General features: G+C 32.9%; 1 protein-coding gene across 2 annotated transcripts; it reads right to left on the bottom strand.

Moving 5' to 3' along the window:
- Nucleotides 1-16757: 16757 nt before the first annotated feature.
- Nucleotides 16758-68024, bottom strand: Peritrophin-A (Peritrophin A). 2 transcript variants are annotated; one of them, XM_072536259.1, is made up of 4 exons: nt 67848-68024; nt 36167-36388; nt 35455-35649; nt 16758-30697 (listed from the first exon to the last, which is right to left on the bottom strand). In XM_072536259.1, the coding sequence occupies exons 1-4, from the start codon at nt 67888-67890 to the stop codon at nt 30459-30461; spliced, it is 699 nt and encodes a 232-aa protein (XP_072392360.1). In that variant the 5' UTR covers nt 67891-68024; the 3' UTR covers nt 16758-30458. The 2 variants fall into 2 exon arrangements, with proteins under 2 accessions (XP_072392360.1, XP_072392363.1); XM_072536262.1 differs by having other exon boundaries at nt 16758-30688; nt 67848-68021.
- Between the last annotated feature and the right edge of the window lie 4065 nt (nt 68025-72089).

The following is a 72089-nucleotide window of genomic DNA, read 5'->3' as shown; positions in this document are numbered from 1 at the left end:
ATAAATGACAACAACAACATCAGTCAAGAAATACAAGCATGGATTCTTAGCGGTAATAAGTGCTTTTATGCATAAAAAGACTTAATGAAAAGTAAGTTACTGAATCGTGAGTCTAAACTTAGAATCTACAAAACAGTAATTAGACCAGTGGTCACATATGGATGTGAAACGTGGACCCTCTCAACCACTGATGAAAATCAACTGAGAATATTTGAGCGCAAAAGACTAAGGAAGATATTTGGACCAACCCAATGCAGCGATGGTTCGTGGAGAATTAAAACGAACCACGAGCTGGATGAACTAATGCAGAGCACAGATATTGTCAGATTTGTAAAGTCACAAAGACTAAACTGGCTTGGTCACCTAGAAAGAATGCCAGATAATCGAGCTGTAAAAGTAGTCCAGAGATGGAAGCCCCAAGGAAACAGAACAAGAGAAAGGCCCCGTAAAAGATGGATAGACGACGTAGAGAGAGATCTTAAAACCATGAACATCAGGCAGTGGCGAAGGAAAGTATCCGACAGGGCAGAATGGAAGAACATTGTTAAGCAGGCCAAGACTCAAAGGGTTGTAGCGCCATTAGAAGAAGAAGTCAACTTGTAGATTGTAGAACTAAAAGTAGCCGTTAGGGCTCGTAAACTACATTCATAATTATTCCATCATATTAAGGTGAAAATTTTTAAAATGGCCTATCTTAGATATTTACTGCGTTGGCAAACAGTTACGTTGGCAGTCATAGGTAATTTGTTCGGACGTTTCCCACAAATTTTTCCCCAAAAGTCAATAGAATGTTATATAAATATCCACAACAACGCTTGCTTTGTTGACTACTGGAAGTTATTTGACAGTATAAGCACGAAAAATGATTCAAATCCTACAAGAGATCGGACTCAATGGACGTCATAAGTATAATTCGCAATATATACTGGAATTATAAGAGGTGTGTTCGTAGTGCAAATGACAACACCAAGTATGTTATTATAAAAAGTACGCTAGGGACGCCTTCGCCGATTCTCTTTAACGTCTTTGCGGAACATATTATTAAAGAATCTCTGGAGGAACGTCCAGAAGTTGCCAAAATTAACGAAACGTGATCAATAACCTAAGATACGCAGACTACACTGTGGTACTGGCTTACTTGGAAGAACATCTACCGATACTAATGAATGTTCTGTTCGAATTGAGTGCCCGAATAGGACTAGAGATAAACTCCTCACAATCTCACCAAGGAGGAGAAGTCCCAACAATCAACATGAATTTGGAAAAGGTTAGTTATATGAAATATTGAGCTCTGTCAACAAACTAAAGCCAGTAAATGAAAAAAATCTTTTTACATATGGTTTACAAGAAATCTGTGTAACATCTTGATGGTATCAGTTCATGCATCAACCGAAGAAAATGACGATTTAACTAAATATTTATTCTACGAGCAGTGTTTAATTTTTCACTTGCGAAAAACCATGTTATATTTTTCGCTGTATTAATTCCTATCATTCTCCACCTCAATTTTAAAATCATTAGCCTACTCCAACCCTTAGTAATAATTCCTACTCCCACTTCAACCCCACTTCTTTAGAAACACAGACAGTTTTAAAATAGCAAACGAAAAAGACTCTCTCTCAACTGTTGACTTCCGCTAGCAACAGACGTACTCTCTCTCTCGACTGTTGACTGCCGGTAGCAACAGACATACTCTCTTTTGACTATTGACTTTCGCCAGCAACAGACGCCCCCTCTCTAGACTGTTGACTGCCGTTAGTAACAGATATTCTCTCTCTCTTTGATAGTTATGCGAAAAATACCGCGAATCCTCTTTTGAATCGTATAGACAACAAATGCAAATGTGCTCTATCTCTTGATTTAGGTGTTATTACCGCTAGACACGTGTGTAGGATCTGGTAAAGATAGCTCTTCTCGTACGAGAAACAACAGCGAGTGAATATCTCGAATGAAAGCCTATACATACCGCGAGTGTGTGTAACAGCAATATTGGTAAGAGTTTTTATAAACTTGATTTGGTTATTACTCAGGTTATTGCTAAAAAAGACCCCGAAAGGAAAGCGGTTATTGAGAAGACTAAGGATGCGCTGGAGGGAAAACATTGTAGAATATTCACTCTAAATATCGAACGTACACAACAACTAAGAAAGGAGAAGAAAAAGAGTAAGAAGTGTCTAGTGAGAACACCTGTGGTTACTCTAAGTTTGTTCTTCTAAAACTTGTTTATATCTATGTTTTATATCTTTAATTTTCATCTGAATCCTTATTACGACTTTACTTTTATTACTGATAACCATGCTCTTTGTTTTCTGTATGTTTATTGTTAAACCAAACAGTGCCCCATTATCACACATTGTATTAAGTAGCGTCTGGCGTCTTTTTCTTGAAGTATGTTTGCAAGGCATAGTATGAAGTGTGTTTTCACTACGCACAAATTACTTTTCACATTTCGCGGACGTCCTCCTCAAAGCGGCTGCTGTTTGGTCTACCGCAGAATGCCTCTGGTCCGGAACAAAGTACTAGCTTGTATGTTTTCCAAAAAAGCCCTCATTATTTTGACTTAATCCCTTTATTAATGATGAGAGTGCGATCTAATTATTGTTTTTTATCCTATTGGTTAAATATTGACTTACGAACTAACGTTTGTTATAAAAATAGATCTCCACCAAACGAGCAACTTTAAACAAGATACCAGTACGCAATAAACTAAAATGCCAGGAAAAAGTCAAATTTTTCAAGACTCTGGCGGCACATAAATTAGACAAAATAGAATCTAACGTGGTATTGGTATCATTATTTCAGTTAAAAAAAAACTTATCTTTACTGGTTTGTGTGAGTACAAGGAACTTGTAATTAAATCTTTAAATAAACTTGAACATGTGTTTAAAATAAATCGTCAAATCCTTTCTATCATTACGTGACGCAAATCGTTGAAGATTTTTATCAGATTTTACTTTCTATAAAACATTTACAACTTTTTTGCATTAAATTTGAATAAACTGTCTTAAACCCATACGTACAATGCAGTTGAAGTCACATGGTAGATGGTTGGAATTTAAAATCCTAGTAGCAAAACAGATAAATTGTAAATGCCATCAAAATAAAAGAAAACTATAAATTTTATCTAGTTACTTACTTCTAAAACGTGATTGTCCTATGGTAATAAAACTTTAAAGAGAAAGAGTACGCTTAAATATTTATTTATGCGGCGTATGGTATTTGGAAACATTTAAAACTATAATTCCCAACCTGTTTGAGACTTCTACTATTTTTTAACGTCTGTAGTTACATGTAAGTAGTACTACTTATAGTCTAGGCGGGATCTGTTTTGGATTGGACATTTTCCATAGGAAGCTATTATTTTGCTGGAATCCCTTCAGGATGTGCCCAATATCGATAATCACGATATGCGCCAGTCGCAAACCCTGTGCTAAATTTTTTATTTAACAAAATCTGAAAACAATTAAAAATTTCTCATTTTTTTGCTCCTATTTTCGTTTATAATTCGGAAAATATTGATCCTAGAGAAAAAATTATAAGAAGTTAAAAGTTTGGTTATTCAATTTTACACAATATTTCGTTAGCTAGAAATTGAAAATTTAATGTTTATTGTTGAAAAAATAGCAATAATTGAAAAAAAAGTACAAAAAAATTAAGTTAATCCTTTAAATGTTTTCGACTTTCTAAACTTGACTTACAAGCTCCATATTCTGCCTAGAAAAACCTTTTATTATGTTTAAAACGTGTGCTAAATTTTGTTAAGATCGGTCGGATAGGTTTTGCATAATAATTTTGCAATCCAGCCTACTGGAAAAAAATCGCAAATTTTCAAATTTATAGTAGGCCCTAAATAAGGCCCTCAGATAGTTGCAAATTTTTTTACGCTTAAACGAAGGCTCAAACTTTCAAACGATTTTTGTAAAATTCAAATCGGTTCACTAAGAGAGCCTAGAAATTTTTTTAAAGTTTTAAACATTTTTTATATATATTAGGCTTATAAACAAATTGAATAACTTTACGAGCTTTAAACATTTCAATTTCAAAATTTATACACTTAAAGAACATTAAAAGACGCTTCTTAAAAAAAAAGATACATTCGGCTTACTGGTTGCCGAGATATTGAAGGTCAAAGTTGGCATACATTTGCCGTGTAACCATAAGTGATATAGGGCTTGTTTTTAAACAAATACCCTCGTCTTGTCAAGTACTTTTTATATCAAAAGTTTTACGTAATGCGCTTCATGGCAACATCCATAAAAATGACAAATAAAAAACCGTTTAAAATGTCGCTCGGAATGCATGAGAGGTGGTGGTGGTGGACATTCACTCGAAATGTGAATCGGCGAGTTCAAAATCATAGCGCGCGCTAAAAATTGCATTATCTCGGCTTCTTGTTAACCAATTTTGCTTTTTTTTTGAATCGCTGTCTCAGACGACAAGAATTTCAAATATCATATTTTCAAATACCATTTTTAATTGCAAATTGGGAAATTTGCAATAAACAATTGTATATTAAACAAGTAATTGCATTTTTTCTTCATGCATTTTTTTTGAGCTTGCAATTTATACATTGAAGTAAATTGTTACTTTTAGTAAACAAATATGTATTTATACATTGTTAATAAATAATTTAAATTGTTAAAACAAAGGCGAACGAAAAAAAAATTTTTTTTTCATAAATAAACTTTATTTTGACTCAATCTTCAATAATTTTTTTTAAAGTCTTTTTCTTTTTTTTGGAAGGATATGTTTAAAGCTCGTAAAGTTATTCAATTTGTTTATAAGCCTAAAAAATGTTTAAAACTTTAAAAAAATTTCTAGGCTCTCCTAGTGAACCGATTTGAATTTTACAAAAATCGTTTGAAAGTTTGAGCCTTCCTTTATGTGTAAAAAAATTTGCAACTATCTGAGAGCCTTATTTAGGGCCTACTATAAATTTGAAAATTTGCGATTTTTTTTTCAGTAGGCTGGATTGCAAAATTATTATGCAAAACCTATCCGACCGATCTTAACAAAATTTAGCACACGTTTTAAACATATTAAAAAGGCGGAATATGGAGCTTGTAAGTCAAGTTTAGAAAGTCGAAAACATTTAAAGGATTAACTTAATTTTTCTGTACTTTTTTTTCCAATTATTGCTATTTTTTCAACAATAAACATTAAATTTTCAATTTCTAGCTAACAAAATATTGTGTAAAATTGAATAACGAAACTTTTAACTTCTTATAATTTTTTCCCTAGGATCAATATTTTCCGAATTATAAACGAAAATAGGAGCAAAAAAATGAGAAATTTTCAATTGTTTTCAGATTTTGTTAAATAAAAAATTTAGCACAGGGCTTGCGACTGGCGCATATCGTGATTATCGATATTGGGCACATCCTGAAGGGATTCCAGCAAAAAAATAGCTTCCTATGGAAAATGTCCATTATGGTCTTAATTTCCACAAATCCCGCCTAGTCTATTAATGAATCAGGGCTCGGTGCTTAGTCCTTATTATTTATTCTCATTACTGTTGGATCAGATAATAGGGAAACTATAGGGTAACATTTCCAGTTACTTGATGTATGCTGATGTAGTGTTAGTAAGAAATATTGAGAGGGATTTACTAGAACAAAACCTGGAACAGTGGAAATAAAGGCTCTTGAGGCAAAAGGTTTAAAACTTAGTAGGACAAAAAAAGCGTATTTGGCATGTTCATTTAAAGATAAAGTTAATACAGATAAAATGATAACCTCAGACGGTGAAATGATTGTGAAAAGTAATAGTTATATGTACATAGAATTGGTATTATAGAGTAATGGGGAGATATATGGAGACGCATGGAGTAAATTGAGGGTTGGATGGATAAAATGGAGCGAATGTACGGAAATGAATGGTAGAAATTTAAAAAGAAAGAGGAACAACCATTATTTCAGACATCAAAAGTGCAACAAAAGTAATTGTGAAAATTACAGAAATATTTACTTACTGGATGTATGATATAAGATATTATCCCTACCTTGAATATACGATACGACAAAAATGCTTATGATAAAATAATTGGATATATGTATCAAAAGCAAGCGTGGATGAAAAATGAAATAATCGAGATGATGGACGAAAGAAGACAGCTTAAAAATAGAAATAACTCAGAGTATAAACGAAAGCATAATCTGATTCGAAGAAAAATCAGGGAAGCCAAAGAGTTATGGATGCGAGCAAAATGTGAGGAACTAGATGAATTGCAACGAAAACATGACGAATTTAACACATATAAGAAAATAAAAGAAGTTACAGTACACAAAAGAAATACGCCCATAATATTAACGAATAATGAAGGTCATGTCCCTAGAAGACGAAGTAATGGAGAAATGGGAAAACTACATTAAAGCATTATTTAAGGATGATCGAGGATCACTACCTAACTTAAGTGCAAATACAGGACCATCAATCTTAAAAGCTGAAGTGGAAAAAGCCATACACCAAGCCAAAAACAACAAAGCCAGTGGACCAGATCAAATATACAGCGAATGGCTAAAATTACTCTCAAATGACAATATAAAAGAACTCACTGTACTTTTCAATCAAATATATGATACCAGTGAAATTCCATCGGACTGGTTAAAATCGATCTTTATTCCTCTACCTAAGAAACCAAACGTTAAGAAATGTAGCGATTGTAGACTCATTAGTTTAATGAGCCATGCCGTTAAAATACTGTTGCATATAAGACATCAAACTTATTGCCAAACTTTACTGGAACCAAACAGCCATTATTAATACCAACAACAGAGAATCAAAGCCAATCAGTATTGAATGAGGCGTAAGACAGGGCTGTGTACTGTCTCCCACCCTCTTTAACGTGTATTCTGAGAATCTATTTAGGGAAGCTTTAAAAGATCAAAAAGGAATTATCATAGGAGGAGAAATAATTAACAATATACGGTACGCCGACGATACTGTGATTCTAGCTGAAAACATCGACGATCTGCAGGAGCTAATCAATAGAGTTGACATGGAATGCACAAATTGGGGACTGTCGATAAATATCGATAAAACTAAATACATGGTGACCAGTAAAGGGGATATCGGCGCAACCCAACTGATATTAAACCAACAACCGCTGCAGAGAGTTCAGAGATTCAAATACCTTGGATGTTGGATTACCCAAAATCTGGATCCATCCTTCGAAATTCGATGTAGAATTGAACAGGCAAGAAACTCATTTCAAAAATTCAAGCCTCTATTATCCAATAACTCATTAAATTTGGAAATCCGTGAAAAGTTTACAAGATGTTACGTGTGGTCTGTACTTTTGTATGGATGTGAAACTTGGACTTTAAACGCCGATATCATGAATAAAATCGAGGCGTTTGAGATGTGGTTGTATCGAAGGATACTAAAAATTCCATGGACTAGCAGAACCAGAAACGAAGAAGTTCTTCGAAGAATGGGACATCAACGAACTCTATTAAATATTATTAAGAGGCGTAAACTAGAATATCTTGGACATATAATGAGGACCAAGATATGAGTTCCTTCGGCTAATTCTCAACGGTAAAATCGAAAGAAAGAAATGGATAGGACGGAAGAAACTCTCTTGGTTGAGGAATTTGCGGCAGTGGACAGGTTTGACAGCGGACTAATTGCTACACGTAGCGCAAGACCGAGATCAGTATAACAATATTATAAGCATGGTAGTCGCCGACGTTCCGTAGGGATATGGCACTCTAAGAAGAAGAATCAAGCAAGGCTGCAATATTTTACCCATTCTGTTCAATTTATATGGAGAATGAATTGTTTACAGAGCCACGACTAATTGAAATGAAGGAATGTGTATTGGAAGGAGAAAAATATAGACAGTACGCTACGCAAATGTTGCCCAAAATCGGTCTTGGTCTTGTTCTTGTGTTTTCGCAAGACCAAGACCAAGACCAAGACTAAGGACCACCTAATTTTATTAAGACCAAGACCAAGATTAACCGTACCAGATTTGAGCAAGAACAAGAATAAGCGTGCGAAACTCTTGCGTCTTGCAGTTAGGACTGAGTGTAGTTCACAGTATAGTGTAATGTCGGTAAAATATAGTAGTTCCAGTATATGCTTAGAGACTAGATTTATTGTACCCCTTTAATTTTAGATCCTATGCATAAGGCTCAAACTTTTGACATGACACTATGAGGGAAGCAAATTAAAACAGAAAGCCTGCGCAAATTTAATGAGCTTTCTAAAGAATATAAAACTCTACAGTTAGTGACTAAATCTTTAGAATCATCAAGAAATGAAAAGAAATATGTGAATATGATGAAGATGAAGACGTAATAGACTTTGAGAAACTGTATGCATGTCCCTCGACTTCATCTGGATCTTGTCGTTAAGGCTTAGTTATTCCCGAGTTGGAGGAGTACCTATGTAAGCCCAGAGCCCCAGCTCGGAAGACATTTTAGAATGGTGGAGGACGCATGAGACAGAATATCCAACTTTATTGAAGAAGGCCCGTGATTTTCTTTCAATAACTGCAACATCAGTACCTGCTGGGAGATAATTTTTTAAAGCATGATTAATAATTAGAAAACATAGAAATAGGTTAAGTGATGAGTCAGCCAGATGGTTACTTTGTATTAATTCTTGGCCAAAGGAATTAATATGAAGTAACAGTAATGTCAAAGGCTATTTGTACTGTTCTGTAATTTAATTTGTATTGTATTTTATTTTTTATTTAAATAAATGGCAAATTGTATACCTCTTTTGTTCAGATAACGTTCTTTAAAATACAGTCAAGTTTATGTCATTAATTTGTTTTTTTTTTGTGTTTTAACCATGTTTTAGCACATATAAGCGTATTAAATGCAGACGTTTACTAAGAAACAGTCTGACTCCCTTGGGACATTGTAGATAACTCAATTAGTTAGAGAATAGACACGGATCGCTTAGATCATGGGTTCAAACCTCTTCCAGTGTCAGTTGTTTAAACATTTATTAATTTGGTTGATCTTTACTATGGCTGTGTTAATTCAAGCTTAAAATGTACCTACTCAGTTACGTTGTTCTAAGACCTAAAGTAATGTTTAATAAATAGCAATAGGCTAATGGGCAACTGCGAGACTTGTAATACTCTTGCTGTAAGACCAAGACTAAGATCAAGACCGGTGGTGTAATAGCGAGACCAAGACCAGGTGTATTGGCACAAGACCAAGACAAGACTGTCTAATTTTCGGCTTTTTCTTGCAAATGAAGTGGGTTTACACAGCAACAGATTAAAGAGTAAAATGAAACTAATTATTAGATCAAAAAAAAAAAAATGTTCTGCCCTGGTGAGTGTTGGTGGAATTGAGATCGTGAAGTTTCATATTCCTCGGTTTAAAAATCGCCAACAATAGAAATTGTGACAAAGAAAAAATTGTGAAAAAGAATGCCATATGAGGGTATGAAAAGAATACGAAATCTCCATAAATACAAAAATAATGCTTGTAAGAATACTCATATTTACTAATCATCCCTTAGCGCAAAGCTTATCCCCGGAAAAATCGAGATATCGGCCAAAACCAAAAAAGTGAATCACTAGGAATAATTTGCTAATTTATTGCTCGAGTTTTACACCTACAAAAGGCTACAGTGCCCATCTTGGCGGCATATTTTATTGTATTTTGCAAAGGAAATACTAAAGATTATCTAGGTGACGCGTAAATGAGCTGAGCGCTAGCATACCATCATACCATGGATAATATTTCAGTATGCTAGTGCGGGAGGGCGCTGAACTACACAAACAGCTGAATTTCGCGCTACTGTGACTGCAGTCTAACATATCATCCATCGAGTTAGAATCTATGGAGAAGCTATAAGCATATTAACGTGTGTATTAAAAAAAGTAGGCGTGGCTAACGATGATACCAATATGGCGGTGGGATCATGACCGGACTCAATAATATTAAAACTACTATAAAAATATGACTAGTTATTCAGAAGATTTAATCATAATCTAAAAAAGTGCAATACATTTTTAATAAACTATGATTTATTTATCCCACGGTAAACACTGAAAACACGATATATTATACATAAAGATAAATTAATACAGTCATTTCTGTCAAAAATACTATTAATTTATTCTCTGAAGTACGGGTCATTACTTTGTTTACATATTTGTATACTAACCTGTAAAACGTTATTCCTGAAGATTTTTTATTAACATTGCTTCTGCTACTACAACTACGTTGAGAACAAGAAACCATTAAGTATTATGCACTATCACAATATATTATTACAGTTTCTATAAAAGTATTATAAAACTAAGAATATTCGAAAAACAACAAACGTAAACAAACATATACGATCTGTCAAAAGTTTCAAAACAATCTTAACAATATGGCCGAAGTGAGGCCGTTTTTAGTCACGTGATGCCCTCTCCATAGATTATGGACAACTCGATGATATCATCCAAGTTTTGACAAGACGTAGATTAGTTGATTAACTCTTGTATTGCTAATAATTAGCTAATTTTAAAGTCTCGTTAAGAGATTTTGACCTATTTTTTAAAACTCTCCAAATATGCACTGCAGATTGGACTAACTTCATGATACGTTTGGTAAAGATAGCAGTTCAGACCAGATATGATATACACGAAATAAAAAGTTATCAGTTATCCATTAAAAAATGTGATAATTTATTAATGTAAAAACATGTATTTTAGTTATTTGCTTGAATTAAATTACTTCTTTGTCCGTCTCAAAAAGTAGTTCTTTTTTTAACATTTGCATTAAAGTTTACTAAGAAATGGTTTTTTACCCTTAATTTAGATTTAATTAATTTTTGATTATTCTGTATTTTGTATTTATATCCTTGCCTAAATTTTTTTTAGATACGTCACTGGAAATGCTTATATTTACGACATTATTTATTTCCAAAGTGAGATAAGAGGAGCCTCTCTTGATTTTTAATGATCATTCAATAAAAATTCTTTATAAAAGGCAATACCTATCAGATGGGTACTATCACCTGAACCAGAAACCTACATCTTCCGCATCTTTCTTTCTATCATATCGTGAATTTTCAAGGAGTCGAAGAAGAGAGATTTTCTATACATTTGCATACTTTTTCCTTTTTACATAGGCGTACAGAAAAGGGGGTGAGTCATATAAGCAAAGAGATTTAAAAGACCCAAGACACTTTATAGATAAACAATTTTTGCGGAAAATAAAACATAAGATCTTTTTCCTCTTTCCTTCTCTCTTTATTTATAATAGGCATTATTGACCATTTTTCTTCAATTCTTTGTTAGTTAATGGATGTTGTCACTTTACTTATGGCACGGCACTCACTTTCAATACTTATTCGGCTCACCTGAAATTTGTTTTATGCTACCTTGACAACTGTCGTGGCGCCCACTCTACTGATCTTCTTATGGTCATTCTGGCTATGAAGACTTTCTTAGTTGCTATATGGAATAGCTGTGCTGAGGTCTTTTTCTACCATGCTCTCAAGCTAGGATCTTCTTCTTCGTTCTGAGGCCATTTTCCTTCAATTTTACCTTGCAAAATGCTGTTCTGAAGATAAATGCATTGGAGTAGCTCATATCTGCCTTGATTTCTCATATGTCCCAAGTACTGCAGCTTACGGCCCTTCACGATATTGACCAAATTCACGCTTGTGTCCATCCTCCGCAGTACTTCTTCATTGGTGACTTTGTCTGTCCATGGTATATTCAGAATCCTTCTGTGTAACCATAGCTCAAAAGCCTGAAGTTCTGATAGTTTCTGCCTTCAATGTCCACGTTTCTACTCCGTACAGAAGCACTGAGTACAAGTAACATTTTAGGAGCCTTATTTGGGGTGAGGTCATGGAACTTGAACACAGAGCTCATAATCAAGAATGCACTTTTTGCCTTTAAAATGCGACATTTAATCTCTTGGGTATCGTCCCACGATTCACTGATTATAGTTCCCAAGTAGTCGTACTGTGAGACACGTTCAATTTTCATTTGGTTCCCATACTTGGTTTTGCTGGTATTTATATCCAGTCCATATGTTCTACTTGCTTCCGTTATTTTGTTCATTAAGTTTTGCAGTCCTTCTATGGTATTGAAAAATACTATTGTATCATCTGCATTCCGAAGGTTATTGAGCTTGACTCCATTTATTGAGATGCCTTCATTAATATCTTTTAGAGCCTCTTTAAAAATGTGCTCTGAGTACAGATTGAATATCAGTGGTGAAATTTTTCACCCCTGTTTCACCCCCCTTAAGATTTTGATCTGATCTGTATATTCCCCATATATTCTGAGCACCGCTGATTGATTCCAATACGGGTTAGCTATTATTTTTTAGGTCTCTTCCGTCAATCCCTGTCCTCTTCAGCACTTCCATCATTTTTTCATCCCTGACTCTATCGAAAGCCTTCTTGTGGTCAATCAGGCATGCAAAAACCTCACAGCTGAAATCTCTACATTTCTGAAACAATACCTGCACGCTAAATAAAGCTTCCCTCGTACCATCGGCGTTCACAAATTCAAACTGATTGTTTGGCCTAAATTCGTTTGTGGATGACTTTTAAAAACAGCTTCAGCAGATGGCTCATTGGGCTTATGGTCTTATAGTTTTCACAAACTTTTGCTGCTGGTTTTTTGGGCAATGGTACGAACTCCGTTTTAAGCCACTCTACTGGTATTTTTCCTGCCTTGTATATTTCATTAAATATTTCAGTTTTTATTTTTATGTGTTCTGCATCTAATAGCTTCAGCAGTTCCGCAGGAATTTCATTAAGTTCCGGTGCCTTTCCATCCTTCATTTGTCTGACGGCTGCCGTTATTTATTCTGGTAGGAATTCGGGACCAGAATTTTCTTCAATAGTGGCTTCTTGTATTGTTCTAAGGTCGTGGAATAATTTCTCCATTATTCTTTTCATACTTTCTTTGTATCTCCTTTAGTTATGGCAAGATTGCCTTCATCATCTGTTATTTTTCCGCTGTTGCATTTTCCTCCACCTTTCGATGGACATTTCGATGGAAGTTATCATATCGACTCTGATACTCCTCTATTTCTTGACATTGTTCTGTCTTTTGTTTTTCTCTTTGCCTTCTTTTATTTTTCTTGTGACGATGGTATGTATTATCCTATATTCTTGGAGATTTTATTTGTTTTTTTTTCTCTGATCCATAAGTTCAAGTATTTCATCGGTCATCCACGATTTCTGTTTCTCTGTATCTTTCTTCAGGTGTTATTCTTTTATTTCTCTCACTGTTTCTTGTATGATTGCTCTACTCATGACTCTATTGATATGCTTTTTCTATTGTTTCTATTCAATGTACATTGATTTATATTTTAGACCTTGCATGTTCTTTTAATGTCTTCACTTCTTTTTCTTCTTATCAGCGCGTTTTCAGTTGTTCTACAGAGTACTCTCATTTTTCTTGTGTCCAGTGTTTGTTCCGCTTTATATTTTATTCTTAGTTGAATTGATCTTTTATGAATAACTTTTGTTAACCTCTGTTTACTATGTATTTATTTAGCATTATTATATCTTTGGACCCGTTAAAACTTTTAGTCACAGCGTCCTCTTGCAAGGGCACAAACTTGTTAACCAACATGTTGCCGAATAGTGGCATTTAAACTTCCGACATAACATGTACCCTGTATAAAGGCAGTGCATTTGCCTATTTATGAATAAGTGAACTCAGTATCAATGATATAAAGCTAATTACGCGTCAACTGTCTAACCTTCAAACACGTGCAAATTGGTGATTGATTTATCCTTTAAATTTCAATTTGAAATATATAAGAAATTGGTGTGATTGTAACTAAAAGCTTAATAATTTATGCTTTACTTTTTTATTAAATACACACTTAGCCTTACTGTAAACTCTTTATATTTTTATAAACATCGACGTCCTTCAGGAAGGACAAACATACTTCATGACACACATTGTAAGAGTAACACTTTTCGAGTTGATGTTTATTTGTAATTTACTTTTTAAAGATTTAAAGAGCTAGATTTAATGACTATTTTTAAAAATTTAAGGAAATGTTAAAAATGTCAAAAAGTAAAAATGTGTGGACATTGTTATATCAATTACCTATTTTCGTTATGAAGTTACGGAAGTTGATTTGTTTCCTACATTTAATATGTCTAAATGATATTCCATAACAACCTTTAGTAATGATTCACTTTTGTCAATGTACTGGCTCAGGTCATATTTAGTCCATTTTTCCTGCAATCTGTCACTAGCTATTCCAACTCCCTTGGTGGTGGATTTTCGGGATCATTATATGGAACGCATGGTGATCCGAGAATAATCTTAGTAATATTTCTTACCTCTATGATTTTTGTCTTTTCCGTCGTTAAATGCCTGGATTAGAAATTATTCAACGCCAATGTTTTGATATGCCGTTGATTATTCTACCAGTATAGTTCCTCAGGACTTCGGCAGATCGGCTATATATAAATTCTCCACCAATGCCTGATAGACCTATTATTTGGTCCTTTTAAATCCAGCGCTCTTGTATCAAAGCTAGATCAAACGTTTGTAGGATACCTCGTCGATCGTGGTTCCTAGGATGTGTGCGTTTCCCTCGATCTTCTGATTTTTCAACAACCAGTCTTTCGTCTTAAGATCTTGATTTTGTTTCCTTAAACGGGTACTGATAATTGCTTCATAGGCCTCGTTTTCTAGTACTTGGGTGAGGACCATGGAACGCTTGGGCATAATATTGGGATCGACTACATTTAAGTTTGCCCCCCCCCCCAAGGCCCTCCATAATACTTCCCACAGCAAGAGTTCATTTTTTGTACACTCCTTAACACAGTTTACCCACCCCACACGGTCCTTGGCCTAAACATCACTTTATGGAACTGCAAAAGTTGATTCTGTCCTCCAATAGAAGCCAATATGCTAAATACTTTTGTGATATTTCTATATGACCTAGTGTTCTTGTTAGTGTCCCTTGGTTTTTAATTATGGAATTCATTCGAGGTCTTTTTTTATTCTCGAGTTTTACCGATACTTCTGCTATGGATTTGTTGTGGTCCACATTCCAGCATTAACTTTTACCTCTTATTCTTATTTTTCATATCTATTCTAATCTTATGTTAAGGTCGAGAGTTCCTTAAGTTTTTTGATCATTAGCTTAGAGTCTATTTCTCTCGGAGCACCATTTGGCTCAGTATTTAAGGCGGAGACAGAAACCGCGATCTGAGTCGCCTCTCTGCTTATTCCTTGTTTGTTTTTATAAGCTCAGAAGAGTTACTCATTTCTGAGCCTTCTTGTGAGCGATCTGTTTTTGTTTTAATATCGCTGACCATTTCTTTCCACAAGTGGCCAGGCAAGAAGGTGCACACATCGTGCTAAGGCTTTAATCGTTCAAAGTTCGCCAGCTCTCTCGGGTATCACTTCAGGCAACTCTTTTACCTGTACCATGCATCTGCTGGGAACGATGGTTTTATTTTGGGATTGGAGAGCGCACTAGTTACAAAAAAAGACTGATCGTAGGATGAGCCAGTTGGGGTGAATTCTTCTGTGATTTCCCCACTGACCATAGTGTAAATAGGTATTAGTGAGTGTGGGTGTGTTTTTGTGAGTATTTGTTTGTGTATCTGTGTTTATTCTATGAGTGTTTATTTGGTTATAACTTATTCATACCTATCCCATTTATCCATAATAAATTTCCTATCACTCATTGGGATGCCCCGTGTTGGGATTAGAAACATCCCCATAGTCGCCACTATCACTGATACAGACTACAATTGTTGCATCTGTTTCTGCTGATGTAAGAGAGCCTACCTGCCTCCTTCCTCGGAGATCAATAACTGGTTCTACTTTACTCTGAACTACTGTAAGGCCACTTTCATCAAATTTGGAAATTCTGTTTGCGGGATAGCTGTGTTTTAAAACGCATATTCAATATTGTCAAAACACATTTTTTACATTTTCTTTGTTGAAACCTACAGCTCTTGCAAATGAGGTTTCTGTTGGCTTACAAATTGAAAGTCGATCCTTATGCCTTTTCATGAATAGGAATGACATTCCTTGTAGCTACTTAATAGACCATCCGCCGAAGGTCTCGCCTAGTCAAACGAAAAAATGTAGATTCCATGACCAAACAATACTTAACCAACTGTTCCTCCAATTCGGGAGGCAAGACAGTAGCCCTTCCTGCCAAAAGCAGAGAGAAGCTGCTTTTGCTGGTTCTCCGTATCTTTCCATTGACAAACGCATCGGCGTGGTCGTGGTTACTTCAAAAGTCTTCACAGCCTTCTTCCATCCCATTCTCTTCCCAAAGGATCCAAATTAGGAAATGATACGTGCAAATGAAAAACTAAGCGGTAGAATTATTTTTCCATAGCTTTAAACACTAAAATAACTTCAGACACCGTCTGAACTCCGTCACTAACTGAACAGCTGTTTTCCTATTGGCAGCAGCATCTTCATACGAAACTGCACTAGGGCTCCGAATTTACCGCGGTTCTTCTACAAATATCCGGGATGTACTAGGTAGGCTAAGAGAGTCAGAACACAAGAAAAAACAACGAATAAAAAGTACAATTCCAGACAAACCCGACAATCAAAGCTGTGGGAAAAAGACGTAGGATAAGGCCAATACTGAGGTGAAAAGATGATATTGACAAGAACGCAAGGAAGATTGCGTGACACTGATAACGATAATGAATGAGAAAATATCGTAACGCCATAGTTAGCCTATACAGTAATTGTTTTAATCTAGCGTGATAATACAGACTATATTCTAATTGTACCAAAATGTATTGTGGAAAATGCAAAAAATAAAACGCTTTAAAATAATTTATTCAGTATTTTTTCTTAGAAAATTAAAATATAAAAATTCAACCAAATAAATATGTATATATAAAAATACACAGAGTTCTGATGCATATACACTCTAAAAATTTGTATTATTACTATCGTGATGTTGGTTGCATATATCTAAACATACTACATTTTTATAGAATAGATCAAAGAAAGCAATATAAAGAAGAAAATTAAGAAAGAAAGGAATATAAAATGCTGTATACTACTAAAGATTTGTACAAATGATAGTTGGTTGTTGATTGAAATGGTATAAAATACCAAAAAGTTATATGTATTCCAAACATGTCCTATGTAATAGTCTACAGTAAAAAGGACACTGTAAAATATAAAAAAATGAATCATGAAATATAAAGATAATAGTATTAAATGAAATATTATATAGCAGTATTAGTTTAGACCAGAAAAGTAAGAGAATAAAATAGAATAAAATAAAAAAAAATAAAAATAGAATAGAATAGAACAGAATATAATATAATAGAATAGAATAGAATGGAATAGAATAGAATAGAATAGAATAGAATAGAATAGAATAGAATAGAATAGAATAGAATAGAATAGAATAGAATGGAATAGAATAGAATAGAATAGAATAGAATAGAATAGAATAGAATAGAATAGGATATAATGGAATAGAATAGAATAAAATAGAATAGAATGGAATAGAATAGAATAGAACTGAATAGAATAGAATTGAATAGTTAAAAATAGAAAAGACTTGAATAGAATTGAATATAATAGAATGAAATAGAATAGAATATAATAGAATACAATATACCAGAATCCAATAGAATAGATTGTAATAGAACAATATAGAGTAGAATAGAATAGATTAGAATAAAATAAGATAGGATGGAATAAAATAGAATAGAATAGAATGTAATAGAACAGAATAGAGTAGAATAGAATAGATTAAAATAAAATAGGATAGAATGAATTAAAATAGAACAGAATTGAATAGAATAAAATAGAATAAAATAGAATAGAATAGAATAGAATAGAATAGAATAGAATAGAATAGAATAGAATAGAATAGAATTGAATAGAGCAGAATAGACTAGAATAGAATAGAATAGAATAGAATGGAATAGAATAAAATAGAATATAGTAGAATAGAATAGAACAGAATAGGCGACAATAGAAGAGAATAGAATAGAGTGAAATAGAATAGAATAGAATAGAATAGAATAGAATAGAATAGAATAGAATAGAATAGAATAGAATAGAATAGAATAGAATAGAATAGAATAGAATAGAATAGAATAGAATAGAATAGAATAGAATAGAATAGAATAGAATAGAATAGAATAGAGTACAATAGAATGGAATAGAATAGAATGTAATTAAATAGAATCTAACAGAATAGAATAGAATAGAATAGAACAGAATAGAATAGAATAGAATAAAATATAATAGAATAAAATATAATAGAATAGAAGAGAATAGAATAGAATAAAATAGAATAGAAGGGAATAGAATAGAATAAAATAGAATATAGTAGAATAGAATAGAACAGAATAGGGTACAATGGAAGAGAATAGAATAGAGTGAAATAAAATAGAATAGAATAAAATAGAATAGAACAGAATAGAACAGAATAGAATAGAATAGAATAGAATAGAATAGAATAGAATAGAATATAATAGAATAGAATAGAATAGAGTAGAATAGAATAGAATAGAATAGAATAGAATAGAATAGAATAGAATGGAATAGAATAGAATAGAATAGAATAGAATAGAAAAGAATAGAATAGACTAGAATAGAATAAAATAGAATGGAATAGAATAAAATAGAATAGAATAGAATAGAATAGAATAGAATAGAATAGAATGGAATAGAATAAAATAGAATATAGTAGAATAGAATAGAACAGAATAGGCTACAATAGAAGAGAATAGAATAGAGTAAAATAGAATAGAATAAAATAGAATAGAACAGAATAGAACAGAATAGAATAGAATAGAATAGAATAGAATAGAAAAAAATAGAATAGAATAGAATAAAATAGAATAGAATAGAATAGAATAAAATAGAATATAGTAGAATAGAATAGAACAGAATAGGCTACAATAGAAGAGAATAAAATAGAGTGAAATAGGATAGAATAGAATAGAATAGAATAAAATAGAATAGAACAGATTAGAACAGAATAGAAAAGAATAGAATAGAATAGAATAGAGTACAATAGAATGGAATAGAATAGATAAGAATTAAATAGAATAAAATAGAATAGAATAAAGTAGAATAGAATGTAATAGAATAAAATAGAATATAGTAGAATAGAATAGAACAGAATAGGCTACAATAGAAGAGAATAGAATAGAGTGAAATAGAATAGAATAGAATAGAATAAAATAGAATAGAACAGAATAGAACAGAATAGAACAGAATAGAATAGAATAGAATAGAATAGAATAGAATAGAATAGAATAGAATAGAATAGAATAGAATAGAATAGAATAGAATAGAATAGAATAGAGTACAATAGAATGGAATAGAATAGATAAGAATTAAATAGAATAGAATAGAATAGAATAGAATAGAATAAAGTAGAATAGAATGGAATAGAATAAAATAGAATATAGTAGAATAGAATAGAACAGAATAGAACAGAATAGAACAGAATAGAACAGAAGAGAACAGAATAGAATAGAATAGAATAGAATAAAATAGAATATAATACAATAGAATAGAATAGAATAGAAAAGAATAGAATAGAATAGAGTACAATAGAATGGAATAGAATAGAATATAATTAAATAGAATAGAATAGAGTACAATAGAATGGAATAGAATAGAATATAATTAAATAGAATAGAACAGAATAGAATAAAATAGAATAGAATAGAATAGAAAAGAATAGAATAGCATAGAATAGAATAGAATAGAATAAAATAGAATAGAATACAATAGAATAGAATAGAATAGAAAAGAATAGAATAGAATAGAGTACAATAGAATGGAATAGAATAGAATATAATTAAATAGAATAGAACAGAATAGAATAGAATAGAATAGAATAGAATAGAATAGAATAGAATAGAAAAGAATAGAATAGAATAGAATAGAATAGAATAGAATAGAATAGAATAGAATAGAATAGAATAGAATAGAATAGAATAGAATAGAATAGAATAGAATAGAATAGAATAGAATAGAATAGAATAGAATAGAATAGAATAGAATAGAATAGAATAGAATAAAATATAATAGAATAGAAGAGAATAGAATAAAATAGAATAGAAGAGAATAGAATAGAATAGAATAAAATAGAATAGAACAGAACAGAATAGAATAGAAAAGAATAGAATAGAATAGAATAGAATAGAATAGAATAGAATAGAATAGAATAGAATAGAATAGAATAGAATAGAATAGAATAGAATAGAATAGAATAGAATAGAATAGAATAGAATAGAATAGAATAGAATAGAATAGAATGGAATAGAATAAAATAGAATAGAATATAATAGAATATAATAGAATTGAATAGAATAAGATAGAATAGAATAAAATAAAATAGAATAGAGTAGAATAAAACAAAATATTCACGAATACAACAAAATAGTATTCACGAATAAGTAAACTTTTTTGCAAATAAATGGATAAAAGTAAAATAACAAATTGACTCTCATTTTTAAACTGTTAAAAGAAATTTTTTATTTCATTTCCAAATGATATATTTTATTGTTGTTGACATATTTTTTCTATTATAAATTATCACTCTTAAATTATTTAATTTTACTATCAAAAGCACACACCCAGCTTTATAAAATATCAAACGTAACAACCCTTAAGTAATTAATCTTATTTAAATAACACACGAAATAAATATATAAATAATTATTTTCCTATTAAAATACCAAGTATCCCTTATTTAAAAACCAACACCAATAAATCTAACATAATTTAAACCTACATAACAATTGCCTAAGTAAATAAAATACATAACATAAAAGAATAAATAAAATACAAACAAATCAAGTCGATTTTAAGGAAAAAATGTGATGTTTAAATCTCTGGGGTATGGTCTTGATGGTATATCACAAGCTTTTTCATTCAAAACGATCTGATTTGAACTAGTTATGGACTATAACTAAGGCAGTGGTTGGTACTTATCTTAAAAGTATATAAATTACTTAACTACATGTGTAGAACAAGCTAAAAATATTTTTTAAATCTTAACATTTACATAATTGGGTTGAAAAACTTATAGGGTGAATTCAAAATGTATAAGCCTTTGAAAAATTAAGATTTTCAAAATAATATTCAAAAAACATTGTTTCTCTTTATAGACAATACATCACACATTTTTATAATATTTTTTATCATTAATATGAGAATTTTAGAGAAAACAGCTATAAATCTGTTTGAAAATCTCAGTTGTTTTTGAAAATTGTTAGTACAATAAAAGTTGTTGCTTCTAAGAAGATTTCTCCTATCAGTATCTAGGTGTGTTCATTTATACAAAAATATTTAAGTTGAAAATAGACGATTAGTTGACAACTAGAATGGGATATATAACAGAATAAAATAAAATAGAATAGAATAGAATAGAATAGAACAGAATAGAATAGAATAGAAAAGAATAGAGTAGAATAGAATAGAATGGAATAGAATAGAGTAGAATAGAATAGAATAGAGTAGAATAGAATAGAATAGAATAGAATAGAATAGAATAGAATAGAATAGAATAGAATAGAATAGAATAGAATAGAATAGAATAGAATAGAATAGAATAGAATAGAATAGAATAGAATAGAATAGAATAGAATAGAATAGAATAGAATAGAATAAAATAGGATAGAATAGAATAGAATAGAATAGAATAAAATAGAATAGAATAGCATATAATAGAATAAAATAGAATAAAATAGAATAGAATAGAATAGAATAGAATAGAATAGAATAGAGTAGAATAGAATAGAATAGAATAGAATAGAATAGAATAGAATAAAATAGGATAGAATAGAATAGAATAGAATAGAATAAAATAGAATAGAATAGCATATAATAGAATAAAATAGAATAAAATAGAATAGAATAGAATAGAATAGAATAGAGTAGAATAGAATAGAATAGAATAGAATAGAATAGAATAGAATAGAATAGAATAGAATAGAATAGAATAGAATAGAATAGAATAGAATAGAATAGAATAGAATAGAATATAATAGAATAAAATAGATCAGAATAGAATAGAATAGAATAGAATAGAATAGATTAGAATAGAATAGAATAGAATAGAATAAAATAGAATAGAATAGAATAGAATAGAATAGAATAGAATAGAATAGAATAGAATAGAATAGAAAAGAAAAGAAAAGAATAGAATAGAATAGAATAGAATAGAATAGAATAGAATAGAATAGAATAGAGTAGAATAGAATAGAATAAAATTGAAGAGTATAAGGGAGGCCTATGTCCAGCAGTGGACGTAATAAATGAAGACTGAATGATGATGATGATGGAATAGAATAGAATAGAATGGAATGAAATAGAATAGAATAGAAAATAATTTAAAAATGTAAGAATTGTGAGACCTTGTAAAAATAAATAAAATTTTATACATAACAACCAAACTATTTTTTTATTAGAATTTAATGTTAGATAATACCTGTATTTTTTAACATTGATATTGCAAAATAAAAAGATAACAATTAAACTAAACCGCAGTTTGTGATTATGCATCAGAACAGGAAAATAAAATTTGGTAACTGAGATTTATTTACAAAAAATATAATTTTCTACATAACAAAAATATTCAATTACCTCTAGATGATAAAATATACTAACCATTTTATAAATTATTTGTTGGATTAAAAAATACGTTGAATAAGAATCTCCAAATAGGCATTCTTTTGTTCAACATACTATTAGTTTCAAAATTTAAAAATATATTTCTCACAAGAACTTCTGCTACGTCTATATGTACAAAATGTTCAATTATTCAAATATATAACACAAGACAGAATCATTAAAGTAAAATATAAAAGTAAATTAGAGTTTGCACGTAAAGACACATTCTTATGAAACCAACACTCCTTATTAAGATAGCTATTAATATTAAAACCAAATTTAGAAAATATAAGCACACTTTTTATAACGATTTTTCACTGTGATAAAAGCCATTGGTTTACTTTACTAGTGTAAACCAATCAATTCTGCTCATATAATTAGTTGGTTGTCATATTTTTAACTCCTATCACTTGTAACCCTTAACCACACTTTTGCACTGTGATTCTTGTTTCATCTGTCAATTGTCATGCATTTTTATGACTTTTCGAGTAATATTGGTTAATTATTTGATTTGAAATTATACTAACTTTGGTGCTAATTTTGAGTTCATTTCGTCGGGGCAATATTTTTTGGAATCAGGTGCTTATGCAATGTTTATTATAATATAGTCGTCGAGTAATCAGATAACGTGAATTTAATACTCATTTAAAATTTAAGATGATACGAGATAATCCAAAAATACAATTGATTATTCTTCTTACTCATTCGTCTTAATGGGCAAAGCATTTGTTCAGTCCTCGGTATCTTGTTAACAATTACTCCAGATTTTTAAGATTTGCTAATGCATCATCACCTTATTAGCCATTTGTCTCCTGAAATTCTTACTTTTCTTTTTTCAGAAATTTTATCGATATGTGAATTCCATATTCTTCTTAGTATTTTTATCTCTGTTTCATTTTATTATTCGTGTTGTTTTACTTGTCTCAAACCTTTTTTGGCAGTGTATATTATATATAATAGAACATACTGTTGTAGACTCAATTTTTATGTGTGATCGTCACATTACTATGACAAACAAGAAGAGACTCGTTTCAACTCTGGTCTTATCCATATTTTACTGTGCATGCAAGACACGGATAGTCAAAGAATCTGATAGACGACTCATAGACGCTTTTGAAACGTGGACGTGGAGATGAATGCTTTAAATTACATGGAAGGCTCGCTGTACGAATATCTCGGTTCTAGATGAAATTAATCCCAATCGGCGTCTCTATAAGTCTATAGTACTGTTTGCTCTAGAATTTTAAAGTTCAGTCAACGCCAACGCGACATGTTATCTCTATGGCGATGGACATACATCGCGAAAAAGATTATTAACAAGCAGTATACTGAGGCAGTACATGTAACAGATGACACAACACATATGCCAAGATTTTAATTACTATGATGATGATGATCAACATGTTTATTTTTCCGTATTATGTTGAGCAAGATAGCTTGCTATTTTATCAGCTTTTGCAGCTCAGATTCTTACTTTATTTTCGTGTTATGTAAACTATATATCTTTATACTCATACTTTACACTTTACTTTATACTTTAAAATTCAAATTCACTGCCTATTCACTTTCTCGTTAACTTCCAATTGACAGCGCTCATTAAGCGATCAGTAAGTTTTCAGGCGGTGTTGTCATATTTAGACTTTTTTTAGATTAAAACGCTGTAAGAGTTTTTGTACATTGTCATTATTCTCCACTACCAGAATGGTATTGTTTGCATTATATAGTATTTTCTATTATTTTATGAGCTTTTTTTGTATTTCTGGGTTATTTATTCTATGTCGAAATATATCGGTAACCTTGAAAATTCCACACCAGTCTCAAATATTGTGCAGAATTGACTGTTGTTTTGTTTCAGGTTCCCAGGTTTAATATATTTCCTTGGGATAACTACTTTAGTTCCTATTCAAAAGACATCAAATCCTACAAAGTGTACAAAAATTTTAGCTTCATAAGTTAAGTTTTAAAACCATTTCTTTACACCAAAATAGCGAAAAAATGTAAAGGGATGAGTGGCAAACTAGGAGCTACGAGCAGTGTTCAATCACAAATTAAATCCCTAGTTTGTAATCTCACAATTATTTTAACTTTCTACTTTCCCTGTATATTACTATAATATACTTTTATTACGAAGATATTCACCTTTCGGTAGAATTTGATAAAGTGCTAAATTATTGTAATAACTTCCTAGTTCAAGAAATCCTCGTCTATGATGTACAAAGGTGCAAATTACAAGATACAAGGCAATGTACTTTTTTATGAATTATCGCTTTATTCGGATTGTAAATAAGTTATTGTTTGAAGTTCCGTCGAATGAACTTATTAGCTACCAATAAAACATGTACTCTACGACTTCAGAAATTATTTCACACCGTCGATCAAGAAGTTGGATATAAGGGCATTCGAATATTTACACATCGATATTATTAATTGGTCCTTCGTGCCGGATATGAACCAGCGGCCTATAGAATGTTTTATCTATTTTATTATAGGCGTGCCTTTAACATCAAGCATGCGTTGCTGTTATAAAGGCTGGAAGAGATCGGTATAGACCAAATAAACAAATTAACTCTGTACTGGAATTAGATGGTAGAAACAAAAATTATTAAAGATGTATAAATGATGTATTTGATGTCCCAAAAGGAGATCGTCAGAAATCTTTAAAATAGTATCAAAAAATTAAACTAAAGGCGTTTAAGTCTAACTACCCAAGTCTACTAATTTTACCTAATTAGGTTAAGGAAACCTAATCTAATAGTAATTGTGTCAACGATACGGCAATTAGAATGAATCTACAGATCAGCACTAGTTGTTATAAAGATAAATCACGTTCGAAGACAGTATGAATTGCGTGCAAACATAAAGAAAACTAAACTTATAGTAAAAGCTGCACGGAATGGTAAAACTACACGTGCTATTTCCTTCAATAATTAGTTGATAAATATTTTTATTGCTTTAGTTTTATTAAGACTCATTTTTAATCCATGTTCATTGCTTATTTTTAAATTAATTGTACTAGGTAAGATCAATTTCTTATCAGTCAATGAACCCTACCGATGGAAATATGAAAAAATTTGAGCTAGAGACGTGTTTCTCTTGTATTTTCCTAGGTGTATTTAGGTATTTAGTTATGAGCCGTTAAACAAGATAAAAATTGCAACATTATGTTACAAAAATCAGTTCTGTTATAGTTACAATTTTCAATTATAACAATGGTTATCTACTGCTCCTTTTGCTGCAAGAAGTCAGCCCAATAGATAGAAGAGTATATTCAATCTACTGTGAAAGCCTATCTTCATAGATTTAATTTAAGTGAAACAGAACTCTGCGATTGTAATGGTAACACTGACGATATCAATCATTGGATGTTCGGGTACATATATAATGATGCTGCTATTAAGTATCTATTGGAAAATCTGATAAAAGAACAAATAATTCTTTTCAGAGTCAATCTTCTACTTTATATATCTCTCGTTGTAATATTAGACTTAACCAAACTTTTTGGGGACATTTAAAAAGGACTAGAAGAAAAATTTAGGATGGAATGTGTAATGTGAATGGATAAATCCAGCTTTCTTCCCTATGTCTATCCTAATGTTATATATTTACCTCCTAGCCGTTGCCTGTCTTGTGTTATAATAAAGTCGCTGTGAAAGGCACCTTAGCGTGAAAAGTATCCCTTGTTGGCTCTATATATTCATTTAAAGTTGGTTAGGGCCCTGAATGTAACGAATGAAAGTATAGTTTATTGTCAATCTATTGATTCTTGTAATACTGATGTTTACATTATACTGTTTATTTACCTCCAAGCGAAGTACTATTTTGTTAATAAATGCAATAGGTGAATACATCATTAACAAATTCAAGAAATCAAATACATTATCGTGGCTGAATGGATCAAGTTATCCAAAGCCATAAATTAAATAAAAAAAAAAACGGTTATAGTTACAATATTTAGAAAACATGCTTAAAAAAATAATGGGTTAGCAGAAAAGAATTACAGGTTACTGAATTAAATTGTATGGTAGATAAAAGTAAAAAGAGTGATTACAGCACTCGAATTGTGGATATTTCGCACATTACTTAAAATTTTGTGAACGGAGCATATAATCAATGAAGAAGTATTGATAAATGAGTCTTAAGTTTGTGCCAATTGTTGTCTACTTATGTACTTAGTTACATAATATATAAAAGGTCTTGTGAAAAATATATACAATCTAAAGTTGAAATATATTTAAAAAAAATTGTCGAGTCTTTTGATTTCTGTAAAATTTATTAATATATAAAGAGTAAGGCTCACATATCCAATATAAATATTTCCCAAACTAAATAGGTTCATCATTAAATAGAATTTGTGCTGTTTTCAGATCTTTTATATATTTTTTCTCTTACTGTCTCTACCCAAATGTTAAATAAATATTATAAATATTCGCGCATTATTAAAAAGAACAATCAGCTAAAAAATAAAATATTCGTTAGAGCTTCATGGCTTCTAAAAAATAGGTTGGTTTAACAGATGTAAGATATGTTGGATTATTTGGATCGAAGTACAGTTCTTATTTCTTATTCAAGCTTTTCTTTTTACAAGCAATTCTGTTTGTTCATTGGTGGATTAATATCTCTATGAAAGGTTGTCACTCCTTCTTTTGCGCGGTCGTCCGATACTTCTTCTGCCGATTTGTGACTTTTCTCTTGCTATGTTGGCGACACAGGCTTCCTCCATTCTGCTTATGTGGCTATTCTATTCTTTTTTTTATTTAGTGTCCATTTATACATTGTATGTAACATTTTCTTCTAATGTCTTCCAGTTTTCTTTCGATCTCTCAGCCTATTTCCTGTAATTCTTCTCAGTACTCTCACCTCTGCCGTTTCCAGTAGCCTTTGCGTTGTCGCTGTGTCGGGTCTTATTTCTGAGGCATATGCCATTATTGGTCTTACACTGGGTTTATAAATTCTTGACTTTATCTTAGTTTTAATGTACCTGTTAGTCATATAGTGTTATTAAGGCATCCTGCCAGGCTATTTGCTTTTTGTACTTGATCTCTCACTTCTTTGTCCAGGTCTTCATAGCTGGACAGTGTAATTCCAAGTTATTTTATTTCCATACTGATGTCATTAGTTTCTATTTTACATCTGGTTAGTTCTTTGCTGACTACTATTGTTTTAATTTTCTGAGATGAGATTGTCATATTAAATTCGTTTGCTCTTATGTTAAATCTGTGGACCAGTCTTTGCAGACTATCTTCATCTTGGGCTATCGTTATTGCATCGTCTGCGTAACAGAGTATTTTTATTTCTTTGTTTTCCATTCTGTATCCTTTTCCTTTGTTAACGCTTTTGATGATTACATTGAAGAGATTGAAGAACAAAAGATCTCAATGAGTCCCCCTGTTTTATTCCTCTGCCTATTTCTATAGGTTCTGTAAGTTGTCCATCTATTCTGACTTCCATTTTTTTGTTTTGGTAGATGTAGAGTTGGTTGATGAAACTATAAAAAATAAATCAATCGAAAAGATCTTGTTTTCGTTTTGTTGGTCATTAACTTTTAACATGCCATCCATTTATTCTTTCATTCCACAATGATCTTGCTTAAATGTCTGCTCAGGGTAACATGACTCAATTTTCGTTCAAGTCCATCTGTCTTAGTTTATACATTTCTTGCTGTTGTTTATTCTTTTCTGACTTTTCATAGCTTGTGTTTATGTAATAGTACTTTTCACAAACAAAATCGTGTAGTTTTGGCTGCATAACCACTGGATTGTCTTTTCATTTAATTATTGTTTGTTGAGGAGCTTAGTCTGTAACAGTATTCTTATTATTTTAATCATCTTGGGGATGAAGGTACATTTCGGCTCATTGTTTTATTTGCTCTAATTGAATGAGTTCTTGGGAATATTTTTCAGTATCTTCCCTCTTTGGTTGTTTATTTTCTCATTTTGACAATATTCTGTAGACAATGTTTATGTCATAATCTTATAATAATTTTATTTGTAATAATATCAGGATTATCTGTTTCTCGGCCTCGGCCTGTTCGGTTTTCTCAGCCTCAATTAGATATTTTTGCACAATTCTCGGGTCATGACTATTTTGCTTATTACTTAAAGCAGATTGACAGGGAAAAGACTAATTTGTGTGTAAGTTACCAATGATGGTACGAAGATACTGTTTATATGATAATGTTTGTACGTGAGGTTTGCGTGAAAAAGAGTCTAAGATGTGCTTAGATAAGAGGATCACAGTGAAGAGATTGGTTGCATTGATGGTCCGTAGCGAGAAAGATTGAAACCTCGTAAATGGTATAATTCCAAAGATGATAGAAGGAACAGAAAGATTGTAGATTTGCATTACTCCCACACAGAATATACACGAGGTCCTAATCAACGGGTGAAGGTTTTTGGTGAATAAAATCACACCTTACTGCTCACACATATTGAATAGTATTTTATGAAGATTTTTCTTCCTCGCGATAAAAAAAGGATTGCAGATAATTGGCTTCAATAAATAGGAGAACCACTTTAAAGCACCAATCTTTATTATTCATTTGATAAAATACCTTAGCAGAAGTTTTGTAGTAACGTTTTGTAACAATTACTTTTTTGTTTATATTATTTTGAAATAAAATTCTTGGTCAAAAAAGCTTAAAAAAAGGCAAAAAGCTAAATGCTGCTACAAAACAATATGTGAGTAATGGGTTTCAAAGTGGTCGTTGAAGTCGTAAAAATCATCCTTACTCTGGACGTACAATAAGAAAAAAAGAACATATTATAGAAATTATTAATTATGTATATTATGAGGTTGTGTTGGATACATGATTGACTAATTGTGAAATTGCTTATGAGAGCCTCACATTCAACTTTTATATTTTTAACAATAAAGTAGATCTAAGATAATTACTTACAAGATTTAGGGCACATTTGTTAATTTTGGATCAAAAACATAATCGAGTAAGAATTTTCCTCTAACATTTTAAAAGAATCAGATCGAGTTTGTGCATTGTTTAGAAACTGCAGATGAAAGAGAGTGTAATAGATAATCCTAAATTGTCACAAAAAAACGTAGAGTAGACTGAACCCGGTTGATAAGCTTTGAAGCAAGAGAAGTAAATAGTTAAAGAAGGTAAGGCATCCGTTTTTTTTTTTGATGAAAACGGAATTTTCTCAACTGATTACCTTCAAACCCCTAAGTTAATAAAAAGAGAATATTACAAAAATATTTTACAGAAGATAAAAATCACCTGTTACCAAGATAATCACACTAAGGTGAAATTGGAAAATTAACTACTACCACTAGAAACATCTACCCTGTTTTCCAGATTTGTGTCATTCCAATTTCTATTTATTTCAAACTTCAAAAGCTGCTATGCTAACCAGGTTTTTCCATTAAATGGAAAGTAATTGCAGCCACGGTTGGGCAGCCACGGATGGGATACATATATGGAATGAACTTGCATTGATTGATCACAAAATGTCCAGATCTAATGCCATAAACCTTACGCTTGTCATTTTACATAATACAAATTTAATTTTGAAAATATTTTATACACCAGCTTTGTAATAATTTATGTCAAGCATAAAGTAGCTTTACTCTCTATTTAATGGAATAAATATGGTATCTATAGATGCAAAATAAAGAAAAAAATTATGTTGATATTTATGTGGGTAAATTTACAATATATAACAAATTTACATATACTATTCAGAAAAAATACACTGTACATAAGTATAAAAGTTTTTAAAACTATTCATCGTATCTCATTTACATCTATAGCTACCAAATCTATTTACCATCAACCATAATTATTCAAAATCCCAAAAAAACTAAATTAAAACATCCGCACGACTCGACTTCCAGACTCGGTACCTCTTTACTTTCTGATGTGATTTGCACAATGCGGTACCAGCTCTGGTTCTTCGCATGAGAGGCTGTGCTCATCTACTACTTTTCCTTCTCCGCAAGTGATAAGTCGTGGGTATCCGTTAACGCAGGTGATCAAACGATGACAGTCACCAGGAACGGGGAAGCGAGGGTAAGGCCAGAACTTGGCTGCGGGACTATTGGACGGGACCTTGGTTGGACACTTGAAGCCGACTACAGCTGTAAGAACTTAAAAATTATTATAGGTACATGAAAAAAAGTGTTTTATTAAATTTTGTATTGTTTATTAATAAGGTTTTAAACGTTTTTGATAAGTATTGGTTAACTGTTGTTTTTTTTTCGAAACTAATATATTTTACGAATAAATTACTTACAGAAAATATTTGTTGTGAATAATAAATTTGATTTTATGATTTTTCAAAAAAAAGATGACACTTGTGGGTAAGTTAACGAGTTATTCGTCATTTTACCCAAATTAACGAAAATTAACAGTAAGTCATATCTGTTTTCAATTTCAGCTACTCAACCGTTAAGTGTTAATGCAGCCTCAAAAGCATATAATGTTATATTTCAGAATTTTCCTGGAAATGCTGGTCGCTTTAAACCAACATTTAATGACGAACCACTAAATCAACTTAAAAAATATGTGATAGAAATAGATAAATGGACATTTGGATTAACTATAAGGATCAGTTGAGAAAAATTGATTTCGACTTGGCTGTTCATTGTGGCGTTGATGATAGATTTAACACTACGAAGAAAATGGTTGATAAAGACTTTACACAATCCTTTATGAAGAAATTTAGTCTATATATACAGAATAAACTCCAGAGAAAGAACTCTATCAAAAATATTCATATTTTGCTACTGAAATTTGCAATATTAGTAAAACCTGTTTTTTCTTCAGTACCTGTCAAGGATCCTAAAATATTAACCCCAAAAGGCAACCGTCTAGTGGTAAAGATTTCCTCGGCAGAAAGAGGGGTTAATGTGATTGCTGTTTGTGGCATGAATGCAATTGGAAATTTTATACCACCGTCCCTAATATTTCCAGGAGTAAAAATGCAACTAGATCTTAAAAATGGAGCTCCCGAAGGGACCACGGTAATAGCTTATCCTTCTGGATGGATGACTTTTGAAAATTTTGTTAAATATTTGGAGCAATTCATTCAACACGCTCGTCCAAGCGAAAACAACCCTGTGTTAGAGTTAATAGATAATCAAATCAGTCACGTTTCTTTAAAAGTCATTACGGTATGCCGGAAAAATCACATTACTCTACTTGATTTTATACCGCATACCAATTAACGTATGCAACCAATGGATGTGTCAATATATGGACCTCTGAAAACAGCTAACTCACTACCTTCCGAAGATTTTTTGATCAGTAATCCGAGTTGTCATATAACATTGTATGATATTTCAACCCTATTTGAGAAAGCATAGTCAAAAGCAGCAACTGTTTCATATGCTTTTAGTGATTTTGAAGCCACTGGCACATATCCAGTTGATAGTTACGTGTTTGATATACTTGATTTTGAGGCATCTTTAACAAAAAATAAAGACAAACCAATTTCAACGACAGTTTCAACTATGACATCGCTTTGGAAAATGTAGAGGTCGAAGAGGAAATGCCAGATATTCAAGGAATGTCATCGATATCTTTTTTAAAAGAAACAAGACCTCAAGAATCTGTTCAAATATCTGACGAAATTTCAGATATTCCTATTCCAACTACGCCAGGTCCATCTACATCAGGAATAGCTGGTCGGACACCTTCTCATTTATCAAATCGTATATTGAATAAGGGTCTACTTAAATTACCTGTTGCCGAAGTGAGAGCAGAACGACCCCACAAATTACCGTCTCTCGTTAATTCCAGTACACCAGTTGGGGAAGCCTTATAACTGGCTCCCTACATGAGAGGGTTGGAAATCTTTTGATTCCAAGCCTTACTTCAAAGGACTTGTGAATGGATGTATCTCCATAGGTTTGGTTCTTCAGTGATCGTTGAAGGATAAGGATTGTTAATGTGAGCAAATATAGCTCCAGAGAAATAAAATCACTTTTAGTTTATCGATTTATAATTAACTTATTTTTAGAGTAGAGAGGCCCAATACGACCGTAGCTGACTATACAATATCAAATAATTCTTTCTTTATAATACGTGAAAGAGAAAACCGTTATGAAAAAATGCCCGATTTCGGTGTAGAGAAATATTTTATACATGAATTGAGAGTGTTTTAAAATGCACATGCCTCAAGGGCGATGTGTGAGAAGGAACTGATAAAATACTACTTGATGCGTAAAAGTGAAGATTACCCCTCTTGTATTTAGGTGTGAAAACTATTTAAGAGGCTGTGGCGCCAATGAGTCGGGTATCCCGAGCAAACTTGATGAAATGACTATTTTACTTATTCTACACTAAGAAAAGTCTAAGGAACTATATTTTTATTTTATATTTTAAAAACAATATGTTCATTTCTGGAACACCAGTAGTAAAGATTTTAGAAGAAAAGGAAGCTGCAAAATTGGCAAAAGAGAGGAAAAGGAATATAAAAGAGCAGAAGAAAATTTAAAAACAAAATGGAAGCAGACTTTAACTTTCAGCAAAAAAATAGAAAATTTACTCTGGATAAAGGTAAAGGAAAAACGATAAGGAGAAAAATAAAATTTGGCGACTCATCTAACTCGTCAGTAGATCTGGAATATGCTGATAACTATTCAGAGCAAGAAAGAGATTGCATAGTCTGCAATGAAAGAAGAAACAATGAGCTATTTTACTTTAATTTGTTTACTTGCTGATATAACTGCCTCTCTTTCTTAGAGTAGGCATACCTCGTCATCTTACCCTCTACATTTAGTCATCTTACCCTCTGCGAATGATAAGATGATGAATATGACGTAGATAGATAAATGTTAAAATTTTAATTTGAAATATTAACCCCTACGTAGTCTAAATTGAATATGTAAAATACACCTATCGGCCAATTGCCTTGTAGTTGCATGCATTCGGTACAAGGAAAGATATCAGTTCTATGTTTTCTATCAGTTTTCCCCTTCTTAAATTATAAGATAACTAACTACGTTTATGCAGAATCAATTTTAAATCATGTTTTCTGAACCAAAACTGTCTACCTAACTAAATATTAATACACTTGAATCCATAGTCTGCAAATTAAATACTATATCTTCTTTATAAATAACTGATTACTACATATCATTTGTTTTATAGGTTATAAAACTTTAAATTATTAATGACTAGGTTAATTGTTATAAAGACATCCAATTATTAGTAACATGAAATCAACATCAATAAACATCACTCATTAAGATCGAGATTTTGAATAACCTTGTTGATTATATCACTGTAACTTTATAAAAGTTTTTGTTTAATGAGCCTTTTACTTATCCTGTAATTTATAAATGCTATATAACTTGTATGAGGTAGGTTTAGGTAAACCAGCTGGCATTTTTTTAAATAAATTAGTGCAATACTTCATTTGTGCAGCAGGAAAACTGTAGCAGCTTTAAAAGAAGTTAAAACAAAACTGAACATAAGAAGTCCTCAGCAATAAATGCAGTATTTAATAGGCAATTGCTGAGTAGTCGGTCAAAATTCAAATTTATAACGTACCTAACATTAAGAAATGTAGTAGTCTATAGAGCAGAGACTTGTACCTTTAGCTAGAGAAAGAGGAAAAAGAAAGATGTACTTAGGACAAAAAATAATACTAAATAGGGAAATTCAAACTGAAGAAATAAAAAGAATAAGAAAGTTAGCTTGGGCAGCATTCGGTAAACTGAACTATATACTCAGAAATCAACAAATTCAATTACATCTTAGATCTAAAGTTTTTGATGCATGCATTATTCCGATATTAACTTATGCGGCACAAACATGGACAATCACAAAAAACAATATGAATATACTTAGAGTCACTCAACACGCGATGGAAAGAGCAATGCTAGGTATATCACTTAAGGACAAGAAAACAAACACATGGATAAGACAGAAAACCAAAGTCACCGATGTGGTGCAAAAATCATTAAAGTTGAAATGGGAATACGCTGGATATGTAGCTAGGAGCGATCTAAACAAATGGCACAGATCAATTTTAACCTGGAGACCATACCAACACAAAAGACCCAGAGGCAGACCTCCTATGAGATGGACAGATGATCTGAAAAGGACTGCCGGGAAAAATTGGCTACAAGTAGCGTACAATAAAAAACAATGGAAAGGAAGACTTGAAGAGGCTTATGTTCAGATGTGGACGTGAATGGCTAGACGAAGAAGAAGAAGAAGGGATTCTTTAAAGAATATTTATTTTCTTTTTTCCACTTCGGATACAGCTTTCTGCAAATTTTCTGCCCCATATCGATCAATGTTATTGTTATTAATGTAATTGTTATTAATTATATTTGTTAACCATAAGTTATTGAGAGTCCACGTTAATTGGCATAGTTTACATGCCCAGATATCAAGTATACATGCATAAAAATTAGCAGCTAGTAGTAGAGTCCTAGTAGCTTCCAACTAGCGAAAGGACGAAACGAATACTCCTATGGCGCTGGTCCCTGCCTATCGTAAGAGGCTACTAATGGGGTGGAATAAATGGTGTTGAGCCGTTATTTGAGGTGTCGATATCGCAGCAGCGAGCGCCGGGTGTTCGCTGCTGCGATACCTCTGGTATCGCTGCTGGCGTTTACCTCTTCTGTAACTGCCTGTTACAGAAGAGGTAAAAGAAAATCTGTTTTTATAGGACAAGTCTATTGTTCAACTGAGAACAAGAAAACAGCCTCTGCGTAAGTAAAAATACAAGAACACAAAAAATAAAACAATACAATGTCGTTGTGTTTATTGTGCTACCAGATCAAAATGAGATCAAAGGAGAAAATTGCTTTCTTTTAAAAATGCTTATTAAAATAAAAATATCATTGATCTCTCACGTAAACAGAATTCATCAATAATACAATCTTACCTTCTGGGTTACATTTTTCTGCCAAAAGATCTGGCCAATTACATCCGTGGATGCGTTCATCGTAAACAAGACCTGCATCACATTGGTTGGGAATTGGTTCTCCGTATTCGCATTTGATAAAATGGACTGAACATTCTGGCCCGTCTGGGTAAATGCCGAATTGGTATTCACATCCTGGAGTGCTGATGGGCGTTACTATATAACACAGATAAATCAGTTATTAACTAATAAAATATATTATTATTATTTAAGATATAAATATTATTTTTCATGTGTTCTTTTTATTATGTCCTGCCGGTCTCCATTTTAGTCTGGGTATCCTTTTGATGACGTCAGTCACCTTAGTTCTTCTCCCGACCTCTTCGTTTTTTATTTTGTCTCGCAGAGTCATTCCTAACATGGATCGCTTCATTCTTCTCTGTGTGACCTTTAGTTTGGTAGCCAAAGCTTTTGTCAAAGTAAGTGTTCCTGCTTTGTATGTCAACACTGGGAGGACTCACTAATCAAATACTAATCTTTTCAGGCTTTTGAGCACCTCACTTTTAAAAGTTTCTCTTAGTATTCCATATTCTACCCACCCAAGACCGATTCTTCTCTTTATTTCATGGGTTTGATTATCCCTGCCAATCATAATTTTTGATCACGATTATTATTATGATTTAATTACTAGAAACACTAATGAATTAAATGATATACTTATGGTAAAACTTACAGTCAGCTTTCCTCTTTCCACAATCAACAGCCCAGTTGTAGTTACAATGATTGTATACATTGCCTTTTCCATCAAAGAGCAGGCCATTTTCGCAAGTTTCCACTGTTAAGGTTCCGTTTGTACAAAGGAAAAACAAGTTGCAGGATTCGGGGTGGGCGTAAGCTTGAACTCCATGCTGCTCTGGGCAAGCTGGTGCGTCCTGGACTAGTACGCCACCATTTGCTACAAAAAAATTAAACGTTAGTAAATATACCAACAAAGAGTTTATACGTAATAAAATCTAAATGTTTTTTAATAATACATAAACATTGTTTCAGGAATAATATGTCCATAAAAGATCATCAATTATTTAGCTATAATTTAATCGAAAATATCGGTCGGTAACTGCGTGGAGTTACTGGTTGTTAAGTAAACATTCTTGGATGTAAAAAATAGTCGAAGTAATAAAGAAAACTTACATTTGTTTTTCAAAATATTCCTGACTTTTATACCTATTAAAATGTTTTGAGAACATAAAAGCAATTTTTGACAAACATTTCCAAGTCATATAAAGTTTTCTTAATCAACGACTTCTTCCTACTTTCAGTCTAATATTCTAATATTAAGTTCTAATATTTGGTCTAATTTCTTCCATATCTTTATCGACAATATTTGTAATATTTGTAAGAATACTCATATTATTATCCAGGCTCAAACTTCCACTACTGATAAATCATCTCCATTTGTCATGCGTTTTGTCATTCATTTTCTTTGTAAGTCGTCGATCAAGCAGGTTGGTGATCGTTAGCAGCTTTAATTGTCTTCAGGTAGTCTCGATTCCAATAGCCTCTTTGTTCATTGACCATTTATGAACAGGTAAAAGTTGAAAAGTAGTTTATTGTTTACAAGTTATTTTTATCTTCCATGTTTTATTACTCTTAGAGATAGTTCAAACACTCCTGACCATGGAGCTGCGCGAAGGCGGAGTCAAATTCACGTAAAGGCAGAAAGGTTCTATTGTAAGTGGAATTATACAGTGCATAGTACAATGCGTTTCGCATGGAAGTGGGGACTAAACCAAATTTCGTCTACTGCGCCGTGGTCAGGAGTGCTTGCACTATCTCTACAAGTATATCATCTTCATCTGAGCTCTAGGATCTTTCATTTTCGATCAGATATCTGTGATTTCTGATCGGGTAGTAAATTTTGTCCATGCTTTAATAGTTCTGTTTTTGCAATGTCTGGAGTTATAGTATTTTTGTCTATCACTGTAGGTCTGTATATATTTTTATATTTATGGTTTCTTTATTATTTCTTATGATTTTCTTATTTACTTCAATAAAAATTTATTTGTTTATATTGCTATCCTTTTTTATTTGTCATCTTTTCTTAATAAAGCATTTTGTAGGATGGCTTATTTTTTTATCTTTTCTATTTCTTCCTCCTCCTCTTTTTATGTAGACATAGCTTTGTCTGTTTTACAATGTGCCTCCAGTAAATTGTCGTTCCATCGTTTTCGTGGTCTTCCTACTGATCGCCTTCTTATTGGGGAACCCTCTCTTGCCGTCTCTACTACTCTATTTGTTGTCATTCGGCTTATACGATCGTTTCATTCTACTCTTCTATTTCTTACCCAGTTCTTGATGTTTCCCACCTTGCATCTACGTCGTATATCTGTACTTCTAACTCTGTCCCATAGTGTCTTGTCCCATCAATTTTTCTAAGTGTTTGCATCTCTGCTGTTTCTAAAATTCCTTTTGTCCTCTCTGTGTCAGGTCGTGTTTCTGCCGCGTATGTCAGTATTGGTCTGATAACTGTTTTGTAAATTCTGCCTTACATTTCTTTCCTGATATTTTTATTTTTCCGTATTGTTTCATTCAGACACCTGCGGCTTTCTTTGTTTCATTCGCTGGATCTTCCACTTCAGTTCCGAGCTTTTCGAACGCTCTTTTTTACTTGTTAGAAAATATATCGTTTGATTAAGTTGTAAAGTCTTGACTATTATTCGATTTAATGTATTTTACCGGTAGTTGTGTGACACTCTCCAATGTGTTGTGATATTTTTAACCAACCTATAATGTCACATTAGCTCTTACCAATTTATGATTAACATAGTGCAGATAGGTTAGACCGAATAAAGTGCGATATACTATTCAAGTTCCTAGAAGCAGAAGATCTAGACCACTACGGTATAAGACTGCTAAAATATCTGTACTACAATCAAGTAGCCCCTCTATTCAAAGTGAAACCAGTTACAATTGAAAACTATCCATTAAACATGGATTACGACAAGGTTTTGTTTTGTTACCCTGTCTTTTCAATATATACGTCAAAACAATCTTTAGAGAGGCTTAAATGATAAACAGGAAGAAGTAAGAATAAGCGAAGAAATTGTTAACAAAATGGAATACGCTGACGATACAGCCAGTCTCGCAAAATAGCAAAAACAAGTGGTAAACTAAGTAAATGTAAATTAGTGTCAGTTTTAGATACGTCAAGACTGGTTGGATAAAGAATGTAGCAATGCTTTGGCAAGAAAAAAGAAGGCAAAAGTAGAAATGTAGAGGAAATGCCCAAAAACGATCGAAAACTGTGTGGCTGGAAGAAAAGGTAAAAAAATTGCAGAAAAAAGAAACAAGAACAGCTAGAAAATCAATTAAAAACATAGAAAAAGCTTAGCAATAAACAAAGAGGTAAAATATTTAAACAAAGAAGGTAAGAAATCCAAAGAAACTAAAAAGAATATTACAAACTACTACAGAAACAAAGAAGCTTTGCTTCTGGGAGAAAGTACAGAAAAATTAAACAGATGGGCAAGATGATGCGAGACATACGAGGAACCAACTCTGAATGAAGTTCTTCTTCGTCTTCTTCTTCCTCTTTATAAACAATTCTGCTTGTTCATTGGCGGATTACTACCTCTATAAAAGGTTGTCAATCCCTCTTCTCGGTCGTCCGATACTTCTTTTGCCGATTGGTGACATATCTTGCTATTTTAACGACATGTATCTCCTCCATTCTGCTAATGTAGTTATTCCATTCTTTTTTTCTATTTTGTGTCCATTCATTTTCTTTGAATGTCTTCACTTCCCTTTCGATCTTTCAGCGTATTTCCTGTAATTCTTCTCAGTACTCTCATCTCTGCAGATTCCAGTAGCCTTTGCGTTGTGGATGTCTCGGGTCTTGTTTCTGTTTCCATGGCTGGACATTGTAATTCCCAGGTATTTAATTTTCATTATTTGTTCAATGCTGATGCCATCAATTTCTATTTTACATCTGGTTGGTTCTTTGCTGACTACTATTGTTTTAGATTTTTGAGATGAGATTGTCACATTAAATTTTTTTGCTCTTATGTCAAATTTATGGACCAGAGTATTTTTATTTCTTTGTTTTCCATTCTGTATCCTCTTATCCCCTGTAATAAGTACCCTTGTCTTACTCCGCTGCCTATTTCAATAGGTTCTGTAAGTTGTCCATCTATTCTGACTTCCATTTTGTTGTTTTGGTAGATGTTTTCGATAGTTTTTATATTAATTATGGGAACTTTTCTAATATACAGAAGATGGATTACATCTTTGAATTTTACTGTATCAAACGCTTTTTTAGATCAATCCGATACAAATAACACTATTAGAAGTGGTCTATAAAATATGTCAAGGACAGGGAAACTGCGAGTCCACGAATTAATGTAAGACCTACCGTAATGTATGCCAGATAAACGTAGATTATAACCCAAAAGAAAGAAAAGATGTCTATCTAGGAAAGAGAGGGTAAAATCTTTGGTGAAATACAGACGACAGAGAATATTTGGACAAGAGAAACAAAAGACCAAATGATGGAGATGTATGGGAAATCAATAATTACAGCACATATACGAGCCCAAAGAGCTAGATGGTGTGGTCATATCGTACGAATGCCAGACAACCGAAATATTAAGAAAATACTAATGGAGGGAGAACTGGAGAATTCCCCAGATTAAGAGACTGGGCTGATATCAAGCACAAAATGACTGTACTCCCTTAATGCTGTAACAAATAGTCACCCTTAGTCTTTCTTTACATTAGGTTCAGTTTTAAATTCTATCCAAAGTTTAAAGGTACTTTACTAAATGATACAAAGTAGGTGTAGCCAGGTACGTATTTCAATTTTAAGTTGTTAACGATTGGCAAATAAAATTTTAAGCATAATTTTGTGTACCTATTTAAATTTGATCAGTTAATTGCATTTGTACTTGGAATTCAGAATTATAAATTTCTAGGTAGGTAAAGCCAGTGTTTATAAGAGCTCAGAAAATTTCTTGGAATTTTATTCAGGTAAAAGGATAATGTTTACTTAATATGAAATTATCACTTAATGGGCTTTTGTGAAAAGTAAGTTTATTTGAAAATAACTTCATTTTTCTTTTGTCGTTCATTTAGAACAGAAATCAGTGTAATAACTATAAATATGAGTGATATAGAAATGATTAGTGACGATGTCCTGTACATTCCTGCCACTATTTCAGAAAGTAAAGACGAGTCTGAACCTAAAAAACGTTCTGTTTATATTCATCTCACACAGGATGCAAAGCAAATCGTGCAGAATTCCTTAAAAAGTAAAATTACATATTTTTTCTTAGGTCTTCTTTCGACGATGGTTAAATCAGAAGCGATTAAAAAGACGGTTTTTTTGACACAAGTGCCACGATCCACTGAGTACGAACTTATAAAAGACGGCCCAGTGTTGCAAAAAAAAAGAAAGGATTCTGGTGCCCATCGAGTATTAGTTAAATATGAAAAAAATTATGTTATCGACAGGCTAGCTGAGAATTATGGCCATAAAGTATTAAGATTACCTCCTTACTATTGTGTACTGAATCCAATCGAATTATTGTGGTCTTAATTAAAAAGTAATTTGAAGAAAAATAATAATTGTCCTAAATCATTTTCGACTGTTGTAGATTTAATTAAGACCGAATGTAATAATATTACAGCAGATAATTGGAAAAAATGTATAGAGCATGTCAAAAAACTAGAAGAAAAATACTTACAGTTCCATAACATTATAAATAAAGTAGTTATAGATTTAAACGATAGCGATGATAGTGATACCGATTTAAATGTAGACGATAGTTAAGTTTAAAATTATTTTTTTTATTTTTTCACCATGTTAAATATATATTTTAATATAAAAGTATTACTTATATGTATTTTTCTTTTACTTTGTTTGATTGCCGTAATTTTGATAAAATGTATCAGTATATATATATATATATATATATATATATATATATATATATATATATATATATATATATCAGTAAGTCCGACCCTGTATAAGATGAAATCCGAAATATCTTGTAACGAACAGTATGTATAACTGATCAAACGTTGCGTCATAGATTATCTGTTGACAAATGTCAACATGAATTTGAATTTAAAGGATATTCTGTTTATCATGGTAACTAAATTACAACAATTATTGTTTAATTTTATATTGACAAAGTTTTCCTCAAAACTTTCACGAATACTCCAATAACCAGATTACAATATTTATAAGAACGTGCAAACTAATAAAGTAATTATAATCCAATGATTAACTAGTGGTCATTGAAATCTATTGCTCAGTGAATCTTAACGACTATTTAAGTATTAACATTTTGATTTAACTGAGATTGGTTTTGTATAAGGCGTGAAAGTGTAAAATTTTAGCTGGTCGCGATCATCAGTCGGTTTTTATGGTATTTTCACTTTTAGAAAAGAACTTTTGGTATTTACAGCCGGCAATAAAGGCTATTATGCAATGCAAATTAAGCAAATTGCAAACAACAGATGAGGATATTATGTATAATAACCGATCACCTTTATGTAAAAAATAATTTGTTTACTACGTGATTTAAATATTTTAAAGGTTATAAAACGAGATTTGGTTAGTTTTTTTCAGAAAAGTTACAGTCAAATACAAATTTAGTGGCTCAGAATTACTAAAATATGAGAAGATATTATTTTTTTGTCTGACTAATCATCTTCCAAAAAACCATATTTATTATAACATATCAACTATTATTAAAGAGATCCTGAAACTGTTCCATTGTGGTATGTTAAATTAAATATTGTATTTATATGGAATTAAACTACAATTTTTTTTATTTCGAGTTAACGTGTCTCGACATCTTTGATCATTGACACGGGAGCAAAGGTTTACAATAGTACCTACAGAGTTATGATACAGAGTTTACAAAAGTAAAGAATAACAATATTGTGTAAATTATATTTTGTTAAACAACTGTGTAGTCTTTAAGAAGTCTATTAGGGTCTTGAGTTGGCTTGAACAGTTCAGAAGTTCTATTAAACTCTGGGTTATATTGTTGACAATACGAGTGGCCTGGTAGTTCTGTGGGGATGTGCTTGACGGTAATAGCAATATCGTTGTAGTGGGAGCATAAATGTTGGCCTGTAGAGGGCATAAGATGACCGCGTGTCAAAAATGTGTGTCCTATCCTCAATCTTCGTATTGCTATCTTCTCTTTTCTGTTCAGGAATACTAGGGATAAATAGCTGTTAACATTAAGTTGCATTTCTCTGAGCTTTGTGTCTTTGGTGATCCAAAGTTCCTGCCACTTGCCTTGGATATTCCTTTTGAATTTTGATGTTATATTTTCTTGGATCTGTATGTTGTAGATGGGTAAGTTGGATGTAGATGCTTCTTTTGCAGCGCTGTCAGCCATCTCATTTCCTTGGATATCGATATGAGAAGGCACAGAAGGAAGTCTTTATAAAAGGACGTTCTAGACCATGGCGGGATTCTGATTTTATAGATGCAAGTGTTTCAGATAATTTTGTCTCTTGGCACAAGGGTTGTAGGATCTGTGGGATTGAAAGTATACTTCTGAGCGAGTTTAAGAGTCCAGGTTTTAGCAAAGTCAGAAGACTAAATATATGGTTAGTCGGATTCGATGAAATTCTGCTAGCATAAGATACAAGTAGTTGCTGCCTCCGAAGGTAAAGAGAGAGTTCATGAGATTCACAATAGAGACTTTCAGCGGGACTGGATCGAAAAGCATATCGGATTGTTGTGAACAGAGTTTAACGATTGTAATAAATTATTGGATGCGGAAAAGTAAACTATACAACCGTAATCTAATACGGATCGGATAATTGGATCGGATTATAGCTCGATATATTTCGAGTAGTACACTTTTATCGGCACCCCATTTATAGTGGGACAATGTCTTTAACAAATTCATTCTGCTTAAACAGTTGTCTTTTATTTCATCGATATGACGACGCCAGGTGAGTTTGTTATCGACAGTTAGTCCTTAAAAATTGTAATGATCAAGTAACTCTAAATTTACTCCGTTTAGTGTTATTTTGGGTATTTCTGCGCTTTTTAGCGCAATTCACCCTGAGATACATGGCATAGCCATGAATTTAATTATTTTGGATTTATTGGAAGAGAACCTGAAGCCAGTTTTCTCGGACCATGTAGTAAGGCATTCGACAGAATTTTGTAATAAAGATGAGGTTGCAGCTGTGGATTTTCCTTGGCAGTATACAAAAAGCTCCTCTGCGTACAGGGCAAATTTAACGGGAGATTTTATATGAGATCAAATATCATTGATGGCTAGTAGAAAGAGTATAGAACTCAGTTAAGGATATTACTACAGTTGATTGTAATAAAAATTACATTTATTTTTGACGTTTTGATTTCTAATCCGGAAATCTTCTTAAACAAATTTTTATAAATTAATTACTTATGTTAACCTCCAGATTTTTATCAATTGGCGCTTTGTATTACCCAATTTGACAGTTGAATTATTTGGTCTTTATCTTGAAGGCAAATAGCGATTTTTTTAAGTTGAAATTCTGATGATGATGTTGTATCCTCGAATATATATCAAATTCTGATTATTGTGTATGTTGAAGTAGATAATTTTAGATGTCATGTTCCAGAATGTAACAGGCTCTTCTTACAAATAGAGTGCTATTTAAATAATATGTGCTTTGGAAGAAAGTGCCTCATTATGTTTTTAAGTGTTTAAAACAAGTATAAACAATAATAAATCTTTTGTATCAAACGGGATTTTATTTTCAAAGAAATATTGACCGATGATGCCGTCAGCTCAAAATCCACAGAAAATATCACCTTTTTATTAAAGCATTGTGCTCAACGCTGGATTGGTATTTTCCTAAATTTGACTATTCTGTTTGTTGATGCACCCATTCATGCAAAAATGGGCCTTATCCCTGAAGATAATTTTTCGATAAAAATTTGGCTCTTTTTCTAACTGCTCCAGAGCGCAATCAGAGAACACACGTCGTTGTCTATGATCGTTCTAAGGGGTTTTACTGCCTGGGCTATGCGGATAACCTGGTAATAGTAGTCAAGGAGCGTTTTGCCAAGACCGTCTCAGAACGAACGCAAATCACTCTGAGAGAAATAGATAACTGGTATAAATCTAAAGGTTTAATGGTTAACACGCAAAAAACAGCAGTCGTTATTTTTGCCAAATAAAATTCACTACAAGAATTACATCCTCCGTTACTCAGGCCAAGTACTTACGAATAATATTTGACCAAAAGCTGAAGTGGAATCCACACATTAAAAATGTTATAGATGTAGATGACAGTGTGGGAAGAAATGGAAACTAAGTGCTTAGTGGCACACAAGGGCTTGCTTGCGTGAGTGTCACGGAAACCATGAGAACCGCCCCTACAAACGCGTTAGAGGTGTTGCGAAATTTACCACTGTTACACATATTTATACAGGGAGAGACTAAGATCATAATACACAGGCTCAAACTCTTATAATCATAACGTAAGTAGCCGATCAAGCAAGGCTATGTCAGGAAGGCGGATTTCGTTCTGGGCTTACATGGAGACCAAAAGAATGGTCCAAAAGCAAAGCTTTCAATATTAATTTAAATATCATGGTATCAAAGATGGAAGACTGGAAACAAGTCCGTCAGTAATGGCAAGCTCAAATTGGTATACTGATGGCTTTAAAACCGATGAAGATGCAAGGGCTGGTGTATATAGTAGAGACCAAGGACAAAAATCCAGTTAAGCTTGAGAACATAGTTCACCGTATTTCAGGCAGAAGTTGCCGACATAGAAAGTGTACTATAAAACTAATACGTCGATAAGTGAAGAAAGACTCAATCGTGATCTACTCCGATGGTCAAGCAGCTGTAAAAGCCATGCCAAGCCAAGTTCTATGCAGGTTGATTTAAAATTTGTGTAAGACTATTTGAACTCTCTCTCTCAGGTTGAAAGTTGGGGTAGATTAATACTAACTTGAGTTCCAGGGCACAAAAGCAACGTAGACAATGAGGAGGCTGATACACTGGCCCTAGAAGGCACGTGGGCGTCAATAATTGGCCAAGAGCTCTGCGGTGGGGTTGTGAATATACACACGAAACAGTAGCCATTAATAAATGGGTACAGGGAAAGTCGTTGGAATGGTGGAGAATTACACCAAGAGAAAGACGGGCTAAAGAGTTCTTTTAGGCTATTGACTGGACAACGTAAGCTCAATAAGCAACGTATGAAACTGATGGAAGAGGATACTTGTCGGTTCTCTTCAGAAGAAGAGGACACCGCTCTGCACGTCTTATGTCAGTGTGAAGGCGCCTCACAATACAAGGAGGAAAAACCAAAAGCATCAGTGAAAGGACTTCTCTTAAAGTTGGGGAAATTCATTAAGAGTATAGAGCTGGATGACGAGCTTTAAGTGACAGGGGGAAGCACACTAGATCTGTAAAGGTCGCAGTGTGTCAGGCCGAGATCCGCCCTAGTTTTAATTTGTAATCTGTAAATCTTTAATATATTGTCGTTTAGCTTCAGCTTCTCGGTCAGTTAAATGTTGTACGAAGGCAGTTCTAAGTCACGACGTTAAAGTCATCAAGCTGTGGTCAGCGTGATACCGAGCTCTTGTGAGCGACGTAACATCGACTGCTTCGGGTTATCCTGCGCTCTCTCACGGACAGCGCCGATGTATTTGTCACCGTACGGGTATTACTTACTAAACCAGTAGACTTAATTTATCGACCACGCTGTGAATAGTCTAAAATTTAAATATTTATTGCGATCATGTATGCTTATTCTTGACAGTGTTGACGTTTATGTTGTTGTTTTCTGTAGTTGCTGTTTATCTTCCAAGTTAAAAACATTTAATTAAACAGTAATTTAGCTTTTCACACGTGGATTTCGACTAAGTGAATAATTAAGATATGGTGTTATCTACAGTAGATGTGGCTCGAACTATTGCATTGCTACAAGACGGGAGAAGTCAAGCTTATGTATCCGAAAGTTTAGGTATTCTGAGAACTACAGTACGAAAAGCTTTCCATCGCTTTATAGAGACTGGTACATACCAACGTCGACCTGGTTTCGGTCGTAGAAGAGTTATTTCGCAAAGAGATGATTGTTTTATTGTGATAGAACTTTTAAGAAATTGCCATTGCATTGCAATTGGTGCAAGAAACCATCTGCAGGAGATTCGAAATGTGAATATAAATGAGGGAACGATTAGTAGACGCCTCATTGAAAGAGGACTGATGGAAAGAATTCCGGCTATTGTTCCCGAATTGTAACCCAGACACTGTAGGAATCGATTAATTTTTGCTCGATAATATCAACACTGGGATATACAGGATTGGAGCCAAATTCTCTTTACTGATGAATCGCGGTTCTGTTTGAAGTCTGGTGATGGCCGAGAGAGGATTTGGAGACGGAGAAATGAAAGTTATGCCCAAGCTTGTATGTTCCAGAGAAGAAAGTTTGGTGGTGGTGGTGGCATGGTTTGGGCTGGAATCTCATTTAAAGCTAGAACTGAACTTTTTTTCATCACATCCCCCCCTAAAGGCCCACCGGTGTATAGAGAATGTTTTGGCAGAAGCAGTAGTTCCATTTATGCATGATATTGTACGGCCGTATAGAAGAATGGCCAGCCTGCAGCCCTGATCTGAATATCATCGAATATCTTTAAAACAAACTTCTTCGTAGGGTTAGAACTCAACCAAGCCAGCCAGAAAGTCTTGCAAAACTTCAAAACATGCTTCGTGAAGAATATGAACTCAAGTTCATATTCTTATGAACTATGTATTCCTCAAGTGTTTATTCAAAAATTTGTTCCTTTTCCTTCCAAATCATATGCAAACGGTTAATGATGTTTTAGGGCATAATACAAGATATTAGACAATTATGTTCAAGTTCACTTGTAATTTTTATTGTTTGTGATTCGTTTCGGTATTGCACTATTTTCTTTTGTAGCCTTTTAATTAAATAATTCAACGTTTTCAACGCCATTAAATGTACTAATCCAGAGATGCTTGGATGTGAACCAAGATATGTACGTCCGTTTCATAGATTACAACAAGGCTTTCGATAAAGTCCGCCACAAAGAGCTAATGGACGTCCTCAAAGCAAAACAATTACAATACAATGACCTTCGAATTATAACAAATCTATATTATAAACAGCAGGCACACATACGCATTAATGAACACACATAAGAAGAGTTCAAAATTAAAAGAGGAGTACGACAGGTGTGTATTGTCACCACTACTATTCAATGCATACTCTAAAGAAATTGTGAAAAGAGCTTTTGAGGGAGCAACAGCAGGAATAAAGGCTAATGGAACACCTATTAACAACATTAGATATACGGACGATACTATAATAGTAGCAGACAACCTCCAAGACCTCCAAAAGCTAATGAACAAGATAGTTGGGTATGGAGAAGAATATGGATTATCAATAAACATCAAGAAAACTAAATTTAAGAGGATATCAAAAACTCAAAATATTGATTAAAGCCTAACAATTAACGGTAAAACCTTAGAACAAGTTGAAAACTACAATCATCTTGGCACAATAATTAATCACACAAACGATTACTCCAAAGAAATCAAAGTTCGAATAGAGAAAGCACGAACAAACTTCAATAAAATGAGAAAAGTACTTTATGCAAGGGAACTGAAACTAGATTTGAGAGTTAGGCTGGCAAAGTGTTACATTTTCTCGACTCTGCTTTACGGGATAGAAGCATGGACACTTAACGCGTCGACTATTAAAAAGTTAAAAGAATTGGAACTGTGGGTGTATAGAAGAATCCTAAAGATATCATGGACCAAGCATGTAACAAACAACGAAGTTATGAGAAGAGTCAACAAAAGAATGGGAATATTGGAAATCATCAAGACACGAAAACTGTAATATCTGGGGCATGTTATCCGTAATGAAAGATACAATATACTTCAATTAATTATACAAGGGAAAATCCAGGGCAAGAAAAGTGTAGGAAGAAGAAGAATCTCATGGTTGCGTAAGTTGAGGGAATGGTACGGATGCACATCAATCGAACTATTCAGAGCGGCAGCATCTAGGATCAGATCAGAATCGGATCAGAACCATGATGATTACCAACCTCTGTCGCGTAGATGGCAAGTAAAGAAGAAGGAGAATAAGAATTAAATAAATTATGCTAAGGAGTCAAGCAGTAATGGCCATTTTTTTTTTGGTTTAAAAATGAAAAGTATTGGGTATACAATATGAAACAGTGCATAAAAATTTCAATGAATTTTTATTTTTGGAAATTTATAAGGTGGTCACTTTTTTTGCCGGTCAGTGTATATTATAAAATTAATTTGTTTAAAACTACACTACATTATTATATATTTTGTAAATAATTACTTCACATTAATAATATATGTGTATTTGATTGAAAATTTCTCTGATTATATCAATTAACCAACTATCACTTCGATATTGATGTAGGTGAAACAAACGTCTTACGAGAACCAGTTTATTAAGTAGACTGCCAATTAAATGGTGCAATTTTGTATAATTGGATACAGTAACGTACCATAACACAACCATGAAGTCGTAATTTAAAACGCGAACCTTTTACTTTTTGGTCAGTTTTAGTTGACCTAGATCCAAATATAGAACTGGTTCAGCAAGTGATCCATTGTTTAAATGTTTTAAACAATTTGATAATGCTTTTAAAACCAATGAGGTTATTATGGCAAATTTAACTTAGAGTAAGATGCGAAATATACAGGTCTTTAGTGGAGTTTTCAGCCCTTTTTACAAAATGGCAATTATTACTTAATATTTTTATTTTGAACAAACTTCATGATCTCTAAATATTTTAGAAATTTAAAATCTAGAAACTAATTCATGTAATACCAAAATTACGTTTAAAGTACAGTAAAACCTCGATATAACGGACTACTTGGGGGACGTGGGTCCAAAAGCCGAAAGTCCCGTTATATAAAAATATGTTTAAAATAAATCAAAAATCTTTTTTTTTTGAAAATATGTATGTACACTGTATTTAGATATATATAAAAAATACAAAATACCAACAAAATTCTATTTAATTGTCTTTGGACATTCGGCGTGAAGTGACGTTGCTTTTGATATCTACGCGCTTGCTGTCGGTAATCCTGTTTTGAAAAAATAATCAAGATAACTTCATTTTTGGCAGTGTTGTTTTGTGGTCTTCTTCGCTATCTTCACTTCCATCCTCATGTTTTAGGTTCAAACTTATGCTCATGTTTTGTCCGGCATTATTATGTATTGTCCTATAGAAATCAGTAACTTTTAAATCTATTTCTGCGTCTTGGCCATCAAACAAATTATTCCAACCATTTTTTAATGTTTGCTCTTTCATCTCCTCTTATGCTGCAGCAAAAATAAAAATTTTTGATTTTAAATTGTAAGATTTCAAGTTTGGCAAAGTACGATGCCCGCTGCCCTCTTGTATCTTCTGCATTATGTCTATCGTGCAACCATTACTTCATCTGAAAATTTTCTGCGATACATTCGTTTTTGCCAAAATTATTCCCTGATCCATGGATTGAATAAGCTATGTTGTATTTTTTGGCAAAAACATACAGCTAAAGTTGCCATCAAAGTAGTTATTAACAGACTGCGGCTAGGTCATACAAAATTTACACATGGATACATCATCTCCAAGGAACCTCAGCCGATTTGCCACATCTGTCAAATACCATTTTCAGTGCAACATATAATGATAGACTGTCCAGTGTACTCAACAGCAAGATCGACAGCAAAAATAAAACACAATTTGAAAAAAACTCTAAAAGAAGACATCAGCAATACAATAAATTTTATGGTAAGTTGCCATCTTCTGAACGTAGAATATTTTTAGAGGGATGAACAGGAGCGTTGTCTAAAAGGAATAAACATTTTACCTCTTCTGACGGTATTCCCAATTTCTTCTCTTGAAATTTTCTCAAGGTACAACTTCTTTGAAAAACTTATTTTTAAAAATATCTAAGGTGAACCATGTCTTCTAAGAGCTATAATATGAAACGGTCAGATGCTGTATTATACCTTTTAAAACTCTAGATTTACGAGATTTGCCAACCATTACAGGAGTCAATCTATGCGATCCATCGGCGTTAGCACAAAGCAGTGCCGAGATCCTGTCCTTGCTAATTTTTCTTCCATAATTCAATTGTTCATATTTGATGGCTTGTGTGCTTTCCGACAAAGTACGCCATAACAAACCAGTTTCGTCAGCATTGTAAATCTGAGATTCTAATAGCATTTCGTTAGTTGTATATTCTACTAATTTTTGACTAAAAGGTTCTATTTCTTCTTTTGGTGCACTTGAAAATTAGCCGTAAATTCTTTTATTCATGATTTCGTGCCTTTTGCGAAAGCGCTAGAATCATTAATCACTTGCTCTAAATGTCCATATGATTTGCTAATTTAATTGCAGCAGATTTTAATTGGACTGCATGGACCGGGACCCCACTACAACGTTATTGGTCGTATCAGTTTAAGATTGCTTCTTCCAGTGAAGTTCACGAGCCAATTTCATTCGTTTTCTGAGATTGCTGTTCTCTTCTACATCACACATTAATGCAAATTTATTTATTTTGCTTTTGTTTTTTATGTCCGAAATAGCTTTTTTATGTCATATTGATAACAGATTTGAGACGCAGACGTTCCAAACTCCAACTTTTGTATAATCTCCAGTTTTTGATTGATCGTTAGATTAATTATTTTTCGTTTGTCCATATTTAAAGGGTAGGATTGCGAAAATTTTAACTTATTTGTCTGATCTCCAGAGAACTCTTCTATAGTTTCAAAATTCTTTGTTTACTTTAATTTGTCGGTACGTTTGCTTTATATCGCAAATGAAACAACAACAAAAATATCTAAAATTAAGTAATAGAAACCAGATGCCCTTTTGGAACCAGTATAAAAAGTGTCAATTAGCGAGACACCTCAAAGCTCGAACATTTAGACTGGCGTTGAAGCTAGTACAATTTTTGGACACAAGAAACGAAATAACTGCGTGATGAGCAGATTAATACGAATTAGTCGATTTAAAACCGGATTCAGGAACCGATCATATATTGGCAAGTAACAAAATCCTTCATGGACTCAACATATGTCTCCTTGAGAGTCGGGATTTTCCTGAAACGATTCTCTAGTATACAAAACGACAATGGGAGACAAAACTAACAGGTTAAGATATGTTTTCGATTTATGACTTTTCGATTTAAAATAAAATTTAAATGAGCCCTAGAGACTCGCCATTATAGAATAGAATCGAAAATAATTTCTAAGGCTACAAGGTGATTTAGTTCGCTAAGAATTCGACCAGAATTTAAGAAAAAAAGAACCAATTCAGCACCTATGAGCATGTCTGTAGGACCTGGTTGATAAAATGTGTGATCTGGTCATGAATAATTGAGTCCAACCATAAAATGGGGCCATCACTATCACACTGTTTAATATGACAGAAAGGTATACTCTGAGTGGTACATGTCGACATTCTATTCAGACCTCCCACAGAGATTGATACCTTATGCGGGAAAGCCCTAAACGCCGAACACAACTATCACATCGAAATAAAATTTTAATGGAGCCTATATTTTATGAAAAAATTGCCGAATACATATTGTATCAAACATGTGGATAAAGACAGATGAGAACATTAAACGCTATATTTATAAGGTGGCAAGTGCTAGAGAAATCATTAGAATACAATAACTCGGCATAGCTATGTTTCGTGGACCTTAAGAAGGCATTTAATCTGGTCAAACTAAAGGACGTTATCCACTAATTATAGAGATACGTCTAAAAATAATCAAAACGGTCGAAAATATCTATCAAAACAACACAATAAAAGTAAAAGTAGAAGAAAAACTAACTGACCCGATTGAACCTGGCAATGGGATGAGATAGGGAGATTCCCTGAGTCCTCTATTGTTTAACCTGATTATGGATGAAATAACAAAAAAAGTAAGAACTAAATAAGGATACCAAATAAGAGAAAACCAGCTTAAAATAATCTGCTATTCATACGATGCAATACTACTCTCTCATAGTGAAGATGATTTACAACGTATGCTGCACCAATTTAATACAACCGCCAGAAAATTTAACATGTTAATTTTTCCAAAAAAGGCAAAATGCACGGTTATAACACTAAATTTACTAAGATGTAAATTGGAGCTTGAAGGTCAGATAATAGAACAAGTATATATTTAGGGATTCTACAGTATTCACTGCCTTCCCTCGCTCAACCGTTTCCATCTCTCTCTGTTGTTCCATTCTCCATCGTTTAGTCCTCTCTTACTCATGGCGTTGTCTACTTCGTTCCTCCAGGATTTTCGGGGTCGTCCTCTTTTCCTCCTTCCTATGGGGCTCCATTCGGTTATTCATTTTATCCATCTGCTGTCGCTAGTTCTTCTTACATGTCCATACCACTTTAGTCTTTTTTGTTCTATATATGTATGTCTGTTTCTATTGATGTTCTTTGCTTTATTTCGTCATTACTTCTCCTATCCATTCTTGTTACTCTGCAGCATCTTCGCAGGCATTCCATCTCTGTTGCTACTATCTTACTGCTGTTTTTCTTGTTTATGATCAAATTTTCAGCCCCATATGTCATAATACTTCGCACTAATGTTTTATAAATCTGCGTTTTTGTCTTCATATTTAGGTGTCTATCCCACCATACTGAGTTAAGTTGTCGGATTGCTGTTCTTGTTTGTCCTAATCTTTGTGTAATTTCTTCCTCTGTTGTTGCCTTTTTCGTGATTATAAACCCCAGGTATTTGAATTTATCCTTTCCTTTGATTGTTACGTTGTCATCAATCTGTAGATCTTCTATGTCTTCTTCACTTGTAGATAGGTACTCTATTTTCGCGAGGTTAATATCTAGGCCAGCCTTGGTATATTCTTCTTGTAGTTTCTTCATCATGTAGCTGAGGTCGTCTTGGTCTTGTGCAATCACTACTTGATCGTCTGCAAAACTTAACGTATATAGGTATTCGTTCCGTACCGGTACTCCCATGCCTTCGCATTTTCTTTTCCATGTAGTCAAGGCTTTCTCTAAGTATATTTTGAATAGGGTTGGAGATGTGGAACCACCCTGCAGGAGCCCTTTTGTTGTGGTGAAGTCTCCTATGATTCTTGTTCTCATTTTAATGGACACTTTATTTTCTTTATACAGAACTTTTGTAGCTTCTATGAGTTCCGTCTGTATTTCTAATTTGTACATTGCCTCCCATAGTTCTGACCTTGGTACAGAGTCATACGCCTTTCTCATTTATGGCTTTCTGAAATATCCATTGTATCATCCGGTGTAATTTTTTTGATCCGTATTTTATAAGCTCAGGTAAGATGCTTCCAGGCCCCGGTGCTTTCTTATTTTGGATTACTTTTATGACCGTTCTCATTTCCCTATCTGTTATTTCTATTTCTTGTTGTGGGAATCTGCTTCGTCTTCGCCTGTTTTCTTTTCCAATGAATTTCTTTGTTCTGTTAATAGTTCCTTGTAGTAGTCCTTCCATTCTTTGTCCTGTATATTTCCCAATTTAATTTTTTCTTTTGAGTTTTGTTTCAATCCTCTCAGTACTTTCCATGACTCCGAAGTTCTTGTACCTCTTATATATGTTTCAATATTTAAGCAGATTCTTTCCCATTCTTCATTCTTTTGCTGAAGAATGAAGAATGCATAGAACAAGTAATGGGTTTAAATATCTAGGCATCACGTCATCTAACTACGTGAAACTCGAAACCGAAGTGGAAGATCAAGTGAATAGAACAAACAGAGTCGCAGGCTGCCCGAATAAAACAATATGGAGAAATAAAAATATCGAGAAAGCAATGAAAGGCAGAATTTACAAAACAGTTATCAGACCAATAATGACATATGTAGCAGAAATACGACCTGACGCAGATAGGACAACAAAATGTTAGAAATAGCAGAGATGAAAACACCTAGAAAAATTGATGGTAAGACACTATAAGACAAAGCTAGAAGTACATATATACAGATATACAACGTAGATGCAAGGTGAAGAACATCAAGAACTGGCCAAGAAATAGAACAATTGAATGGAACGATCATATAAGCCGAATGACAACAAATAGAGTAGTAAAGATGACAAGAGACGGTTCCCCAATAGAAAGGCGATCAGTAGAAAGACCACGTAAACCATGGAACAACTTACTGGAGGCACATTGAAAAAAAAAAACAGACAGAGTCACGTCTACATAAAAAGGAGAAGAAAAGAATAGTACATTAAACGTGTTGTTTAGAAAAATTATAGTTGATTAGAGAAGTCAGAGCAAAACTAGTCTGAAAGGTTTGAGCCGACTCTAATGCAAGGTTGAGGTTTTCACTCGATGGTGGTGTTTAAAGAAGTGGTTGGCTAAAGAAGTAAGATTTATTTGATGGTTAATAAAATGAGGAAAAGTGGGAGTGATTTGTAAACCCTACATTTGTGCGAAGAAATGCAGCTACGAATGAAATTTCAGTTTATATACAAATACATATCGCCGGAAGATAAGAAAAGTCGATAAACAATTTCAAATTTTATCGGAAATGAGAAAGTTGATGTACTGATGAAGCAGAAGAAACCACTCAATTAACTACACTATTACTTTAGTTTACGTGCAATTTGTCGTTTGCTCCTCTTCTGTATTGTATTGCGCTGCATATGCCTTTCTTGAGACATAAATTATTTCAAATCATAGCTATAAACCCGGAAAGCGACGTATCATTGTAAAATACTTTTATCGACGGTAAATACTTATCGTTAAAGTCTAACTTAAGTATGAATCGTTTTTACCAGACAACAGACTTTATTGCCCTACATTTCTTCTTCTTCTTCTTCTAGTTCCATGACCGTTATCTATCGTTGGATATCATGTTGGCTACCATATTCGCTATCGTGACTTTATTGACAGCAGCTCTAAATAACGATGAAGTTGATTTTCCATACCATTGCCTTAGATTTTTCAGCCATGATGTTCTTCTTCTACCAGGACCACGATTACCTTGGATCTTTCCCTGAATGATCAGATGTAAAAGATCATATTTTTCAGGGTGTCTCATAATGTGACCGAAGTATTCCAGCTTGCGTTTCTTTATTATATTGACCAGTTGTGTTGTTTGGTTCAGCCGTCTAAGGATTTCCTCATTTCTAACTCTGTCGACCCAGCTTATTTTTAGTAGTCGTCTGTATACCCACATCTCAAAGGATGTCAAGCGTCTAAGGATAGCCTCAGTTAAAGTCCACGCTTCCACTCCATACAGCAGGACAGGAAAGATGTAGCAAGATGTCATTCGAACTCTAAGGTCAATGCTAAGATCTTGACTGCAAAGTACGTTTCTCATTTTTACAAAGGCAGCTCGGGCTTGTTCTATTCGGCTTTTAATTTCTGCGGTTGGATCCCAGCTCTCATTGATATTACTGCCGAGATGTGTACTCTGTCCAGTGTGGCATCTCCGACTTTTATACCGTCATCCTGTATATAATTTTGTTTGTTAACTATCATATATTTAGTTTTCTTAACGTTGAGTTTTAATCCATACTGATCACAAGTCTGTTTTATTTTGTTTATTAGATTTTGAAGGTCTTCTCCGCAATTAGCAAGCACTAAGGTATCGTCGGCATATCTAATATTGTTGACATTTCTTGCGAAAATTAATCTAAAAACTATAATGACAAATATTTTCAGACCAATCATAACACATTTTCTAGACAATTTTGTTTTACTATGCTATGATATAATATTATGTACTAGCAAATACGAGTTCAACGTAAGATTACAACAGAAACCCTTTGTTTTTATTTCAAATAGTCCACACCTCGAGTTTTTTATGGATTTATTTATGTTAGTGTAAGTGAAATACCGTATCGAACATACGTTTGTGTTGTAATTATTTGATACTGCACCCACTTGGTAAACGTAAACTATCTCGTGTAGAATTTTAATTAGGTCCAAGCAGTAGCGGAGTCACTATTAGTATCGATTGTCCACCAAACTCTTCATAAAAGAATACTGCAAATTATTTACCCAATTTTATGTTGATTTGACGAATTATCTTAATAAAAATACTTCTTAAGTGAGGGAAAAAGACACAAAAAGAGAGAAAAAGAGAGTAAAACATCTTCGAAATAAATATCGAACGTAATAAACTATGCATAGACAACTGAAAACAACAAATATGAAGAAAAAGACGAAAAAAAAATTATATCATCGGCACCTCTTTTTCTTTTTAGTTTTAATGAGTAGTTAATATAAGGTGACCTTGAATGTCCTTGGTTAAGGAAAAATGTTGATTTTAAATTGTACAAAAATGCATATTTCGCAGTACAAGTAGATTGTGTAAGAAAGCAATTATGGTTTTTTATTAATTTTAAATATTAACATACATATGATTGTTTACTCTTATCGTGAGAATTTTTTATTAAGTTAAGCTCACAATATTATTGTATAAGTACACACAATGATCATCATTGTTTCTATAATATGCACTTGTGAAATATTCAGAATGTGGGAAAATTACGGGATATTAAGCACTGTATCTTGAATCAATCTTCCTTATTAATTTTTATAAAGTTTTGATGTATTTTAATATTTTGTACAATTTTTACGTACGCGAATTGAGCTTGAACTTTTTTATCTATAATTAAAGAGCTATATCTCTGAACCCAATGGAAAGGTTTTAACTCCCAATATCTTATTTTTTTTTGCTTTAATGTCAACTTTCTGATGATATAATCTGTAAAACCATAAAAGATAAGTATTATTTTGTAGATTAAGAAGAACGAAAGGAAAACTTACAAAATTTTATGATTTTCAATTAATTGTCAAAACTTAACCAAATCAGGAAAAAAATTGTAGAAAACGGCAAGTTAAACGACTTTTAAGTACCTTCCAAACCAGCGTTGCGCTGGTAAATTAAAATCTATGTAGAAGATTCAAAGATACATCTGTTTAAAAAAAGTCTGTTTTGTGAAAATCCAATTTTTAATCATTTTTAAACTGATAGAACTTTTTCACGAAAATCTTTCTTTCAATTTTCTTCAATTTTTTTTTGTCTTAGAGAGAGGTCTGGAATCTTCAAAAGACATCTCAGCCCAGGACGCCACCTGACTGACCTTAGTGCAGGATTCGTTCTTCGTACTCCCGGCGATAGTTCCCGAGGTACTTTAAAATGCCCTCTCGTCGCCGAGTCTACGCCTAACGCTTACCTGCTAAACCAGACCCTCCTCTGTTCTCCAGCGATCCGGAAGCGGAATGGCCGCTGTAAGGCCGGCATCACTTCCGAAGCACTACCTTCATTCATTCATTCTCCATTCATACACATCCACACTCCATTCATCAGCAAGGAGGCTCCCTATCTCGTTCCAGGTAGCGCGTAGAAGACCCTCATCGCTGCTAGTACGGCATTATTCCCGGACGGGCATTTCCTCCTTCCCAACAGTCTGATTCACGCCTATCTAACTCATACAGTGTGACCCACTTCTCTAGCTTCAAGTTCCAGCATCACTCTTACCCTTGCCTTTGGTCCAGCAGTCTTTCTTCATCTTCCTTTTTATTGATCACTGCACGGATATAGCTGTGTATGTTAGTCCAACCTAATTTATTTTCAATCATTCTCTCAATCATTTCTCTCACTATAACAAAATTCACACCTGTCTCTCTCTCTCTCCATTCTGTTCCTTTCCACTATCCATCTGCTGCAATCTAACATCGTATGTGTCACAGTGTCCGAGTATCCACAGTATAGGTATTCATCTGTGTCAGCCTTTTCGAACCTAGAGAGGTAGGCCCTAAAACACCCGTGTCCTGTAAGCACCTGCGTCAGGAAATAATCCAGTTGCCTGTGGCCACAGTCCACCGAATCTCTTATGTTCGGGATCAGCATTTTCGTTCACTGTATCACAACCTCCGTGTTGTTCCATTCTTCTTGCCATCTTTTAATTGACTTTTCCCTTTCCTGTCTTCTCTCGGCCACAGTAAGGTTTAAGCCTCTTCTCTCATAGAGCTCTTTTTTTTCCACCGCCAAAACATGCAACGGAACACATCCAGTGATGATCCACAAGGCTGCCGCAGACACAGTCCTGTAGGTGCATGCCACTCGCAATAGACTTGTTCTGTCCACTTGTGTCACGAGCCTCCTATAGGCCGTTATCTCTACCGCCTCTATTTCATTTTCCGATTCTGAATAGTATACTCTGTATTCTTCTATGTCACAATAACTTGAGTCAGGCCACCCCATTTCGCTTATGCCCATTATTGCTATTTTCATGCGTTCCATTTCTTTGATTGCGCATTGGATTTTTCCTGATTTAGCCTTAGTCTCAACGTTCCAAGTGGATATTCTCTTCAGACAATTCGTGTATATTTTTCTTATAGGTGTGTTATTGGGCATTTTACAGGGATTTTGCATATGAACGACCCGGAAATCACCTCTCTTGCCGGATCTTGGTCTTCGATGTCCATGATCAGTAAGCGAGTTTGTGTTATGTTGTACAGCCATTATGATTGTACTAGAGCCACGACAAAAGAGTGCCCTACCACCTACCAACTCATCCGCCCGAAGCCGTACGTCAGCAAGTGGAGGACTGCTTATACCGGCAATCATTCGGTGAATTATCTGTTGGTCCACGGGAGGTATTTTATTTCCCTCCTACACAACGATCCTCCCCTATCGGCCACCTGGGGACTCGCTCTCTCGAGAGAACCTCTAATTACTAGAGAGTGTGTATTTTAATAATTCCCGTGTCAGGTCCGGTACTGTGGAGAACGGATAATCTGGATTCTAATGTATCACCGTTTGCAGTTCCAGCTATTCTCGTTAATATGCTTTAAGGGTAATTTAGGTAGAGATAGTGCAAACACTCCTGACTACGGCGCAGTAGACGAAATTTGGTTTAGTTCCCACTTCCATGCAAAACGCATTGTACTGTGCACTGTATAATTCCACTTACAATAGAACCTTTCTGCATATAAGTGAATTTGACTCCGCCTTCGCGCAGCTCCATGGTCAGGAGTGTTTGATTTACCTATAGTAAAAGGTACATATTTCACTATGAATTTCGGAATATGTATTTTACATTCGTTCACTCTATAGTGCGCAAGTCTTCCGAAAAGAATTTTGCGTTATTATAACATTAGTAATAAACGTTTTTCTAATTACATTCTGCTTTCTGTTTTGTTGAAAACAAAAGCCACGTTGTATTAATATTTAAATATGCAAAACACTATTAAATAATAATTTACACAATAACCTGAACATCACTAATTGAGTTGCATTATTTATTTCGTTAAATAAACATTAAAGAATTAGTGTCAGACAGAGACGTGACATTCTATATGCCTGATTCATTCTTATAAGGAAGTTTGTACTTTCTATTAGCGAGTAAATAAACAAAACTTTCAGATTTGAGTTCTTTTATTTCGTTTTTGTGTAATCAGCGATTTATTCTAAAATCATTATCGGGTAAATGAAGGAAACAATTAGGATTGATTGGTTTTTAAAGCTAGTTGTGGTTTCTTGAACAGGAAAACAAGAACGCTCGTTGAGTTTTTCATCTAATTTACTCAAATAAAAATAATATAACAAATAAAAGTGTAGATGATGTACAAAGATGAGTGGATCTAGTTCAACTAGCATATGTAGTAAATACAAAATTAGCGGGGTAATTATTTAAAGCAATAAAAAATGAAGTGTATATGGTTGTAAATATAAGAACAATCAATTGGCACAACTTATTTTTATTAAATCATTAGCAGCATATGAACTATAAACCACTTACGTTTGGTTGTAAATAATGGCAGCAGTAGTTGAGAATACAAACCCAATAGAATGCAAACACGAATCTAGAAAATCATTAGAAAAGTGCAGAGAAGCTAAAGAAAACTGGATGTCAACAAAATGCGTGGAAACTGAACAACTTCAGGAAAAATACAACACCTTTAATGTCCATAAATAAGTAAAGTAAATGACAAGTATACACAGAAAGAGACAACCAAATAATGATAAGTACAGAACACAAACTAAAGAGATTAAAATAATATCTTCGGACACGTTTTGAAAATGGTAGACCTTGTGCTGCTCCATCCACAGATGATTGAATAAATAACAAATGTCATTTTATTAAGATACCTTTTTCCCATCCTACAAAAGCTCTTCTTATAATATGCTTCCCATCTATATTCAACGCCAAAGTTGGGGCCAGCAAAACATCATCTGCAGTTAAACCATTTGAACTATGAAACCGGAACGATCGGGGAAACACATAACTTTTCCAATACCATAGAAGGGCTGCAAAACTTAATAAACAAAATAATGGAAACAAGTAGAACATACAGACTGGATATAAACACCAGCAAAACCAAGCTAATGTCCATCAGCAAGAAAAACATAACTGAAGCAAATCTGTATGTGAACCAAACAAGAATATGTTGTCTCACAGTGTAAATACTTGAGAACTATAATCAATGAGTCGTGGGACAATGCCCAAGAGATTAAATGTCGCATCAGAAAGGCAAAAAGGGCATTCTTGACTATAAGCTCTGTGTTCAAGAGCCATGACCTTACCCTAGAAACAAAAATAAGGCTCCTTAAATGTTACATGTACTCAGTTCTTTTGTACAAAATAGAAAAGTGGACATAAAAGGCGGAAACTCTATCAAAACTTAAGGCTTTTGAGCTATGGTTATACAGAAGAATCTTGAAGATACCATGGACAAAGAAAGTTACCAATGAAGAAGTACTATGGAGGATCAACACAACCGCGGATTTGGTCAAAATCGTGAAGGGCCGTAAGCTGCAATACTTAAGACATATAATGAGAAATCAAGGCAGCTATAAGCTACTCCCATGCATTTTGAAGGGTAAAATTGAAGGAAAAAGAGCCCCAGGACGTGAAGAATATCCTGGTTTTCTAACCTGAGAGCATGATATAGAAAGATTCCATAGCAGAAAGCTATTCCATATAGCGACCAACAAAGTCATTATAGTCAGAATGATCGCCAACGTTCGGAACGGACAAGCATCCTAAGAAGAAGATATATTAAACCATTGTGGAGACAGTATACATCCTTGTGTGACACCTTAGATAGATAGATAGATAGATAGATATAACGTTTATTGACCACTTTACATAAAGTTTGAAGTCCGTATAAAAAATACAATAAAAAATTAACTTAACCCTATTGGCTAAAGTAATATACATATGTAAGTATTAGCAGAAGAATTAAAATTAAAAATTTAAGATAAAAAAATCTCTAACCAAAAAAAAAACAAACCTAAACTGTCACATAAAAAATCTTTGAAATATGGAAGTAACAAAAATGTGCAAATAATTAGGAATACTCCCGAATCGATGACTAAATAAACTAATACATAAAACTTAGTACATTTTAATAGCAATAATACAATGTGATATGTAGATAGTAAATCGACAGTATTCTGACCAAACTGGGTACACGTTATAAAGGTGTATTGAGGTATTCTGTCTTTGAGTAAAAACAATATGCTAAAAAATGCTTTCTGATCCCATTTTTAAACAGTGGTGGAGACAGAATTTTTATTTCGTTAGGCAGATAGTTATACAAGTGAATATCAATTGAATTCTTTGTGCTCTTTGATAGTCTGAATCGTTGTGACCTAATTAAATCCCTCGATCTTGTTAGATGATCATGTAATTGGGAGTTTATAGTAAACTTATTTTTATTATCGTGAATTTCCAACAGTGTTGCATACATATAAAGCGAAGGTAGAGGCATAATACCCATGTTCAAAAATAATGGTTTACAATGAATACTTAAATCCGCTCCAGCAAGTATCCTCACCACCTTCTTTTGTAATTTAAATATTCTGTCGGCATGACCAGAGTTGCCCCAAACAGCTATTCCATATTGTATATGACTATGAAACAATGAAAAGTAACACATTTTAAGGGTACTTTTAGGTACCAAATAAACCAGGTTACGCATTACAAATATTGTACTGGCGAGTTTAGAACTTAAGTTGTCTATATGGATGCCCCAATCTAAGTTGTCATCCATAAAAATCCCTAACAATTTGATGCTATATCCAAAAATGTGTCTTCGATCTGAACTGAAAACTATATTTTGATTTTTATCCTCGTTTAGTTTTAGTTTATTATGTGTAAACCAGTTTTTAATTTTAAGCACATCGTTTCCTATTTTGTTATTTAAATTATATTGATTCTGGTCGGTACTAATAACGGTTGTATCATCTGCAAAACATATACACCTTAAGGGGTGGGTATAATGAAATATATCGTTGAGATATAGAAGAAAAAATGTAGGTCCTAATATAGACCCTTGGGGAACTCCATGTTCAACATTGTGAAAATTGGAGTAGTTATTATTTAAAAAAACGGCCTGTTTTCTGTTTATTAAATACGATGGAAATAAATTAAGAGCATTTCCCCTTATGCCATATTTGTGCATTTTGTCTAAAAGTAAAGTGTGTGAGACACAATCAAAAGCCTTAGATAAGTCACACAATGTTAAAGACACGAAGTGACCTCTCTCTAGGCCATCAACTACTTCCCTTACAATTTCCTGAATTGCTTGAGTAGTGCTGCATTTTTTTCTGAAACCATATTGATTACAATGAAGTATTTTGTACTTTTCTATGTACTCTATTAAGCGGTTATTCAAAATACTTTCAAAAATTTTACCAAGAATAGGAATAATAGAAATAGGGCGATAATTTTCAATTTCTTCTGGAGATCCTTTTTTGAGTAGCGGTAACACTTTTGTTACTTTTAATACATCGGGAAAAATTCCTTCGATAAGGCAAAGATTATAAAGTATGACCAGTTTATCAATAATAATATCCAGAGTTTCTATCACTAATTGTTTGTTTAAGAAGTAAAAATCAGTGCATTTTGAGTTTTTCAAGCTGTATAATGTATTCCTAACTTCAGTATCACTAACAGGTGTTAAAAACAACGAGTGGCAAGGGGAGTATATTCCCTCCAAAAAATTCATGGCATCATTTTCATCTGTCTCATCTAACGAGTTCAATATATTTCCCGCTACCGAAGTAAAGTAATTATTAAACTCGTTTGATGAAATATTACATGAAGTTACTTTTTTATTTTGAGTTTTATTCCTATGATAATTGATGACTTTCCAAGAATCTCGAGATATATTATCAGATTTTAAGAAAAACTGCTCATATGCCAGTTTTTTCTTTATTGTTAATTGATAGTGTTTTTTGAATTGATTATACAGAGTTTAATCACTAGTAAGGTTAGCAGTAATTTTTATCTTCGAAAGGTTTACTCGCATTTTCCTTAGTTCATCGTCAAACCAAGAAACAGGTGCCTCAAAATGAATTCTTGACTTTTTTACTGGAAAGCAAACTTCAGTTAATTTTACATATGTGTCAATTATGAACTCAGCTAATTCCGTTGCTGTTATTGAATTGTTTATTAACGACCAATCCACAGATTTCAGTGATTGTTTTAACATTTGGGTGCCTTTACATGTTATGTGTCTTCTGAATATCCTATCATTGTCAATTTGATCAGATTTTATTTTTAAATTCAGGAATGGAGCACAATGATTAGCAAGGCATGGGTCTACAACACCACACCCAACTATTTCATTATCTATATTTGTTAAAATATTATCTAAACAACTTGCTGATGTAGCAGTGATTCTTGTAAATTCATCAATCCTCATAGTTAAACCAATAGAAGAAATTAGATCGGAAAAATATTTTAATTCATTTGAAGTGCCTTTGAAATCAATATTGAAATCCCCAATTATAATTGTTTGAACATAATTATTAGAACAGAATATTAATAATTTTTCAAATAGGCCTAAGAAAATTTGGAAATCTGCGTTACCTGTTCTATACACTGATACTAGAATAGTTTTTATATCTATAATTTCCAAAGCACAAAATTCACCTTCATATTCACAAGATATATCATTTAAAGAAACTGGACGTGTAGATATTTTGCCATCGCAGAAAATAGCAACACCCCCATGTTCTCTACTTTTTCTACAGTAACAAGTTGATAAAAAGTATCTGTCAATTATCACTGTTGTTAATTCAGATTCTCTAAGCCAATGTTCAGAAAAGCACAAAATATTGTAAGTTTTATCTTTTAAAAAAATGTTAAGTTGATCAATTTTATTTAATAAACTTTGTGTATTTATATGAAAAATGCTTACCAAACTGGTTTGGTCAGGATTTACTACCAACTTTTGTTTATCAGAACTTATCATATCACTTTCACAAAAAAACATATATATATAATATAACACGTGTTGATAATATGGGGAGACTAGCAGTCAAAGGAAAGTCTAAGGAAATGCAGTCGAAAAATTGTTAAAGACGACCTTCATTAATGCGGTACGTGCAAACCAGAACAGGTATAGATAAAAACACAGCGTAAATAGAGCAATACCATTCCTGGAAGAACCACAAGATTCATAATTACCATGCGTATGCTACGATGTACGAATCAAAGGTAAACAAATAATAAATATTTGTCTGTTTCATTCTTACACGAATCTTTTGCATATTATTCCATTTTCCATTAAGACGGTAACCCAGATATTTATATAATTCATTAAATCTAAAATCGAGAAAATTCATCAAAAAAAATTGGTCTAATACTAGAATAAAAACACAAAAAAATTTAAAGGCTCAAAAAAAACTGAAAGCAATGTAGAAAAGGAAGTAGGAACGAATACAATGAGAAGATCAATTAAAAAAAATATTGAAATAAAGATGGAACATAATATATTGAAGAAATGAAGACACTGACAAGAGATAATAAAGTGTGAAAAACATGGTAATTTAGAAGACAGAGAACCAATTCTATTCCTGAAACGAATAAAGAACTAAACAGACAAATATTGTTCTGAAGCTATTTTCTTGTGACATTTTAAAGTAATTACTATTTTAGAGGGAATAAGTAACAATAAAATTGAAGGTTAAAATTAGTTTTTTAACGCTTCAATCTCCACTTGAAGATTTTAAGATTTAAGACTCATCATTTTTATGGTGTACCAAAAGTTCATAAAACCAATATACCGCTTAGTGAACTGTCAAAATTTTTATTAAATATTATGTAACCATTTGCAAATAAAAAGGACACATTTATAAAAAATACACAACATTTTTCAAATAAATTAGCAAATATTGAGTTTAATTCAAATATTTTAGTAAATTTTGACATAAACAGTTTATTTACAAATGTACCATTAGATAAGACTTTGAATATAATCAAGAAAAAACTAGAGACTGATGATACATTGGCAACTTGAACAAGACTTAATGTATCAGCTATAATGGAGTTATTGACATTATGTACTAATAATACATATTTTCAACTAAATAATGAATTCTATAAACAAAATTTTGGTCTAGCATTGGGCTCCAGTTTATCTTCATTATTAGCCGATATATTTATGGAAGATTTTGAAACAAATATGATTTCTGAACAAAATTTAAAACCCACAGTATGGTGGAGATATGTAGATGATGTATTCTCAATATGGCTTATGGATCAGAGTTGTTAGACACAGTCCTGAACGATATAAACGATAAAGGAAAGACAATAACATTTACCATGGAAAAGGAATATAATAACACACTATCTTTCCTGGTTGTTTTAATCTCTAAGAACGATACTGGATATGAGACTCAGGTGTATAGAAAATCAACACACACCAACAGATATTTAAATTACAAATCAAATCACAATATCAATATTTAAAAGGGAATCATTAAATCCTTATACGATAGAGCCAAAATTGTTTGTTTCAACTAAAATTCGTTCTTAAAGGAAAAACATTTGTTAACATCTGTTTTATTAAAACATAATTATCCTTTATCGTTTATAAATAGGGAATTTTCAACAATCGACCGAATAGAACAGAACAACTTGGAATGAGATCCTACAGCGTACACAAGAAATAATACGAGGAAAATAACAATACCATACTTAAAGGATTAACAGAAAAACTTAAAAAGATAGGAAATAAATTCAACATTTCAAGAACATTCAAAACAATAAACACATTGAGATCTATTTTATCTAAAACTAAACCTAACAATGAACAAGAAAAAACAAAGAATTGTATTTATAAAATACCTTGTGAATGCGATCAGTTTTATTTAGGTGAAACATCAAGGCCATTAAATGTTAGAATACGTGAACATCAATCTTATGTTAAAAATAGAGAATTTGATATACCTCAAATATATAAACATGCATGGGAAAATGAACATAGGTTTCAATGGAACGATTCAAGTATGGTCCTAGAAGAAACAGATGGTAAAAAGAGAAAAAACTAAGAAGCGGCTCTAATTATACTAACTGAGACCAATTGTGTTGCAAATTCCTCGGCAGAATGCAGTAGGATCTGGTTACCCATATTAAAAGAGGAAGTTAATAAAAGGAAAATACCAATATTAGTTAGTCAGTAACATATCGAGGATACATCATTTACGTTTTTAAAATAACACAGAAAATCAGAATACTTACCATGTCGGGATAATATTATGAGGTTTTTTACTGATTTTTTCCTCGTGATTTACTATGGAATCACTAACAGGAGAATTTTACTGTCATCATGGCATGTGGTTGTCTTTTTAATGACGAATCACATGCCACGATTTTTTTCTGACGGATATTCTCAAGTTAAAGATGATTTCATGTAACCGAATGAACTTACAATAAAGTCGTCCCAGAAACGCAACTCAGCAATACTGGCAATATCATTCTAAAGTCGTCTACTTTAAAATGTATAATATATGTCTGAATTGTCAATATGAATGAGTCAGACAAAATTAAATTATTAGAATAATTTTTCACCAAGTAACAAAGAAAAAACAAAATTTGTTTAATTTTATATTGTTTGTATTTTGAGAACGATTTCCAAAGTGGAACGTCAATTAAACTTATTTTAACCTTCAATTATGGATTATTCGCATTAAAATAGTAATTAAACAGACAGAAAAATTGAATTAGATAGAGACACTTTAAATACCTACACAAAATTATAATTAAAAGCATGCTGCCCAACAAAGTAATGGAGAACTTCTTTCAGGCAATATAGATTGGTGCAAACGGTGGACAAGATGGAAGAAAACTTATATCCAAGAACAATAAATAAATTGAATGAACTATTTGATAAAATATTACAGTTAACTATTCACTACTACTATTTAACATCTACATTCGAGTTTGGGCTATTTAAATTTAACACTGAAGATGATCTTTCTTAAATAACGAAACGTAGTACATGTACACACTATTCCAAATAATTATGAGTAGCACAATTCTTACAATTTTTCACAAATTTGATCCATCAATGGAATTTTTTCTCGTTAAAAATGTATACAATATGGTACTTACCGAAAGCAGCAAAAGAAAGGATAGTAATGGTAAGCGCTCTCATGTCGACTGCCTTTATCCTTGACTAAACTAAAAGTTAAATAAACTGCAGCTCTTTGCTGGACTGGACACTTCACACTTTCTATACGCGCGACCGATCGCCATGCGAATGCTATTGAGTTTTAAGACAATCTAGTACTCAGCTGTGCTCTGCAGTGGCGGCTTTACCCCTACAAAGAATTTGGTAGATCTTTAAGCAGTGTGTTGTGATGTCTATTTGACTATAATTTGTTTTATTTGCTTACTCCAATTTTGTTCTCTGGTGGCAATAATCCACATAAATTCTGAAATATTTTATTTACGCACTAAATGGCTATATGCATAAAATTACCATTTACAGTTGAGGTAAAAGAAATTAAGAAGCATTACAAATTACCATTTAATTAATTTTACTGTGTCATAAGCTGAGTTAATCTCGAATCTGGTTTTAATAATTCGAAGATATTAATTAGTCCAATTACTTATTCTTCTTCTTCTTAAGAGCAGCAGCTTTTATAGCTTTTGGTGAACTTGCAGCAGCCTTGGCGATCTTTGGTTTAGGTGCCTTCGGTTTTTTTCGTAGGACTGCCTTTATTTAATTTCTTCGCTTTGGTTGGTGTTTTTACTTTGGCCTCTGCGGAAGTCGGAACTGCGGATGAAGATGAGGCAGTTTTAGGTGCAGACTTCTTTTCAACTTTTTTCGCCTTTTTCTCTGTCTTTGATGCGGCTTTTTTAGCATTTGTCACTTTTTTTAGATTTTGCCTTGTAGCCGACAGCAGAACGTTTGGCAATGGCTGCAGTTTTTTTCCGTTTAGTTGTTCCTCCAGCTTTCTTTTTTTCTGCAAAACTAGGCTTTGCAGATCCAGGACACACGATGAGGTAGACGCTAACTTGAAAAATCCTAATGGGCCTCTTCCTTTTGTTTGCACCAACGATCCAGTAACAACTGCAGCTTTTAAATATTTTTTGATGAATGGTGTAACTTTCTCCGCATCTACTTTGTAATTTGCAGCAATATACTTGTTGATCGTTTGAAGAGAAGAACCACCTCTTTCCTTAAGCTCTTTGGTAGCATTGATTACCATTTTAGACTTTGAAGGATGAAAAGGTTTTGCTCGTGGATTTTTTTCCTTTTTGGATGGCGAAGATATTTGTGACGTTTCAGATGCCGACGTAGCCGAAGCGGATAATGATTGATTTTCTGTATCTGCCATTTCGTTGGAGATTAAAAAATCTTAAGTTAATATGCGGTATGTAACGATTTACTGACTGAGGAGCGAAAGCTGAGTAAATCTCTAACATTTAAAAGCATTTACAGCATAGATTTCCAAAGTCGTCTATATAGAGTTCAGGATAAATTTCTAATTGCAGGAAACAATTCCCTTGATCTTCTACAGCTGGATATATCTGTATATTATCTGCTACACTGAAGTTGTGTTAAATTATAGAGTGACAAAGTGGTCTGTATAGACTCACAGAAGTTGATTTCGTTATACAACGAGATAAGAAATTGGAAATTTTCAAGGTGAGAATGGGGTATAGGAATGGGGATATTCCACGTGAAAGGACCACTAGAATTAATTAAATGGAATTTATTGAGTATATCTTACACCAATAATATTTAAAATTATTAAACACCTGTAACATTATATTTTAATGTTCCAAAATTAAATTATTTACCATTTATAATTTCATATTACTCGTATTATTGTTGTATTCGTTTGACCGCTTTAAAACAAGTAAGTTTGCTTCTTGCCTATGATGTGCGTAAATCTTTGCTGTGCAATTACATTACACCTATTGTTTTTAATTTATCTAATCCGAAATTTTACTTCAGGATGTCCTATGTTTATTTGCAATTTTTGACAAGTTTAATTAGTTCACTAATTTTCTGTTCAGTGAAATTTTTTTATGAATAAAAGTAACGACAAAATTTTATTCATTATTTTTGCAATCGCATCCACTTGGGAAATGTCGTACTTTGTGATAACGCTAATCGCAAACGCAACGCTGTGCTGCCGAAAAGATGTATGCCAATATGCGGTCGAACCATCTGATCAGGTCTTTCAGCAACGACTTCTTTTACGACTTTAGGAAATGTTGTTTTTCTCCAAATTATTAAATATAATTTTCAAAATATGTCTATGAACTATTTTTGCATACATTTTAATATTTTAAAACTAATTTTAAATACTCACATGTCGTCTAATCAGAAATTGTTCTGTTTATAAAGTTAAATTTTAAGTAATGGTACTATGAAACAAAACTAACTTTTGAAAAAGTTGAATGTAGAGTACGAATTCAGAGAGAACTGTCTGAACCTTTTAAAACAAGTAACGGGCTACACCAGGGAGACCCTTTCTCCTGTATACTGTTCAATCTGGCTCTGGAAAAAGTAATACGTAGGTATGTTATAAATCACAACCATTGGTTTAATCTATAATAAATTAGTGCAAACACTTGCCTATGCTGATGATATAAATATTGCTGGGAGAACGGAAAACGTTGTACGAGAGGCGTATGCATGTAGCATTAAAATAATCAGCAACGAAAATGGGTTTAATAATAACCACCAACAAAACGAAGTATAGGAATATAAGCACGTAACCACAAATTCTACTACCACTTGTTATAGAAAACGACGTCATCGAAGCAGTGAACGAATTTGTATACTTGTGAACGCTACTTAACACTGAAAATAATATTACCGCAGAGATAAACCGCAAAATTTGCACGACCCACAGATGCTATTTCGGATTTAATCTCCTCCTTATCGAGAAACACAAAAATAAAACTCTACAAAACAATAAGACGCCCAGTCCTAACATATGGGTCAGAGACCTTGACTCTAACAAAAGGTAATGAAAACATGTTAGTATGTTTTGAAAGAAAAGTACTAAGGTGAATCTATGGAGCAGTGAATAACAATGGATTGTGGAGAAGACGATACAACTTCCAATTCTATAAAAATACTAGGAACCAGACATTATAAAGCATTTTAAGGTAGGAGGTCTGAGGTTGATGGGACATGTAATTCGAATGGAACAAAATGACCCATCTAGGAAAACGCTCCTTGATAGACCCATTGGTCAAAGAAGAAGAGGGAGAACCATAACAAGGTTCCTTGATGACATCGATGAAGATATGAGAAATATGGAAATACGTGCTTAGCGAAGGAAGATGATGGATAGGGACGACGAAATTTTTGAGGAGGCTAGCAGGTTTGTAAAGCCAGAATGATGAAGATGATGATTCTATGAAACAGGCGAAGATAGAGGATCATCTAAGAACGTGTCACCATGATAAAGTAAGTAAAGATTCACTGTATTTTAAAAATCTGAAAGAAAAAATTCAGAAAAGAAGTACGGTAGACAAAACGTTTGCTTCAAAATATTCTGAAACTGTTTTCTTGTTGCATGTTTATAGTCTAGGCGGGATCTGTTTTGGATTGGACATTTTCCATAGGAAGCTATTTTTTTGCTGGAATCACTTCAGGATGTGCCCAATATCGATAATCATGATATGCGCCAGTCGCAAACCCTGTGCTAAATTTTTTATTTAACAAAATCTGAAAAAAATTGAAAATTTCTCATTTTTTTGCTTCTATTTTCGTTTATAATTCGGAAAATATTGATCCTAGAGAAAAAATTATAACAAGTTAAAAGTTTCGTTATTAAATTTTACACAATATTTCGTTAGCTAGAAATTGAAAATTTAATGTTTATTGTTGAAAAAAATAGCAATAATTGGAAAAAAAGTACAAAAAAATGAAGTTAATCCTTTAAATGTTTTCGACTTTCTAAACTTAACATACAAGCTCCATATTGCGCCTAGAAAAACCTTTTAATATGTTTAAAACGTGTGGTAAATTTTGTTAAGATCGGTCGGATAGGTTTTGCATAATAATTTTGCAACCCAGCCTACTGAAAAAAATCGCAAATTTTCAAATTTATAGTAGGCCCTAAATAAGGCCCTCAGATAGTTGCAAATTTTTTTACACATAAACAAAGGCGAAAACTTTCAAACGCTTTTTGTAAAATTTAAATCGGCTTACTAGGAGAGCCTAGAATTTTTTTTTTAAGTTTTAAGCATTTTTTAGGCTTATAAACAAATTGAATAACTTTACGAGCTTTAAACGTATCAATTTCAAAATTTATACACTTAAAGAACATTAAAAGACGCTTCTTTAAAAAAAAAGATATATTCGGCTTACTGGTTGCCGAG

The sequence above is a fragment of the Diabrotica undecimpunctata genome, chromosome 1, assembly GCF_040954645.1.
Source record: "Diabrotica undecimpunctata isolate CICGRU chromosome 1, icDiaUnde3, whole genome shotgun sequence".
Classification (NCBI taxonomy): domain Eukaryota; kingdom Metazoa; phylum Arthropoda; class Insecta; order Coleoptera; family Chrysomelidae; genus Diabrotica; species Diabrotica undecimpunctata.
This window is presented reverse-complemented; position numbering and strand designations above follow the sequence as displayed.

Excerpts from the sequence above, each read along its gene's own strand:
- Peritrophin-A (XM_072536259.1), bottom strand. The coding sequence starts at position 67,890 with ATGAGAGCGCTTACCATTACTATCCTTTCTTTTGCTGCTTTCG. Across the intron at positions 36,389-67,847 it reads CCTTTCTTTTGCTGCTTTCG|CAAATGGTGGCGTACTAGTC; the intron begins GTAAGTACCATA and ends ATTTTTTTGTAG. Across the intron at positions 30,698-35,454 it reads AGAAAAATGTAACCCAGAAG|TTCTTACAGCTGTAGTCGGC; the intron begins GTAAGATTGTAT and ends ATAATTTTTAAG.